Here is a 72,089-nt window from a genome sequence, read left to right as displayed (position 1 = left end):
CTCAAGGTCCATCCCACCCCTGATAGGACCTAACGGTAAAGACTGCAACAACACCATTAAAGCCAACATCCTTAACACATTCTTTGGCTCAGTAAATACTTTGCTGTAAACAGCAATGGATCATGCCCAGTATTTCCTAGTCGAACCACAGAAAACTACAATGATCTAATACATATCAATTTTACAGAAGACAATTTGAAAAAGTACTATGCAATCTAAAACCATCTCTATCTATTGGACTGGATGGAATATGTGCCCACTTCTTAAAAAAGCTATCCACTGCCATAGCAGAACCTCTAAGCATAATCTTTGAAAAAATTTTCAGGACCAGCTCCTTGCCTAACCTATGGTCACAAGCCACAGTCATCCCCATCTTCAAAAAGGGAGACCCCAGCCTAGTTGAAAATTACAGATCAATCTCTTTATGCTGAGTCACCTGTAAAGTCATGGAATCAATTATTAACCAATCCATCATCCTCCACTTATAAACAAACAAACAACTCTCTAATAAACAATTTGGTTTCAGGAAAAAACTATCATGTAATTTGCAACTCTTACACTGCAAAAATATATGGACTACACAACTCAATCAGGGCAAAGCAATAGACGCAATCTACATAGACTTCTGTAAAGCCTTTGATTCAGTGGTACATGACAAACTACTCCTAAAACTAAAATCTTATGGTATCTCTGGACACCTGCATAACTGGATAGAAGCATTCCTGTCAAACAGACAGCAAATGGTCAAAATTGGGAGCGTCCTATCAAATTCTGTACCTGTCAACAGTGGTGTCCTCCAAAGCAGTGTTCTAGGACCAACTCTCTTCATACTCTACATAAATGACCTCTGTGATCACATTAAGAGCAACTGTGTTCTTTTTGCTGATGAGGTAAAGCTATTCAACACCACAGACAATACTGCTACCCTTCAAAAAGACCTTGACTATGTATCAGAATGGTCAAACAAATGGCAATTTCAAATCTCAAGAAATAAATGCTCTGTCTTACATATTGGCAAAAAAATCATAAAATAAAATACAAGCTGAATAGTCAAGACCTTGTTGATGATCTAAGCTCTGTAAAGGACCTTGGAATACTCATCTCTAATGATCTAAGTGCTAGAGCCCACTGTAACTACATAGCCAAAAAGGCATTAAGAGTTGTTAACCTAATCCTACGTAGCTTTTTCTCTGGTAATATCACACTACTAACTAGAGCATACAAAACATTTGCTAGACCAATTCTCGAATACAGCTCATCAGTCTGGAACCCACATTACGTATCTGATATTAGCACAGTTGAGAAAGTCCAGAAATATTTCACAAGAAGAGTTCTCCACTCCTCTACTCGTTGTAGAATACCTTATGCCACCAGACTTGAAATTCTGGACCTAGAAAACCTTGAATTATGCCGTCTTCGGTCTGATCTAAGTATGGTATATAAAATCATACATTGCAATGATTTACCTGTCAATGAATACTTCAGCCATAACAATACAAGAGCACACAATAGATACAAACTCAAGGTTAATCTCACCAAACTTGATTGCAGGAAATACGAGTTCAGCAACAGAGTGGTCAATGTCTGGAATACTCTACCTGACTCTGTGGTTTCTTCCCAAACCCCCAAAATTCTAACCTTAGACTGTCTACTATTGACCTCACCCCTTTCCTAAGAGGTCTGTAGGGGGCATGCATAAGCGCACCAACATACCTACTGTCCCTGTCCATTGTTTCTTTTATTTTTCTTATATGTACCTATTTCATGTATTCAGAACTATGTATATACTTATACCTATTATCTTGTAAGCGATTGACAAATCAAAATAAAAATAAATAAAAATAAATAAATAATGGTTGCTGCTGTGGGCTTACCTGGTAAGGATACAATAATTGTTCTCGGTGAATCAACAGATTGTAGCTTGATATTTGCAAAACTTTGCTTAATACTCCTATGTTGTTTTGTAGTACCACAACATTCTTCTGGCCAAACCATATAAATGTAAGAACCCTATCTAAAAAGTAGTAGAATGAGTAGAATGGTTTCTATAAACGCTTCCTTGATTTTTGTAAAAGATTCTGGATTCATGAGTAAATAGAAAACCTGATGCTGAGTACAGTTGAAATCTACCCTTTCCACATTATCCTTTCCTTTCCTTAATTTCAAAAGAGCTGGGATAGAAAGCCAATTGCTCTCTTAGAGCATAGCAATCAAATTGAACCCTCCCTATTTAGAAACTAAGTATAATCCAAGCAGTTTTAGAAAACTATTTACTTTTAATGATTTCTGGAGTTTGAGAAGAGATAGATAGATAGATAGATGATAGATAGATAGATAGATAGATAGATAGATAGATAGATAGATAGATAGATAGATAGAGTGAGTTAGAGATAGAACGATGCCATTATACAATATACAAAATGGATAAGTTGCATTTTACTGTGAAGTGAAAGATTTAAGGAATGATATTGACTTATTTGAAGATAGTTTGTTAATCTGAGCCATACCATAATAAAGTCAACATCTATATAAAAAAAGGGTACATCGATCTAATCTTCTTATTAGGAGATAAAAAAGCAAAATAAAATAGCTTTTCTTCAAATAAAATAATAAGCCTATTAGCTCTGATCATCAATTTTAAAATATTAGACAATAAGACAATCACAGATGTGGAAGCTTATGTTTCTTTATGGAATTATGAATCATATCCTTCCTTAAACCTCTCAATTCCTTATATTCCAATCCCTTCTTGGGTATCGTTTTCATTGCTAAACATACTGTTTGCCAATCAATTTATTAAGGATCATCTTGCCTGTGCCAAAACAAATGTTCTCACTCAAAGATAAAAGGAAGCCTAAAATTAAAATAATAATTTCACATCCTTGCTTGCAGAGCCTAATTATAGGAGAACTTTGGCACATAGAAACTCTTGAGGTGATATGGAATCCATGTGTCAATACAGCCTCTTTGAAGTTGACCCTTGCTGTTCACACTATGTTGGACAATTCATGCCTGCTGGGATTGTAATAACAGGGAGACTGTCTCTTGGAAAACAACAGCTACTTTCTATATAGTAGCCTTCTCCATTTTGGTACTTCCAGGTGTATCATCCTTCAATTCTCATCATCCTTTAGCATGAATACTGCATGAACTGAAAAGATGTAAAGTCAGTGAAGGTTGATATAAAATTGTCTTGCTTTCTATATCAAGTCATTAAAGCATCTAACAAGATACTTTTTTTCTGAAACAGAAAAACAATCAAGGAGATAATCCTGAAGCTGTAAGCATTCAAATCCATGTCAAATATATGAAGATTTCTATTTGGTATATCTGTCATTGCATGGAATTTGGTTTTCCTGCAAATGTCAAAAAGTTCCTGGCTGATTAGCAATGATATTGATGGGGTTAGAATTAAGAATATTCAGCAATAACGTATAATAGAACCCTTCGGAGAAAGAAAGGAAGACAAGGAAAGCATCTCCCAGTGTATCAGGCTGTAGAGAACTCTAGATGGTCCAGTTCCCGGATCAGGAGATGACTATCATCCTTGGTCTAAGGTTGATGTATCTTGATTCAGAGAATGAACGAAGTCTCTGTTAGAAGTCAGGGTTATACAGTTTTTTTAAAAAAATTATTGATTCATGAAATGAAAGGACTGTGCTGTGTATGCCTATGTTTGTGGAGCCAAAACAAAAAAAAAAATTTAAGCAGCCTTGTAAATGTTGTAGAAGATGAGGCTGCTTACATGCTTCAAAAAGAGGACTTTATTAGTACATTATCTCTGTGCATTGTTAACCACTTCTTCGAGATACTCCACACTGCCCTCTTACAGGTCTTACAGGCTTCTGGATGGTTTTATCTACTTACTTGTAAAAATGCTCAACCAACTTATTTGACCATTATGCTAAACTTTACTAAAACAAAGAGTTAATCAAGCAAAAGCAATACACTCTTCTCTAGTATGGAGCATCATTGTACTAAGTAAAGAAAAAGATTACTGTATGGCTGACAATTGATAAATGAGCATTGGATATGCAACGTGAGTATGACAAAAGGAAATTAGTTTCATAATTAACTGCTTAAGGGTTCTCATCTTGAAAGTACTCCTAACTCAGGAGTGTCCAACTCGATTTCATTGAGGGTCACTTCAAGGTTGTGTTTGACCTTGGAGGGCCAGGGTGGGTGTGGCCAGGATGGGCATAGTCAGCTCAACATCACTCATATTGGGACGCCCAAGCAGTCTGCTAGCGAAAACGGACTATTTCCATTTCCGGCTGCAACAGCCTCCTGCAACCCTCTGCCAGTGAAAATGGAGCTTGGGAGGACTGGCCCACCTGAGCTCTGTTTTTGCTGGCAGAGGCACCCCTCCCTTGGTGTTTCCAGGGTGGCCCTGTAGGCCAGATCTGAGCACCCCATGGGCCGGATCCAGCCCGCAGGGCATGTGTGAAGAAGGAATGAATATTTGAGTAATTTAAAATGTGCTGTTAATACTTCTGGAGACTCACAAACTATAAAGAAGTATATATATTATATCATTTCTCACTGAGGAAGCTGCAGCTGTTATGGGATGTAATATGTATATGTATTTGTGTGTGTGTGTGTGTGTGTGTGTGTGTGTGTGTGTATATATATATATATATATATATATATATATATATATATATATATATATATATGATATATGATATGATAGAATATTTGAGTATTTTTTCTTTTTCACTCACAATATCCTCAGTTTTCTGAAAACTAATACTACGGTTATTTACAAACATTATTCTTACATAATCAGATGTCATTAACAGAGTTAGATGCACTCAGAAACCTAAGAAAATATTATGAGACTATACTGACATTCTTAATGTTAACATGAAACCTAATTACTTCAGATTGATAGTTTCTTTTTAAAGTTTGATTTACAAAGAAAAAACTGAACTTAAAGTGTGAGATTTATGGCATTCAGTCACATAAATGTTAATATATCCACCAACAGACAATAAAAGAAACACAGAAATATTATTTATATACACAATGCTTAGTATGTTTTATGACTGAAATGCTATGTTTTGTTATATGGATTAAGATAAAACTACAATAAAAAAATTCAGTTGATAGAAAACATAGAAAACACAAATCAAACAGAAAACTGAAGAAAAGAATCTGTGGGAAAAGAGAAGTCAATTTAAAATTGAAAGTACAGGAATAAAACATGGAAACAATCAGTAAATAAAAAGTCATGAAAAGAAAGAAATCTTTGCCTTATACCAGAGTATTATAAATGCCAATTTATCCCCATGTCTAATAATGAGAGGTCAGTAGGTCATCCTCACTTGCTGACAGTAATTGGAACAAGGAAATCTGTTGCTAAGTGATACAGTCAAAAGGTGGAATGTCACATGACCACAACAATTTACATCGGCAGTCCTAGCAGTTCCAGTTACTGTAGTTAGAGTTGCAATGTCCCGTGGCTACATGATCAGCATTTCCTACCTCCCACCCGCTTCCCCATTGACTTTGCTTGTCAGAAGCTGGCAGTGAAAGTTGCAAATGGTGATCACGAGGTCATGGGACACTGTGACAATGGAATTGTGAGCCAATTGCCAAGCACCTGATTACAACATGTGACCACAAGGATATTGTGATGGCTGCAACTACGAGGATCTGTAATAAGTCCTCCTTATTAATCACCACTGTAATTTCAAATGGTCAGCGAATGAGTAGATGTTTAGCAAGAACTACCTGTACTAATTAGCTCTTCCTGTTTATGCCACCTGTAATTTTTCATTAGGCAGCAGCTGTTAGAGAAGACGCCAAACTCAATGTCAGATGCCAAACTGAGAATTTAAGTGTCTGCATGTTAAGGAGGGAGTTAAGTTCTCAGATGAAAAGAGCTTTAAAAGACAATAGAAGCTCTTTGGATTGGATCCCAAAATGAACTGAAAATCTACCAGAACTCAGCTGCAGAAATCTGAATAGGGCAACCCATTTTCTGAATCTCTTTTGCTACCATCTAACAGCAGTTCTCATTTTTGCACCAATGACCTGGTAGCGAAGAGCACTGAAATAGCTGGTGGAATCCAGATAGTGTTCCTCCATCAACACAAGGTTTCTGTCAGCAAAATGGAGAAAAGAAGCATTTTCAACAGTTCTTCCAATTTCCAAAAGACTCTCCAACATTCCTCGAGAAATTTGGTGGGACACAATAGCCTACAAAAAAGAGAAAAGCTGAGCATTGCCATCCTCTTATTGTGCTGATTGAGCGTTTCCATTACAGAATGTTTGTTGGATTTGATCCAAAGTCATAATATCTAGGACTACTTAGTATGCTCAAAACCATATTTGATACCACTCGAAGCCTCTAGCCAATTTTAAAAGGAGTGTTATGTGTAGTACTATAAATTTAAAAAGTTTGCTAAATGTTGGTCATTTAATAGCCCTTCCAGTATTTAAGCTTTAATCTTTTATACTGGTTTCCAGTTTGCTTAAAAGGAGAACTATATTAAAAAGGTGGGAAATTAGAGCTTAATCCTATTAACAGAATGCCAATTTTTCATAACAGAGTGTACTTCATACTTAGTAACTTTAACATATATGAACCTCAACTCCCATAATTAAAATTGCCAAGTGTGAAAAACACCATTTTAACACATGGTACAATCATCGCATATATCATGTAAATTTAAATTATTTATTTTTAAAAAGAGCTTTATAGAAAAATAAGGCCCACACTTTTTAGGAGGGCTTACAATTTGAATACCAATGCTCATGGGACTTTTTGGTAGCCCATTCAAAAGATGACATACTCAATGTGAAAAACTATCATATTTGTTTCATAAAGGTTTCTAAAAGAGAATAAAATATTTCCCCTTTTTAATTAGTTTTGGATCTGCACCATATATTGATTTGTTGGGATGAAGCTGTATTTTATTCTGTCAATAAAAGCAAATAAGACCTTCAAACCAAAAGCTAAAAAACAGACATTGAAGCATTAAGATTCCCCATCTGTAGATCTTTAAGCTTCAGTTTTCAAAGTTCCCCCATCAGAGAGATCCTTGAAGAGAAAGACTTTCCTTAAGAGGACTCCTACTTAAATGAGTCTCCTAAACACATCCCTTTGAGGATATTTTAGTTCCCAGAAAAGTATTTTGGACTAAAATTGGGTTTGGATTGAAAATATAGCTCACTGTGTTGCATGAACTCAGTCAATGTGATTCATTAATGGTCAATGTGTCATGTGGGATTAGTTAATTAAGTAAATCATGGTTCCTAGAGTAGCTGCTAGATCTGTTAGTTTTGTATCTAACAGGTTTGGGCTGCAAAAATCTGCACAATGAATAGATGATAAAAGATACAGAAAAATCCATGTTCTATAAATGTGTTTTATAAATGTCCATACATTTATAACCATAACATCAAAGTAATTTTCTATATCTCTTTGATGCCATCTAGAGAACATCTGGATTTTGTTCTATGTAGTATATGAAAATGCTCAATGTATATTTTAGGGAGTATGTATATGCATATTTATCCAACCTGCAGCCCATGGACAGCTAATAACACAGCCCCACAAAGGAAGTTTGTTATTTATATACATGAACTATATTATATACTTATAAGCGGTACAACACAATTTCTCTTCATTCAATGCAACCTAGGCAAGCCAAAAGATTAGACAACCATGGTTTAGAGCAGGAGTATCAAATTTGCGGCCTGCAGGATGAGTCATGTGCTGGCCCCACCCCCACCCAGTTTAGTGAAGGGGGGAAAAATACCAATACATCATGTGACGCCACCATGATGCCATGAGTTTGACACCCCTGGTTTAGAGGATTATGATTTCTTTATTCAACCACCTGTCCCAACCACCTGTCCCTTTATTCAACCACCTGTCCCTTAATCTTCCATATTTCTTCTTTGCTTGATAGTTTTACTGATTTCATTATATTAAGTTCTTTAAACTTGGTTGCTTGCATATTTATTACCTAACTAGATAAAACATAATCAGTATGAGTATGGGATTTTCTGCCCGGTAGATGCAGTAGTTTTAGAGACATACTCATTTTCCCATCTGTTTTGGTAAATTTTGAGAAGGCATTGATATGAATCAAAATATTAAAAAGTTTACTGCTTTATAAAATGAAACATATTAGTAAAGAGAACCATGGTTATATACTTATTTAAAATGAGTTTGTATTGTTAAGATCAATTCCTAACAAATGGAACTTGGTACATTATTAGACAGCAGTTGTAACAAAACAGGAAAAAAAACCCAATAATAGTACCATATACAGTAACTTTGTAATGTCAGCAAAGGTAGTATCCTTCTCTTGTCTTTCAAAACAATCAAAGTCATTGTTTAGGACATACTTACTTGAGAGTAAGTCCTCATGAGAATTACCATGCTGAAACTCAAGTTGTTGATCACTCTGCCTATTTGACAACATGGTTGTTCAAAGTGAAATGACATCCTTAAAGACAAAATAAGGAGTTTTTTAATATCCAATCATGTCATCATTTGACAGCTTGGGCAGTAAATGGATATGTGAAGGGTGGTTGGTATGTGTGTGTGCTGTTTCCAGATCAATGGCCTTTAATGGCCACTTAAAACAACCTCCTTGAGTTGGTTTATAGAAGGAAAAGTAGATGATTGGGTACATGGGGGTAGGGGTGGTACATCCCCCAATGTAACCCAACTGAAAGCACCAGAAAGACACATCCCTCCCCTACTCAAGTAATTAGCACCGTTCCTCATTTTAACTGTAGCTTGAAGCAAGCATGACAATATCTTTGGGATAGTCTCAGATTTCAAAGGTTGTCTTCAAAACCAGCTGCAGCTCATGGAATCCAGCTACTTTTTCTGCATAAGATATAATGCCAAGCTTTTCGAAATGAAAGCTGTGGAAGGACTAGTAGAGATTAATATAGCGAGTGAAGGGAAGAAATGCTTCTTGTTTGATAAAGCACAGATGTCTGCTTGATTTGTTGAGATGGCTGACAGTTGCTGATGGCTTGCAGCTTGGGATTTACCCCCTCACCCTCACCCATTCGCTGTTCAGTTCAGATTACCAATGTGCTAGAGATGCATTGCTGAGATCCAGTTATCATAAACTGCCTTGCAGGGTGAAATAGTGAGCAAAAGATTACATACAAACTGGTAGCTAATTTATCTGATAATTTCCCAGGTACTATACTGAATAAGTAAGATTCATTGGCCATGAATCCACTTTGGCATGGCACCTTAAATGGCCTTATGATGTCATAGTGTTTCTTTCTCTCTCTTTCCCTTTCTCTTCTCTTTCTCTCTTTCTCTCCATCCATCCATAGGAAAGTTTAGAAATTATGCGCGTTCCTAGAGAATAATTCTAAACCTAAATGTATTTACTATGGAATGAGTTGCACAACAGTTCATATATCAAGCCAACCCATAATGTAGCTGGTTTGTTTTTTTCTTAGCTTGTTTTAAAGGCCCAGCCATTGTAATGTACAAACTGTGGTTTATGTAGTTTATGTAGTTTAATAGCTATGCTCAGACATCAAAAATTTTCTAATGTATCATAATTAAGTAAAACATGGATTCGTGTAAAGTATTATTCCAACCAATGAGATTTAATTCTGAGAGAACCTAATTAGTTCTCCAATATTTGAAAGTCCCAATGTTACGTGAGGCTGTCAAACTCAGAAAATCAGGAGTCAAGGTGGTTCAAATAAAGAAGTTCTCTAAAAGAACTTCTAATGGTCAAAACAAATTGGCAGTAATTAAAAGTCAATGCGATTCAAGGAGGGCTGGACTTCTTGTGGGCATGAAGTGACTTGAGACTGATGACAAGCTTGACCACTCCCTCGGGTTCAGCCTGCTCATCATCTTAGAGATGCACAGTGATTGGTACTTCCATCAAATTCCAATTATATCAATTATACCTTCCCTCCAAATTAACAATCCAGACATTTTGCTCTAGGCCCCAAATAACTTTGATTTATTTTTTTCTTTTAGCATGTTTTTTTTCAATTGCACAGTGCTTTTCTGAAATCTGCACACTGCATTTCTCATGTGGTCCCAGAAAGTTCCTTTTTTAATGATAATCCCAAAGAAATATTTTTTTTTCTTTTCACAGAAAATATTATACTGGTGTAAGTCTACACTGATGTAACAATGTTGGTCAGGCATCCATTATTGAAATGGAAACACATCTTAAACCACAGATTTTCCTTTATCCCATCTCTGCCATTGCTTACATTGGGTTTCTGTGCTCTGAGTTTATGCCCTTTGTTAATAAGTTAGTTGACATGAAACACCTCTAATAAATGAATTAATAAGATGTTTGGCAAAATATACATTTGGATTTTTCAAATGAAACACTTGTTCTTACAGATATAACCTCATACTGCTTAGTAATTGTCTTTAATTGTTACTAGAAATTATATTTATTTATTTGTCCATTGCATCAATTCAAGTGGACTTTAGGCAGTTTATAGGAGTTCAAATATATCAATAATCAATAATATATTAATGATTAAAACTACACAAATAAATATAATAAACACATAGCAAAAGTTTATATGCTTTTGGTTCCATAGTCACCCTCCAAATGCTTTCTGGAAAATCTAGGTTTTTATAAGCCTCCAGAAGACCATGAGAGTGAGATTCATTAGACAAGCTATTCCATAGGAGAGGGTATGCTATGCATCTCTGGTGTATGAGCAGGGGCAGTGGTGGGATTCAAATTTTTTTACTACTAGTTCTGTGGGCGTGGCTTGGCAGGTGTGGTGTGGCTTGGTGGGCATGGCTTGGTGGGCATGACAGGGGAAGGATACTGCAAAATCTCCATTCCCACCCCACTCTAGGGAAAGGTTACTGCAAAATCCCATTCCCTTTCCACCCCACTAACCTGCTTTCCAGTTCTGTTTTCGCGTGCAGGGCAACAAAAGAAGACCCAGCCAATCAGCTGGGACTCAGGAGGCAGACAATAGATGGGGACGGGGCCAGTCAGAGGTGGTATTTGCCGGTTCTCCAAACTACTCAAAATTTCTACTACCAGTTCTCCAGAACTGGTCAGAATCTGCTGAATACCACCTCTGGGTGGGGGGTTTAGTAGGTGTCCTCTGGTTGAGTCAGATAGATAAAATTTATATGGGAAAGGGTGATAGTTTACCCTGAAATGATAAATGACCTCTCATCTTTGAAAGAAAATATAAAAATCTAAATTTAGTATTAGAAGTAAAACTTAGAATTAGAGATCTGAGTTCTAGGATTTCTGTGTACATTCAGTATTTGAGGATGTTTATATTGATACTTCTCAGAAGCCTGTCCTTTTCTCTCTCCCTCACCCTTTTCTGTCAATTCTGTCTCACATCCCCCTTCTCTGTAAAATTCCAGTGCGATTGCATATTATTCCCTGTTGACTGATGGAAGTAAAATAATTGTTTGGAATGTTTCATGTGAGCTGTTACCAGATATGTTGAGGAGTGTGACTCAAACTTGAGGGCACTTCTTAATTGATACGCACAAAGGAGATTTTGCAGACTAAAATTATGTCCTGGTGAATTAACTCAGTTACCATTCATATATAATAGATTCCTACAGTTAAGGGTATTTTTGTTGACATAACTATAAAATCTGCAAGATGAAATTATTCAAGGAATTGAAGTCGAAGCACAGGATTAGGGTGACAGAATCATTGGTCTCATTGTTCCATATACAAAGGCCTCTGAACTGCTGCCTCAGGAAACTACATTATAGAAAAGAGTGTTAAAACTAGGATTGGAGGAAAAGGATATTATGGTTAATTAAAGAAAGTACCTAATTATTAAAGTGCAACTTTGATCAAGTTTTAAATAATGTTTTGTAAGTCCTCAATTTATGACCACAATTGAGATGAAAATTGCTGTTGATGAATGAACTATTGTAAGTTGAGGACTACCTGTACAATAGTTTACCTCATAAGAAATAAGTATACATCATATAAAATAATATAAAAAGTAATAATTGGAAAGAAGGCTTATGTAATTGTTGTTAAAAAAGACAAACACAGAAAATGAAAATATAAGTTTCTAAAATGCCATTAGAAACAATATTATATAAAACAAAGCAGTTAAAATAACAATCAGGTAAAAGATAATTTATGAAGGGTTAATAGGTACAGCCTTAATACTGAAATGTGTGCAATGTACAGAAATAAAGCTAGAGAGACTTTTCACACCTGCCAAACAAATGGATTTCAATCAATTAAAATCCATGAGTAGCTGAATGAAAGAAAGATAAAACACTGGATGTAAAAATTACTATATAGCATGTAGAACTTTACAAAACAATCATAGAACAAATTGGACCACTGATGCTGGAAGTATTTAATGAGGTACTCTTAGCAGCCAAGATGCCGGACTCGTGGAGGGGAGCCTTAATTTCGCTGATCCCGAAGGAGGACCTAGACCACAGACTTATTAATAATTATAGACCAATTTCGCTCCTGAATGCAGATTACAAACTATTCTTTTCTATAATAGCCAATAGATTAAAACAGGTTTTAAACACATATATCCATAAAGATCAAAATGGATTTCTCCCATTTCGACAAATTAAGAATAATTTAAGAACAGTGATAGACATTTCAGAATACTATGAAGCCCATCCGGAAAAACAATTTGCATTTATGTTTTTGGATGCTGAAAAAGCATTCGACAATTTAAATTGGCATTTCTTAATTCAAAAAATATATAATATGAACCTCGGCACCAGATTCGAAAACGTCGTCACTACAATTTACCACACTCAACAGGCAAATATTCTAATAAATGGGGAACAAACTGGCCCGATAAAAATAGAAAAAGGGGTAAGACAGGGTTGCCCTCTCTCCCCTCTGCTTTTCATATTCACCCTAGAATCTCTTCTGACGTACATTAGGCAAAATTTGAGAATTAGAGGACTGAGGATCAAATCAGAAGAGTATAAAGTACAAGCTTTCGCTGATGATTTGGTTTTTTTTCTGGAGGAGCCCATAGAAAAAGGACACAACTTATTAGAAGAACTAGAATGATTTGGAGAAGTCGCAGGATTTAAAATAAACAGAGGAAAAATGAAATTAATGACTAAAAATTTAACAGGAGACCAGAATAAAGAGCTAGAGACAACAATGGGAATACAGGTGACAAAAAAAATTAAATACTTAGGAATTTGGCTAACTCCACAAAGCAAATCATTAAAAGAAAACAACTATGACAAACTTTTCCAACAATCCAAGAAAGACTTAGATTCCTGGAGTAAATTACAACTTTCCTTATTGGGCAGGATTGCTTTGATTAAGATGAATATTCTGCCAAAATTTCTATATTTATTCCAGACAATTCCAATCAAATTAAATAAAAATTTTTTTATGGAACTAAACATTTGTTGAAATTTATTTGGCAGGGTTAAAAAGCTAGGATTAACGTAAAAGCCCTACAAGATTCGAAAAGCAGAGGAGGGTTAGCCCTGCCAAACTGGGAAATATATCATACGGCAGCCACCCTATTATGGATAAAGGAATGGGTGAATCTAACCAACAAAAGAACACTAGTATTAGAAGGCCACGATATGCAGAAAGGATGGCATGCCTTTCTGTGGGAAACTGGGAAACCCAGGCAATCATATTTCCATAGGCATCTTATCAGGGACTCTTTATTAACTAATTGGAAAAAAGTGCGTAAAAAACTTTATCTAAAAATACCGATTTGGCTATCTCCAATGGAAGCGATAGTACACCCTAATAATTTGGACATAACCAAAATGATTAAGTACGAAAATTTATTAGACCCACAAGGAAAGCTGAAAACACGACAAGAATTACAAGAGCAAGGATTTATAATTGATCAGTGGGTGTACCTTCAAATTCATAGTAGATTCAAACAAGACATTAAGGAATTTGGAATCTACAATAAATTATAGACTTTAGATAAAATTCTATTAGGACCGAGTAAAAAAAATATATCTAAATTTTACAAACTTTTATTAGAAAGAGAACTAGAACAAGAAATTGTCAAAGGAAATATGATTGCATGGAGCAGAAACGTGGGTCGGAGCATTACCCTAGCAGAATGGGAAAAGATCTGGAACAAGAACATTAAGATCACGAAATCAGCAGCTTATAAAGAAAACTCATATAAAATGTTTTATAGATGGCACCTGCCCCCTTCGAGATTGGCGAAGATGCACCCCAACACAAGCCCCAAATGTTGGAAATGTCAAAACATAGAAGGTACCTTCTTCCACATGTGGTGGTCATGCAAGGAAACCCAGAAGTACTGGCAAAAAATTAGGCACTGGCTAGAGGAAATAACCAAGGAACAAATTGAGTATAAACCAGAGTCCTTCCTTCTAGGAATTTTTGATAAACAAATATCCAAAAAATCGAAGTATATTACAATCCATATCTTAACCGTGGCCAGACTGGCATTTGCCCAGTGCTGGAAACTACCCTCTATCCCCACTGAACTTATGGTTATTCAGAAAATTTTACAATGCGCCGAAATGGACAAATTAACCCAAGCATTAAAAAATAAAGAATCCTCAACCTATTATAACAATTGGAATCCTTTGTATAATTGGCTAAACCAAAGATAGATCACCTCTAGGAAAATTAAGGCTGAGGGCCTCCGAAGCAGAGATAAAGAAAAGCACCGCCGACGATAGTTTTGAAGAAGAAAGGACCTTACAGACAGTCACCAAAAATATGGTTTTATTATAATTGTTTTCCCTACTCTTTCCCCCCCTTCCCTTCCCTTTCCCTCTTTCCTCTCTCAAGCCTTCCTCTCTTTCCCTCTTGGCCTATGCCAAGACCTGTTTGTCTTTTTGTTGTATATAATTTGTAGCTGTGTTGTTTTCTTTTAAAAGTAAAATTAATAAAGTTTTTTCAAAAATACTATATAGCATGTCACAAAGGTGCTTTTTTTTGCTTTTCTTCAAAAGACAGTTTTTTCCTTGAGGAACAAGAAGAAAACGTTTTGCTTCTCAGCCAAGAAGCTTCTTCGGTTCTGGTTGAAAGGTAGGGAATGGAAGAATATTCCTTGCAATCATGTGGTCATTAGCATTAGCATTCTTTCTGAAAGTCATAGAGGTCACTTAGAGATTTATCTGTGCCCACTGCAAGGAATATATGAGATCTGCCTACCTTGCTGTTGTGTTTGAAATGAGCAACTTTACAAATAGATAGATAATAGATAAATGATAGGTAGATAGGTAGATAGATAGATAGATAGATAGATAGATGATAGATAAGAGAAAGATAAGAAGATACCACTTCAGCCCAAAGGAACAGAGGTAAGTCAAGAAAACTGGAGTGAGGATAAAAATAAACCTTGATATGGTTTTAATTTAAATTAGAAATGTGATCTCCCCATGTATTACATCACATTGAATCCTACACTATGGCTGCAACATTTTGAGCAATTCTGTGGATAAATTTGTGATTGTGAAATATCATTTATAATTTTAGAACTTCTAAATTAGATTAGAATTACATTGGAACTTCAAATGTAAAATAGACATTTACAGTCTGCCTTCTAGTGGATGTCTTATAGAGCATTACCTGTATATGTAGGATCTCAAGTTCAATCCCAGATATCTTCAGTAGGATAAAGGATATTGGATAAAGACATTAGATGATCATTGGAATTTGTGTAAACTACTCAGGATAAACTCAAGGGGAATATATCCCTCCAATATTATAGTTGACCTTTGCTTCCATAATCCAGGCAAATTATAATGCTACAGCAAACAGAACTGGAAATATGTGTATAGTCACTAACTGAAGAATAACCTTATTCCTTATTAAACAGAATGTATTCCCAAGAATTGTTTATGAATTGTTCCTTAAACTATTAGGGAGATTAGTTATACAAATGTACCATTTTTCAAATTAAGTATCACAGTAAAAATAATTGTACTGTTTTATCTTAATATGATTTAAGTAAAAAGTTAAATGCTGAGATTTATAATAATACCACTTAGAATTGATTGAATTTACCTTTTAAAATAGATAGATGAGTTGAGCTCACCTTTATGGTTGGGACTGCAAGTCTAAATTGATCTCGGACAATATTTTTTTATGTTTTAAATGAATTTTTATTCTTGTGATATGAGAACTGGTTGTAAAAAGTAAACTGAACTTTAGTAAATTGAAACACACTCATAAATCTCATGAAATTAAACTAGTTTAGATAAAGTGAAAATCACACATAAATCTTATGAATCTATGCCTTGTCCAAATCTATCTTAGGGCCATTACAAGTTAACTCCCAAACTGGTATTATCATTATGCATTGTGCAGAAGTTCCACCAAATCCAAAATGAATATCAAGTGAGATCGTTTTGGCAGCAATTGTGCTAAACAGGGATTTTCCAAGCTTGGCTGCTAACCCAGGATTCCTTTCTTAGGGTCACATTGCTTGTAGATTACAAAATTGGCTGTAGAATAGATACCCTACTCAAATGACAGATTTGTCCAACCTGTGCAGTGTTAAAGGAAACTGGGCCATGTTTTGTAAACTGGAGCTAATATTTTCCATCTGTAACTAAGTACAAGACTGATGAAGGACAAAAGAATAGTGTGCAGGCACAAGGGACTGCAAAGGGAGCCACGGAAGAGAAAGAGAATATATTTAGTGCAGCTACTTGGAGAAAAATGGATTCCTTCACAAGCACTCTCCTTTTTATTTAGATATATTTGGTTGATTCTGTATCCAGGATCCCTTTTGTTTTGCAATGGGAAGCTTGCAAAGATGAACCAGTGGTGAACTCCAGCTCAAAAGTAAGGATCCTTGTTGGGATTCCTAGTTCCTTATGCCTAAATTCACAATTGGGGAAAATTTGTTCATATTTAAGGGAAAATATTAGCAAAATATATTGTCATTCCAAATAAGAATCTATTTATAAGAAAACCTGCTAAGGATTTTGCTTTATGGCCATTTTTGTTTACTTATGTAAATGTTTTCATATGGAAATTAGTAATTGTATCCTCTTTAAAATATGATCTGATCTAATGGAACAGCAAGAATGAACAACAAATTGAAACTGGTTGATTGATTAATTATGAGCCCTCAAATCAGTATCAACTCCTAGACATAGAAATTGTCATAGATATTCTCCATGATAATATGTCCTTACCTGATCTTCAGGTCTTCCAACAGTGCATTCACTGTAAGTGAGTTCATTCACCTTATCATTGTCCTCTATCCTTCCATATTCCCCAGGATTAGACCTTTCTCAGAGAATGACGGCTTTGCATTATGTGTCCAAATAAGATAATTTGAGCTTGGTCTTGTGTATCTCCAGTGAAGTTGACTTGTCTGATGATCCATCAGTTTGTTTTCTTAGCTATCCATGGTATTCTCAGGAGTTTTCTCCAGCACTCTCCAGCCCTATGTAATCACCAAGAGCTGACAATAACTTGATTCTCATTGATTAATATCAAATATCAAACTTGCTTCTCATTGGCTAACATCAGAAAAGAAATAAATATAAAAGAAATAATGTCTGGAAAAAAAAATAGACAACCCCATCAGAAAAAATACTGCCCAAATTCAGAGAAATAAGCACAGGAATCTTTTTTTAAAAAAGAACAAGAACAATACTTAAAAGCTTACTACTTTTATATAAATTTTACTGTATTTATTTAGAATTTAGATGCTGTCCAACACTACAAGACTGGCCAGCAAGAAAGCAATAACAATAAAGATTATATGTATCCAAAACAAAACATATATTTTATCAAATAAAAGATTCTACAAGGACCCAACTCTCATCCTGCCTCAATGCCTGAAAGGATAACCAGGTTTTCAATGTTTCAGTGTTGTGAACATTATCAGGATGGGATCTCCAGAGAGATGCTATTCCAGGCAAAAGATCTGCTGAGGGTCCTTGGTGTTCTCTGAGGGTGTTTTATTTTTTTTTTGCAACTTGCAACTAGTATTGATGATGTTACCAAGTTTGTGTAATGAAATGTCTAAAAGAAAATAAACAAGTTCAAAAAGCACTAAGAACCCCTCATTTCAACCCTCAGCTACAAATACTCTCTTTTAAAAGATCTGCTTCCTAGATCCCAATAGATGGCATGTTTAGTTGAAGAGGCCTGGAGCATAGATACTCAAAAGTAACATGATATTTGTAGGTCTCTTTTCCCCCTTTGCAGACATAAAGCCTACTACATTTCAAGCAGATATATTGGAACAATTTTCAGTAAGAGAAATTGGATTTATTAAGAAAGGAATCATTAATCATTCCTGGCTAACAATGCTTTGGGGAAACACCTTCTAAGAGTCCCTTTAAGGAAAAGTTGACAAGCAGGGGACTTTCCAGTAGTGGAAAGGCAGTAACAACATTATAATCCACAATGTCTCTTCCACTTCCATTTTAGAAATCCATCAAGACAAAACTTGGAAAAAAATTCTCAGGAGCATAAAGTTGAAAAAAGGAAGCTTCTTTTACAGAGCAAAGAACTTTAAAAAAAACACAAGAGAAATATTAACATTTTATCCCTTTAAATACTACAAGAATGCCTGTACCTGTAAAATGCAAATAACTGAAAGCACAAGTTGATTTTTATATGGTCTCAGAGTTAAGGACTTCAGTATTCAATCTGCTTTATATTCATTTTAGAATGCCAACCCTCTTCTGTTGTAGAGACAAATTTAAGATTAAGGAATTGTACATGGGAATGAGAATTTTTGATAGACCTTGTATAAGTCTTGAAGTTCCTGTCCACCACTGGCCTTTTTCTAATGACAGAGTCCTAGGGTGGAGTAGAGCCAGGAATCTCAGTGTTACACTAGGAGCCATTGAGTTTTCTTCTCACTTTGATGTTGTCCCAGAACCAACTAGCTCTGGGCTGGAAGATGGGCTGTGATGAAAACAACACCCGCCAGTCCCCAGTTAGAAAAGAGAAATGAAGTGAGAGTGACACCGCTGGAAGATCTCATCAGGAAACATGCAAGCAGTAGGTGGGTAAACAATATGTGTTACAATTAATTATCCCTGAAGTTGAGAGGCTATCAGGAAGGGGGCAGATCATAAGGCCATTATGAAGTAGCTATTTAGGGAAGTCTCTCTTCATTCTCTTCAGACCAAATGCCTGAGCTTGTGAAAGGCAGCAATGCCTCAGGGACAAGTAATATTGCTATTGGGTCAGAGAATCATTTGAATAAATAAATAAACAGGTGGTGGTAAACCATCCAACCAACAGTATCATAAGATATCCAGAGGGAATAGACACAAAACAAACTACATCTGAAATAAAGAAGTAGATTTCTTAATTATCTTACTGAATTCAAAGCAGAACACCCAGGTTTTTTGTTTCCTAGGATGCTGTGTTTTGTTTTGTTCTCTTGTTGGATTCCCCACCCCGCCCAAATGTTTTATGACCTAGCTAGGAAAGTATTGTGGGAACAGTTCACATTTCTCTGAAGAAGCACAGCAACAAATATTTGTCAATGTCTCTTTCATTTTCATGTGCTAATTGTTATTACCTGTAATTCCTGTCCCTCAGTCTGGGAAAAATTATATGGTATTGAGCACTTTATGCTCAGCTTCTTTATATTCTTCTAATTTATTTGGTATTTATGCCGTTAATTAAATGAATCATAAAATGCTTTCTGAAGGCATTATATAATTTACAGAACATATTAATGCAATATTAGTAAACACATTCATAATATAAACTTGATAAAACAATTCAATACCAAACTAAAACAAGCCCAATATCATTAGAAGTGAAATGGACTGTATACATATCTAATGCAATAAATAAACAGACAAATAAAGTGTTTTAAAAGTAGAAATGTGTGGTGGAAGGATACATTAATTCGCATAATGAAAGAATAGATGGCAAAGATGATGGAGTTTGCAGAGATGGCAAAACTAATTACAGAGAAGAATTTATCTAGCTTTGTTTCCATCTGGAAACCACTTCTGGATTTTATGCTTGAAATTGAAAAAAACTGAAACTTTAATTTTAGGTTTCAACAATTAGAATGACTTTGTTATAGAAATGGCTTACAACAAAAGGCTGTAACTTTATTTTTGTATTCTACTGCACTAAAAAAGTTGGAAGTCACTACTTTTTTCTTTCTTTTTCACTTCTTCCTGAACTTCTTTTCTTTCTCTTTTTCAGTTTGTATTTGTACTTTATCGTATAATAAACTTTAGTTTAAAAATCTACAAAAAGAATTAGAATAGCATAATTTGAGGTTCAGGTGGTATTGTTTTCTATGATCATGATGAAGCTAAGATTAATATCATGATTTTAAGAATCATTATATATGAAATGCCATATTCAAAATATGGACCAGGTATAAACCCAAACTGAGATGAATATCCCTTTATGGCTTCAGGAAGCATTTTATAAGAAAGAAACAATTTCTTAATTTCAACAATAAAGAAAAATGTCATTTCTTATTACTTTTTTTTTATTCCACTTTAAGTCAAAAGTTTAACAGTTTTTAAATCTATGGAAAACTTCTTTAATAAGGAAATTTAATAAAAAATATTTTTTTAAAGGAGTCTATAGTGCATGGCATTCGTGATATTCATGGTGGGATATGGAATTGACAGAGACAATGCTTTTAAGTTAAGCTAATGACTATTTGGGTTTTAGCTCTCTGTGGATCTATGGCACAAATTAAACAGCATCTCTTATTACAAGCAAGAGCTGATAGAAGAAAGGTCCCCTAGAATATCAAAGAAAGCAACACAGTTGGCTTGTTGCCATTCCAAAATTAAAGAAATATGAGAATTAGATGACACCTTATGAGACTGTGCTGAACAAGAAATCAGACAAGCTATATATGGACCGAAGTTTAGACATAGAGCTTCAAGAATTGATCTGCCAGTACACGCATGTGCGAATTGCTTGATCTAGTCTGAGGCAAAGTATGTAGCCCAAATGCAAAAGCAGAGTTCCACGTTTGCATAGCTTCTCTAGACTGGGGACTATAGGATGTACTCAGCCCCGCGTAACAAAGAACAAAACGAAAGTCCTGCTTAATTCAGTCAGCGTGGTTTGAGATTTTACGCCAGGGATTTGGAACACGAATTCAAGCCCCTTCCTCTGACTTAGGCTAGCCTTTCAGTAGAAATTACCTCACAAAATTACATGGTAAGTGTATAATAAAGTGTGTGCATGTGTACGCCACCTTGAGCTCCCCATGAAATAGAGTGTGTGCTTGTATGTAATTATGTGTAGTAATAAATAACATTTAGTGTATATAGGTAGTCCTTGACTTGTGATCACAATTGAGCCCAAAATTTATGTTGAGACAGTTGTTAAGCGAGTTGTCCCCATTTTATGATCTTTCTTGCCGCAGTTGTTAAGTGAATCACTGCAGTTGTTAAGTCAGTAGGACGGTTGTTAAGTGAAAATGGCTTCCCCATTGACTTTGCTTGTCAGAAGGTCAGGAAAGGTGATCACATGTCCCCCGGGATCACATATACACATGCAACTGTCATAAATATGAGTCAGTTGCCAAACATCTGAATTTTGATCACGCTACCATGGGGATGCTGCAACAGTTGTAAGTATGAAAAATGGTCATAAGTCACTTTTTTCACTGCTGTTGTAACTTGAAGCAGTCATTAAATGAAGTGTAAGACGAGGACTACCTATAACTAAATCTATATCGTATTGGCTTTTGCTGGAGTCACTTATATATTGGCCAGATATACTTTTTTCCTCTGATTTATTTGGAAACTGATGTCTGGGAAAACAGGGATTGGAACTGGTTGGATTTGAAAGGGGCTATTTATTGTCCATTCTTTCAATTAACCCCTTCTTCTTCTATTTGTAAAGGACAGAGTTACAGAAGAGAAAATATCTCCAGAGGCTGCAGGATGCTGTAGAGTTGGTAGAACACAAGCTTTTTAAAAGAAAAGAAGCACCCTCAGACACAATGCCATGATGCCATAAAGTAGAACAAATAGGCATTGCTTCATGCTTGCCTCCCTGCTATGCAAGCCTTTAAAAATACCACAACTAATACCTTGAGTAAAGCATAGATTAATTTCTATGCCACCTGGCAAAGAGCTGTGGATTGAAGCCAGGCCCTCCGTATGGAGCTAATGTTCTGTGAATATGATCTCAAATGCCCAACCAACTGGCTTCTTGTTTAAACCATGGACATGTTGCTCTTGTTAGTCCGTACTCTTAAGTGTTCATTCTCCTGTTCCCCTCTGAATGCAAAGCTCATTGTTTCAGTAGAGGGGAGAAAAAGACAGTAAACATGTTCAATTAAAGCACATTACTAGAACCAGCTGTTAAGGCTGCCCGAATGCCAAGGGCTTTAGCAAAAGTAAATATCCTTAGCGAAAGAAGGCAGACACACTTGATCCTTGGAGGCAAGACAACAATTTCCTTCCTGTTATTCAGAAAAGGAGTCTTTGTTTTAGATTGGATGCTAGAACCATGTAAAGCTCACCAAAGGGATTGCCCAGTAAGTGTAATATTTCACAGTCTAGGACAGTAAGGTCTCTATGCTATCGCCCTAGGAAATAACTATCCCATCAGGGAAAAACTTCATGTAACTGTGCACTTGATACTCTAAATCAGTAGCTTTCTAAATCAGTAGCCCACTCTTTTTCTTTTTTACTCCATGTAGTTATAGTGCTTAGACTTATAGACCACTTCACAGTGCTTTACAGCCCTCTCTAAGCTGTTTATTGCATCAGCATATTGCCCTCACAATCTGGGTCCTCATTTTACTGACCTCGGAAGGATGGAAGGCTGAGTCAACCTTGAGCCAGTCAGAATCGAACTGCCAAATTGCTGGCAAGTGGCAGTCAGCAGAAGTAGCCTACAGTACTGCATTCTAACCACTGCGCCACCGTGGCTCTTATATATATATTGATTGGTTTGGTTTTTATCCCACCTTTGTTAATTTATAAGTAACTTAAGGCAGCAAACATACCTAATATTCTTCCTCCTATTTTCCCAACAACAACAACTTTTGTGAGGTGAGTTGGGCTGAGAGAAAGTGACTGGCGCAAAATCACCCAGCTGGCTTTTAAGCTTAAGGTGGGACTACAACTCACAGCCTTCTGGTTTCTAGATCAGCACTTTAAAACTAGGCCAATAATTAAATATGTCCTTCATCCCACAACAAGTTGCACTGAAATCTCCAGATACTCTCTGCTCTCAAGATCTTCTGAGAATACCACCTTCCAGATGTGTTGCATTAAAGCAAGGCCAAACACAAGGTATTCTGGGAGTTTTTAAGTCCCTATGGATTGGGGAAGGCTATCATTTTTTTATTTAGTATATATATCATCAAGGCCAGTGAGGCTATAATGTTATACAGACAGCAGAAGTCCTGACAACTGACAGTTGCTAGTCCATTTGTTGCATGCGGCACACCACAAGGGCAAACTACCTTTACATCAACTAACCTGCAGTGTTTTCAGAGGAAGTTGGCTCATCCAGGACCTTCCTCTACTGATTGTATCCAGGCAGATCCAGTGCTGCTTCAAGTTCCCCATGCAGAATACAGCCAGCAGTTTCCCATCACCATCATCACAGTATCTATCTACTCACAATGCTTTAGAACTGTTAAACAGGCAGGAGCAAGAGACAAGAGACAGGAACTCATCCTATCCTGAGAAGCTGAACTCAAACCACCTGAGTGGTTCAGCACATACATGTCATTAATCTTCTGTGCCACCATGTGCGCTAAGGCTGTCATGATAATGAGATGTTAGGAATGCAATCACTGGCAAATAGCACAGAATATTCTAAGTGATGGTGATGATGTTCATCCATCATATTCGAAGAGGACCTTGACTTCTAACAGGTTGTGGGCTGTCCGCTCTAAGTATAAATAGGCAACATATCTCAAGGAGATTCAGTGGTATGCATATCTATTCAAAACTACACCCATTATGTTTCATGTGATGTATATTCAGGTAAGAGAACATGTAGAATAATAGACTTGATGTTACAAAATCAAAAAAGCAAGTTATAACTCTAATAATAAAAATGTAACAAAGTTATATATAAGCTTGCATGATGAAGTAATTGAATTGCAGTATAATTGATGGCACACAGTACAGTAGAGAAAACTATTGATATATAAGATGCTTCCATACTGAAGCTTCTAGACTTTGAACAACTACTCCATATTTGCTTCCTTAACAGATTTTTTTGGTGGCAAGAATTGATGGAAAAAAATGAAAAATATTGTTTGAACTCTTCCATTCCGTGAAATTATGGCAAAATGTAGATGGATGGGAGGGAGGAAGGAAGGGAGAAAGGAAGGGAGGGAGAGAGGGAAGGAGGGTCTTCTCTTGATTCCACCACTGTTAAATATATCTTTAGTGACATGTTAAAGAAGAGAACCTTTTTTCTAGCTAGAACTCCTGCTAAAGAATGTCATATGGCTTATAGTCTCTATTGTCTCCCCTAGCAAGGAAATCTTGTACCTTGTTAAGTGAATGAAAGCATAAGAGGTACTGTTGAATTGATTAGTGCTATTCACCTCCAATATGTTTGTATAATAAAGTTTAGCCCTGTTTAATTATACGTTCTAATTTTTTAAATTATTGCAATTATGATTTTCAGCTGCCTGGAGTACTTTGAGCAGCAATCATTGGTGGAAAGGAAGACTCAAAATTAAATTAACATAATTATATGCTTTATTCCTTGAAAAAGTTATATTTCAAAATGGAAGAGTCACATTTTGCTTTTAAATATTCAGATTATGATATTTTTGGATAATTTTAGAATTGTAGAAAGTGGAACAATTTCAGTTTAAATCTACTCATACATCACATATATTCTATTACATATCGAACCACTATGAAAATTGTTTGCACGCATCGAAATCCTAGTTCAGGTGTGATGCCATTTCAGATATGGCTAAGGTACAGTTTGCCAAGGGATCAGAGAAACCCAACGACACCCACTTTTGCAACATACACTTGTTCTTTCTCGTTGTCAAAATGAGATGTTTGGAAGAAGATATTGCAAACCAGAACTGCCTTTGGTTCCTATTTGTGGCAGTCATCCTTTGAACCTATCACAACATCAGCTATTATTTACCAAGACATGGTTGAATGGAAGGACTCTGCTTCATTCAGAGCCATGACAGCCACAAGCTCCAGAGAGCCTTTCTTTGCTTACAACATCAAGAACAACACAAGTTCTCCTCTCCCAAAAGCCCACTGCAGATCCAGGCAGTCTCTTATTGCAAAGCCATCAGACTGGCTGGCACCCCCAAAGTAGCTTCTTCATCTCCAAGACAGCTGCATCGCAGGCATGACGACTGCTCTGCCAGTCAGGAAAGAGCTGGCTGAAAGCTGTCAGAGCACACCCAGAGGTCTTGCATGCCGGAGGAACCAGCTGTCCTGAGACAGTAAACACCATTCCACAAGAGTTGGGATCAAGCAGGCCTCCATTCATGCAGAGCTTCCACAGTGTAGTGGTCAGAATCAGCAGAGGCCACTTGAAAGAATTCCACCTCCAAAGCGATGTAGCAGTGACAAGGGCTTCTTCACTGTTGGCCATGGGAAATGGCTGGAGGTGTGACCAGGACAGGAGTCAGAGTAATGTCATGGCACATGTGTGATCTTGCGTGCATGCATATATGCAAATACACTACCAGAGGACTGGACTCAGCTTCTCAAAGATGCATCAAAGGAAAAATGAGCATGGGACTGTTTGTAAGCTTTACAAAAAAAATATGCTTAAGGAACAAAGGTTCCTTTTTTAGTTGTAATGTTGAAAAATATTAGTTCTTTTAAAATAAACAGATAAGTAGATATTTCTGAGTATTATTTATGATAATATATGTCCTGCATTTCTATACTTTTTTTTAAAAAAAAAAACATTTTTAACTACAATTTATCTTCTTTAATTTTGGGGGAGGATGATCTTTTGCTCTTTATATAAAAAAAAAAAAATAGTTGCAGCCATCTTTTCTAAGATGATTGATTGGTGATGGCTCATCACATTTTTGAAGGGTCTCTTTTATATATATTTATGTGCTTTTATTCATAGTACTTTTGTATTCTTTGCAACTTAGATAGTATATTATCTAGCAATACTATGTTACTACTTGCAAACCTTTAAGTATGTGTTATGTATTCTCATAATTAATCTGAAAACAATTGGCCAGTTCCAGCACTACTATCTACACGAAGAATTCCACATATAAAGTGTATTATACATGTGATCCATTTTTCTGAGATATATAATAAACAGGACAGTGCATGTTTAGCCTTTCAAAAAAGTAGAAATCACTCTGCTTAAGAGGCAGAGTAGTGCTATAGTTTCAAACTCCCATTTTCCCCAAATAATTGATTGGCAGATTTTTTTGCATTTTCAAAAGAATGTCAGTATGTCAGGAATTCCCTCCCCCAATAAATATCTTATCACACCATATATTTTCTTCACCTTTGCCATTAAACATGTTCCAAACATTCAGTTCCAAGAATCTGAAAGCAAACCAGACCAGATCCATTTCAGACTTCCAAATGATTCTTGCCACCCTTACAAGAAAAGGCCTTTTCCCTCCTTCCTATTTCAGCACTCATATTCCTGTAGGTGTATCCTATGTTTTTGGACATAATTGTCTCATGGCCATGTCCCAGCCTCAACTCCATTTCAATCAACTCAGTTGGAACAGTGGGTAAACACTCCATCAGCTAATCTGATTTGATCCATGGAGAGATGATAGCACTTCGAATGTGTGCTTGTGCTAATAGATTCAAAAACCAATTTGTCCTTGCAACCAATTTTTGCTGGCATATTGAAAGTCTATTCTGCTATCCACAAGACTATTCTGCAAGCCAGAAGTCAAATTTATATGAATAATGCAAAGAGTGCACATATTTGGGTCTGTATGAGCTAAAAACATATCTACTTTTCTCTCTTTGAAGGAAGGGTAATTTGTTATTTCATTAGCTACTGTTGACTTTCTAGGGAAGTGGTAACATACTCAGTGGCTGGCACACCTCAATTTTAAAAAAGAGAGATCTGGGTGGATGGCATTCTCGGTACTCAATTATGGAATGGATTGAGTTGAGCAATGCATGGCTTTGTCAGCTCCTGGGTCACAAAGAACGAACAACTTGCTAAATGCATATTTGATCTACAATTGCTGATGATAAAGTGATTTTTTGGGAATGATTTGCAGAAGGGATGACTTGGGAAGTCATAAGGCTGTCCAGTTTGTGCTTTGCTGAAGGCAGAATGCATACACTTTGGAAGGAAAACAGAATTGCAGATATTTATCAGATGATTTTCATACATACATTTCATCAATAATTTTCCCACACATTGTTGGGGCAAAATATACTTCCAAATCTCAAAGGAATCAAATATCAAATATGTGGCCACCTCTATTTAACAGTGTTTACAATCTCTAATCCATCACAAAATGATCTGAGGTAGACTTGTGACAATTGTGACTTCAGTCACTCAAACGGTCTGGGAATATGCATATTGTCAATCCATCTGTCTTCCAACTGACCAATAGGAAAACACAAAGAAATGCATTCAGCTCTGCATTTTCTGGTTGGTCATTACCACTATGGATTTCTCATCACTTCCTGGGTGCAGGAACAGATGATGTGAAATCTTCTTCCCACGTCCAGCCCCTGTTCTGGTTTACAGCTTCAATTCACAATTGTTGTCTTTTCACCAGAGAATCTTCCAGAACAGTTGGTCTCCAGCTCTTCACCCCATTCTACTTTATTCTGTTCAAATAGCTGCCATAGCTCTGATTAGCTGTGCTACCTGGCAGACCACTTTTCTTCCAGTGGATGATCCCTGTCCTGGACAGCCATTTTCTTCTGTATACTCTCTGATGCTCAACTGTTGCCACTGTTTCATAATACTGAAATTGATCCAATGCTGGCCCATTAAGTTCATGAGTATTCTAGAAACTAACTGAGCATCTTTTGATGTCTACTCAGGCTGGATGAAGCATGTTCCCTTTGCTTTCCCATCTCCAGCTCAAAGTACTGTAAAGCTTTCCTTTCCCTTACTTTTTTTTCTTAAAAAACAATCAGCTTTAAGTTGCAGTGTAGGAACATTGTTTCTAGTAAACTGAGCTCTCAGTTTCCATCAACCTATAGAATAATGCAAGGGATGAAAGATTGGGAGACGAGCACTTTAATCTGCAATGCTAAATTGCCTGCCTTGCCTCTAGAACCCTGTCTGTCATAGCTTAGGTAATTAAGATGATTTATGGTCTCTGGAGTTTCCCAGTCATCCAGGCCATAGTTGTTCCAAAGGTACTTTTTCAACTGAGCTTTCTTTATTTTTCCTTGAAGATGTTTTGCTTCTCATCCAAGAAGCTTCTTCAGTTCTAAGAAAGGAAAGAACTGAAGAAGCTTCTTGGATGAGAAGCAAAACATCTTCAAGGAAAAAAAACAGAGTAAGTCCAGTTGCCTTTTGAAAAGTACCTTTGGAACAAGATGACCTTACCTTGTAACCAATGTTTCACTTTATTTAAGTATAAGGTGACCAACCGTCCTCCTTTAGGGAGGACAGTCCTTCTTTTGTAAGTTCTGTCCTCTCTTGAAAAGCGTCCTCCTACATGTCCTCCTTTTTGATATTTGAAGACTAATCTGTAAATCTCCATATTTGATCGATGCCGATCTGCTCCATTGTGTGTGATGTGACATATTTGTATTTGACATGACGATTCGTCAAGGCTCGGTACAGTGCAGCAAGATGCGATTATAAGATGCATGCGCTCCACACAGGAGAATTGTTTTGACAGAGTGTGCCATGCACAAGACTGCTCTGTGCGCAAGCGGCTTTGTTTTTTTCTTCAATTTATTTGTGTCCTCCTTCTCATTGTAAAAAAGTTGGTCACCTTATTCAAGTGCCTCTAAGGAGGAATTGATAGTTCACTGGCAAGAGAGAGGGAAGACCGATAGAGAATGGATCATAAACACCGAAGAATCAAAACATTTTGGAAAAAGATTTCCAGCTTAACTGCATTTTCAGGTAAATGTTAGTGGAATCAGAAAGAAGGGAGGGAAAATAAAGACCTCACTCTAAAGAAATCACCTGACACTCCAGTTGTACAAATGCACTGCTGGCAAAGATAAATTTTTATATAGCATTTCCCCAAGAACATTCCTGAGATATTTCTTTTTCTTCACAACCCGCCCTGTCCAGAAAAATATGGCAAATATTTTTCACTACGTGTTGAATAGCTGACATTTTGTTCCCACAGTATCCCAGAAAGAGGCTCAGTCATGTAACATCATAGAAGATGAAGAACAGTTGCCAGAAGACCAAAAGAATTGCTGAAGCTGGTCCTTGTTGTGATACCCAAACTGCAAAACTCTAACCTGTGGTGGGAGGTGGATTATATCACTATGTTGCTGCCAGTGGTGATTCCATAAAATTAGTATTATCTTCCAGGTCAGTCTTTCCCCCAACAAAAATTACTTAAATATTTGGGTCCAAAGGAGGTTCTCCTTTTAGTTTGGATCTCCCTCAATGGATATGGAGACAGAATTTCATCTTGAGAGGAAAAGATCTAGCCTTGAAGATTTTAGAATAGAATTGCTAGTTTTTAATCATTTTCATTTTTCCTTTTCCTTTTTTTCTGTGTGTTCTGTATGTGTTTGTTTGATATTTTAGTTGTATAATCAATAAAGTTTGTCTAAAAAAAAAGATTTTCTGCTACATGCCACACAACTCTTTATGCAGGAAGCATGTAAAAGAAAGCCTTCTCTGTCAGTAGGACGGGAGGAAGTTAGGAATTCATAGAATCAAATGACTTTCTGTATTTCTAGCTTGCCCTGAAACCAGAAGTTGTGGAATTCTCTGGCCAGCCATCCTCTTTATGAGTAGGATTCCAGAAACAACAACTTAAAGTATGCATTCATGCAGCATTAGGCATTTTTATACTGATAACCTCTAGTATCTTCTAGACTCATCCACCCATCAATATGTCAACATGACAATAATAAGAATATGATTTATGTCATTCTAACAATGGCTGAATAATATTATGAAGATGCACTCATTTACTAGTCTAGAAATTACTGTAGGTTGTTGGGGATATATCACCTGATCTGGAAGGGGATAAAAAAACAAAAGGAGTAGAAATATCTGGGTTTTTATTTTTCTTTCCATTAATTAATAATTTGTAATAAATTTTAGATATATCTTCATAATTAATAAAACAATACAAATAAAAAAGGTAATCAAAATAATCACTTGAATGCAATCGTGGAATTATTAGGTATTCAAACACAATAAATTCATGTCATATTGTATGATTCATTGTAGTAATTTATTAAATGTAATTTATGTTGATAATTCCAATTTCTTTGTTTTTCCTTGAAGAATTTTTAAAAATGCTCAGAATGTGTATCATACTCTACTAATTGTCTTGTCTGATGATCTCAGCTGAAATTCCAAAATTTGGAATAGTCGTTGAAAGCCTACATGGAAATTCTTTATGAGTAAATATGCGGTCATGGTGACTAAAAGTGTGGAACTCTAACTAGTCATTATTATTGCTAGAAAATAATTTTCCTCTAAATGAATCAATATTTCCATTCACATTAGATTAAGAACCTGAAGAAAACAAATGTGTATAGTTTAATTTTACAGCGTGAAGTCTGGATTGAGTCATAAATGCACTGGATATAATCTCTTTTTTTTTCCTGTTGAAGTATAGTACTATGCTAGTTTGAGAAGCAAACAGAGAACATCGCTTTTTTCCTCAAGACAGAAACTAATCCATGATGACTTGTTATATTGCAGTCTGCAACTCTCTAAATTATATTGGATTTCAACCCCCACCATCCTTCCTCCATGGCTTATGGGGCTCCTAGTTTTTGCCATTCAGCAACATCTGGAAGGTCACTATCTATTGCAAATTCCAATTAAATGCTGGTACAATCAGGGAAACTATTAGCAATTCATATGTTGTCTCTTGCATAACAATGTTAGACTTTTGCAGAGCATTGAAGACCTGGCTGTTTTCCCAGCCAGGCATTTGGGTCACGTGGGTAGATAGGCAAATATCCACCTATCCTAGGTCAAGAAGAGAACTTATACATATTGATCCTATTATAGTTTTGTGCAGAAGATCTGATAAAGATACCCATGTTGATAATGGGGCTTATAGGCATGATGTAATCACATCTATGTTTATAGACCATAGAAATGCAGAAAGCAAATTTTGTCCTCCAAATGACAGCAGTTTCTGCTGATTCTGAAATCTTCAGTGGTCTTTAGTTTCATTCAGCCAAGTCTTCCCCAAGTGAATGACTTAACAGAAGTACGTACAAACAGATTGGACCTCAGTTCCTAGAATTCTCAGCCAATATGTATTTCCAATCATCTGAATGTACTTCTCATATTTGGAAATGGCATTGTCCACTCATAAGAGGGAAAGACACTTGGTAAAATTGTGCTACAAAAGTTTTTAAAAAGCTTTAAGGAAAAAATCTGCTGAAAAGGCAAGGGCACCTCAATAGCTCACTTTGTTTTGAGTAAGCTTGAGAAATACAGAACATTCAGTCATGATTGGGGTAATAGAATAGAGTAAAACTGAGTAAAGCTTGAGTGGTTGACTGATACAATTTGCATAAATGCATAGACATCGTGTTGTCATATGGTGTTGTCATATGGGTTGTGTAGTCATTGTACCAATGATACAAGCTGTACGATTTGTATTGGACTTTTGCAAACTGTACAATTCATGTCTTTCCTGCAAAAAAAATAATGTTGCACAGGGTATCACTTGTCCCTCACTTTGTGAGTGTCTCTATATCAATAATAGTTGATAAGTAACTTCTATATGCAAATGAGATTTGCAACATTATTGTACAAATCCAACTTGCATACTCAGATCAGCGGGATATAAGGATGACAAAATATGAAAAAAGGATATCCAATTGGGCAGGCAGCAGAGGTGGTATTCAGCAGGTTCTGACCAGTTCTGGAGAACTGGTAGCGGAAATTTTGTGTAGTTCGGAGAACCAGCAAAGCCTGGAGATTTTACAATATCCTTCCCCTGCCACACCCACCAAGCCATGCCCATGGAACCGGTAGTTAAAAAAAACTGAATCCCACCACTGGCAGCCAGACAGTTCATCTTATTTCCAAATGTAAGAAAACAGGTGAAACTATGAACCCCTTCCTTTTAAAATTTTAATCTGTAACAGAATAGTACAACTTTTTAAACAATGGAAGACTAACCTTTTTTTTTTCTTGGATTCTTTCATAATGCGGAGTTCACTACTTTCTTATATTGCAAGAACTATAAAGAGAAGTAATATGCTAGAAAAAGCCTTTTATCCTTCAGGCACCAAATGCAAACATTTTGAGTGGAAACTTTACATAATCCAGAGATTAAAAGAAATCTTGAATGTAATTAGACTAGCTCTGATTTTCTTAATTCCATGGCCAGTTATGAGCTCAAAACATAGAGCACAGTCCAAAATAAGCATTTAATTTTAGTGCATCTTTTTAAAAATAATGTAATAATGTGTATTATACTCATATGTATGTGTGTGTGTATATATATATATATATAGGCTGCTCTTTAAAGGCAGTTTGGAAATCTGGGAAATTAATGAATGTAATGAAATAGTAAAGCACAGACAATAACAAAAGGGTTGTCTTTAAATGAAAGACACAGAAAATAAAAGAAAATTATAAAGAAGAAAAGGAACAAAAACAGACTAAAAAACAGTAATATCCCACATCTGGGAAAAATGCTATTATTTGTTGATTTACTGTATAACCTTCATTATAGCCTTTATTATTTTGTATAAATAACTCGAGGCAAGCATATATAATTCCCCTTTCCTCTCCTATTTTCCCCACAACAACTCTGTGAGGTGGATTGGGTTGAGAGAGAGAGAGTGACTGGCCTATAGTCACTGCCTTAAACCTTTCATGTCTAGAACTCCTGGTTTTTAGGTCAGCACCTTAACCATTAGACCAAACTGCTATGAAGTTCTGAAAATTTATATTTTGTTATGAACTAAGCTTATTACTATTTACTAACTTTAAACTAATTAAACTTAGAACATGTAAAATGTTATGAAAACTTTTCATCGTATTAGCCTATGAAAAGCACTACAAATTAAAGAGTAACACTCTGGCTTAATTTGGGAAGTACTTCCTCTGGCTCATGGGAACCTTGGGCATTATTTAGTTATAATTGAATACTATTGAATACAATACTTATTACTAGAATATTCAACTGAGTCAAGGGGAAAGAAGGATCTAGGTCTGTGTATTTTTGCTCAGTCGGGAAGTATATGGGACTTTGGTCTCTTTCTCTCTTGAAAGAATTGGTGTGTGGATAAAATTCTGCTGTGAGCTTGGAGGAAAAATGCTATTAATGAATTCTGACCATGTGGGAAGACCAACGAAAGCAGACCCAGATGAGAACTTCTTAAATGAAGTGGGACCAGGTTCATACAAGGAAAATGGATCTCTCCATTGTGTTGCCTCATGTTTTAAAGATAACCTCTGAACCGTATCTTACAAAGATCCTGGAACACCGGGGAACTACCAGATGTTCCTTGAGATTCATCTGGAGCAGTAAAATAAAATTGACAAAGCCCGTCCTGTGCATTGAAATGCTTATAAACAGCCTTTAATTTTCATGGTGTTTCTTGAAACTAATTCATTCATCTTTTCCCAGTCTCCAGATGTGTCTTCCAGATGCATAAGACAACTCATACAACAAGTCAAAATGTGACACCTGGTGACACAAATTGTCTACCGCAGGGGCGTCAAACTCGATTTCACTGAGGGCCGCATCAGGGTTGTGTTTGACCTTGGAGGGCTGGGTGTGTGTGTGGGGGCATGGCTGGGATGGGCACGGCCATGGTGGGCATAACACGGGAGTCGGGACTGCACCTCCAAACACATGGTTTTATACACTTATAAAAATAGGGAGGCGTACTTTTCTGTTATATCGTTTTTTTTAATACATACTTGATCTAGTTGATCACCCTATGAGAGAGAGACCAGATCAAGAAACTGACTCCATAGGAAGACTAGAACTATAAATTATTGACACAGGCTCTAGTAGCAGAATCCTGCAAGCCTGAAAGGTAAAATGTTTTGCCCTTCCCTCCTTTTAAAGGAGGGACACAAATGGACTCCTTCAGCACTCTGGCAGCCAGAACAGGGCATGAGGAGCCCCCTCAGGCAGCCCCTCCACACCCCCTTTTTTATAGCAGAGCCACTGCGGGGCGGTCCTGTGCTATTTCCAGGCCTGCCCTGTGGGTCAGATCTAAGCATCCTGGGGGCTGGATCTGGCCCATGGGCCTTGAGTTGGACACCCCTGGTCTACCTAGTACTAGTACCACACCTGGTATTAATCCACTACCTGGACTAATCCACTACCTGGACTACCTGCACTTTTCTTGACAAGAATTGGCTTGCTATTGCCTCCTTCTTAGGGTTGAGAGAGAGTGAGATCACCCAGATGGCTTTGTAGCTAAGACAGACACACTTACTACTTTCTAGTCCGGTGGCTTAACCACTACACCAAAACTGGCTCTATTCCTTACCTGTTTTTTGTTTTTTGTTTTGTAAGCCAGAAAACTCCAAATATTGTAAACTTTCCTCATTGAGTTCATTTTTCAGCCTCTTGAACTCTTTGAGTTGTCCATTTGTGTATCTTTTCCAGCTCTATAATTTGTAAAAAAATAATAATAATTGGTGGCTAGAAGCATATAGTGTTCTACATTTGGTTTTATTTGATTTATATAAAGTTATTACAGTGTTGGTAGTTTAATTTCCTTTTCCCATGATGCCCAATTAGAAATTTGCCTTTTTTTCGCCACAGCCTAACTGGGTCAAAGTGTTCTTGGTTGGAGCAGATCTTTTGATCTGTAGCACAAAGGATGGACATTCCATTCTGACGACAGATGCAATGTAATGCCAGTAAAACAGAGGGTGTCTTCCCCCGCTAACATTCGAATGAATAGCATTATGCAAGGCATATTTTTATAACTCCCTTCTGGATCCATTTCTTAACGGCATGTCAGTCACCATCATTGCATCATGGTCTTTGGAGAGCTGTTTTTGGCTTTCTATAACTTTTGAATGTAATTTTATCTTATTCTCTTATGCCAAAGATCAGCCAATAGCAGCTGGCAGAAAAGCTGTTTAATCTCTCGGAGGAGTCAGGTTAAAATCCGTGGCTTGCACCCTTCCTTAGGAAAATGCCTTAAAACAATAGTACCGACTTCAAATTATCCCATCCAATGGGTACACTTTTGCCATGCAAAACGCTGCATATTGTTTCTGTGGCCATCTTTGTTTGTACAGAAGGAGATGCTTCTCACTTGACCCTATTCTTGCGGTCATTTCTTTGTTCAGTTCAGTCACCAGACCTGTGCTTCTGGCAGGTTACAGTCACATGACCTGGATCATAAAACAACGCTAAAAAGTGACCGTTTGCTTTTGCCAGAAAGATGCTCCTTGAATCTGAAGAGCCCTTGCCACAAAAGTATTCTGCAGATCTTCATGACATCAGCAAACCTCTCCTCATTATCCTCTGTCCTCTGTACAGGTAGTTCTCGACTATAACCACAATGGAGGCCAAAATTTATGTTGCTAAGTGAGAAATTTGTTAAGTGAATTTCCCCCCGTTTTATGGTTCCTTTCTTGCCACAATTATTGAGTGAAACACTGCAGTTGTTAAATTAATAAATCTTCTTAAATTTTTAAGAAGATTTTTAAATTTTTAAGAAGAGACTGGACTTGTCTGAAATGATATAGGTTCTCCTGCTTGAGCAAGGGGCTTCATGCTGTATCCTATTCTATCGTACCCTACCCTATCTATCCTATCCTAATCTATCCTATCCTATCCTATCCTATTTTATCCTATCCTATCGTATTCTATTCACACAGTTGTTAAGTGAATCTAGTTTCCCCATTGATTTTTCCCTGTCAGAAGGTCAAAAAAAGAAATCACATGACCCTGGGACACTGCAATGGTCATAACTATGAGTCAGTTGCCAAGAATTTTGATCCCACAGCCATGGGGATGCTGCAATGGTCGTAAGCATGAAAAATGGACATAAGTCACTTTTTTCACTATCATTGTAAGTTCAAATGGTCACTAAATGAACTGTTGTAAGCCGAGGACTACCTGTATGGCCAGGACTTGGCAGGAATGAATGTGATATTTCTAAATGTCAAAAGAATATTCCCATGGGAAGAAGCTACTGAATATGATCTGCAAAAGAGTGTTATCAAATGCCTTCAGATAGCCTTCATGAAACCTGATAGCCTTTCCCTCCTAGGTATACATGCTCTGACATATGTACTGTTGTATATAGACATTTGCATACTCGTAATACTACCTTCCAATTGGACAATCACTACCGCCTAATGATTGGTGGTTAACAACAGTTATGATTGGCCGCCTAAATGGCGAGAGGTTTTAAATAATGCCATTGGTTGCGAGCCGCGAGCAGCTGCTATAAAAGAGGCTGCCGCGGCTCGAGTTTAGTTGAAGTTACTGACAGTTAAATAAAGAGCTGAGCTCAACTCCGGTCTTGAGTCTATCTTGTTCTGGCGATAGAACATGTACTTTGTACATTAATCCCACTATCAGGAATATTCATCAGCATTTGGATCTTGTAAGCCGCAGAAAAGGAAAAGGGTTGTTTATAAGCAGATGGAAGAGGGGAAACTTTCTTTCAGCCCTTCTACCAGGACTGGCAGCCCTCTCAGTCACACCATGGTTACATCCATGCAATTGAACCATGCGGCTCCGCCCCTTTGTATGTGTGTGCAATGTTTTTTCCCCTTTTCCACATGCATCAACAATGTACCTACACATACTCACACTCACACACACGTCGGAGTTCAGTTATGATCTGAGGTCTTGAGTGTTTCTGAATGCACTATGTATACCTCTAACTAATGCTATATGCAAGTCCAATAATGTGCCATATAAACTAGGAAACTAGGGTAATGTGCCATATAAACTAGGAAACGTGTGTGTTTTCTTTCAAGCAACTGTTAGAAAAAGGTAACTGAGAAAAAATCCTCACAATAATCACTTGTGCATGTGTATTTCCCCCCTCAATTCTCTTTTCCAATTACTTCCTTCAAAATACCGTAAAAGGAAAACCTGAATGCTGACAAACATGTTTCTTCAACTAAGAGTTGGAGAAGTCCACAATCACATGTCCATCATGAAATTATCTTTTTGGTCATCTGTGCTCAGAAAAAGACAAAAAGACTTTTTTAAAGTCTTGCATTCTTTAGAAAGAAGTTACCATTTCTCAGGGACAAGCATGGATGAAAAAATTTATCTGACCTCTATTCAACTTAAGTATATTTTGCACATTAAGAATGAGATTCTTGCATCTTTGTTGTTCAACAGAGACAAATAATACATGCTCTTGAATGTGAACTGTAAAAGGGAACAGCAGCTCAATTCCTCTTTCCTTGTAAATCCCAATTAAAAAAATATTTTTCATGGCTAGATTACATATTTTTCTTGCCTTCCTTCTTGAGTCCTCAGATTTCTTGTTTGAACACCATTAATCCACATTGACATGGTTCATTCACTGCGCCTATATATCAGCATTAAGTTTAACTCTAGCAGATGAGTAAATACATGAATTCGCATGAACGTGTATCTATTTCGGTCTACCAGCTTTTGTTAGCTGTCTTCTGAAAGCTCATTACCTCTTTAGGCTGATTTTTCAAACATAATATATCATTCCAGTGTTATTTGCTGATATATCTGAGCTAATCCATATGTGACATGATACATTCGCCGCAACAATTTATTTTTTGTTAAATCAACCGTTTCAATATACTGTTTTTATTTGGAAAATTAAGAACCCAACAAGTCATCTAAAAATCTATCACTTTGTTTTGTTTTGTTTTTAAAAAACCTGCTGGACTTATAATTACTTAGTGAACTGTTAATTATATTACGGCTGGAATTAACAATTAACTAAAAATTCTGCACAAAAACATGAAAATCCAAATTGTCTTGTTTATCTTTCAATTGTTTCTGTAGCCAGGAGCTCTTCTACCATTTGGCTGCATAACTTGGCTCCCTCAGACAAAAGTTTTTGGATATTATGAAAGGGTAGATAATTATTAGTTGTTTACTTTTTATTCCTGAATTTCTCCCTCATGTGAAAATTCTATATTGATGCTCTGCAAATGAGTCCCATAGACTTGGATTTTAGTGTGCAAGAGTTGCTGTATGCCAACTTCTCTGTTTTTCCCTTTCCTGTCAGGGTTAAAGCAGGAAAGAAGGCATCACACGTGAATCAGGCTGAATACTTGCCATTCTCCTCCTGGCCCTCTTTTTTGATAGCAGCAGTGCTATTGTATATATTGTATCTTCCAAAGTGTCTCTTTGAGGGCATCTTCAAATCAACAGTAGGCATTGTTCTGCAAGTAAGGCAGCTGCCAGCTGTTCCACATACTCTTACATCCTACATCATAAAGCTGATGTTTCAGACAGCAGATCCAGAGGGCAACAAGTAGAGATGTGTCCCAATTTGCCAGTGGGCTACTCTTATCTTTGCTTCTACCACAGACCTCAATATGATAGTATTCAGGATTTGAACACGTACTTGATATATCCCTTTTGAAACATAAAAAAAGATTTGTTCATTTAAAAATAATGAGCCATTTTCTCTACTTACTCCCTGACAATGATAAAATGAGCAAAAGTAACTCGTGTTACTGATAGACTTCCCCAAAATACTGATTAATTCTTTCAAAACATTTTGCTGCTTAGTTTCCAAAAATTCTTCATCGTTTCAAAAGGAACTTGAACACCGTGAACATCTTTTTCTTATTCATTCTTATACTTGTTGAAAACAATTTGTGTTCCTCGAAGATTTGAGGTGGGCATTGTTTCACTCTTTTCTTATGACAATAAGAGTATGCGTGATTTGACAAATGTGTAGGCTTCCCTTCAGGGGTGGGCTGCTATGGGTTCGCCTGGGTTGCTAACGTTATGGCTGGTTCGGAGAACCACCAAATCCCACCCCTGGCTGGCCCCACCCTGCCCACCCCTCCCCTCCCCTCCCAGGAGTCTTTATGTGGCCCATTTTGGATGCGAGGTAAGTGCTGGCCCCCCCACGGAGGCTTGGGGAGGGGGAAAATTGGGCTTCCTGGAAGTTCCAGGCCTGTTTCCGGCCTCCGGAGGGTCTCCAGAGCCCAGGAGAGGCAGTCTTCACCATCCCAGAGGCTTAAGGAAAGCTTCCAGAGCCTGGGGAAGGCAAAAATGCCCCACTCACCCTGTCATAGTGCAGGACGCTGACTAGGCCATGCCCACCATGGCCACACCCACCCAACAATCCGGGCAGAGAACTTATTGCTGAAATTTTTGAAGCCTACTCCTGCTTCCTTTCCATTTCCTATTAGTCCCAATAATCTTGTTGATGTTTCTGGAAAATATAACAGTTCCTAGATAGGTATTGAGGGGACAAAGAGGACCCCAAGAAGTGAGACTCAAAGATTGCTAAGTCCTTGATTCTGCCATAGGATGCTTCCACTGGATTTGAGCCTCTCCCCCCCTCCATCAGCTGCTTTAGATTCAGTCCATTCCATTAATATCTAATCTTCAGTAACAAAATTGTTTCTTTGGATATACTGCAGCACTGTATGTTTTGTTTCTAATCTTTCGGATATGGTTTCAAAATGGATGCCAGACTGAGAACTATTTAAAAAAAAGACCAATGGTATTGGTTACTACTGAAGAGAGAGAGAGAGATTCAGATATTTTTTGACTTTTTTTCTCCTCTAAAATGCTTTACCAAGAGGCAGGAAGTGACAGATATACTCAGAGAACAAAGTTTTGTCATACTTCATAGTATGACTAAATATCATTAGTTAAATTGGCATCATTTTGATGGGACTTGTTTTGAAAATATGTCAAACAATTTTTTTGAGGGGGCAAAATGAACCAAATTGCACTTTACTGGGCAACAGTTCTTAAAATTCAATAGGTCAGAAAAACAGGTTTATAATGTGAGATATAACAATTAAATTTTAATACAGGATCAATCAGAGATATTACCACAAATGTCCAGATAAAATGTTTGCCTAGAGGATAAACAAAGCAAGATCTATTCCATCATTGATTCCCCTAAAGAGTAGATAGCTAGGAAAGCCTTTATTTCAAGCTAATAATGAACACTCTGGTAGCTAGAGGACACTGGTGTAAACTCTAATATTAGTGCTTAACAAATGGCAGATTAAACAGGATTTTCTCACTGTTATAACAGTGCCCTCCGGTGGCTGGTAAGAATCTGAATCTAGAGGAAACTGATTTGCTTTTGCTGGTTAATGTTGTATGTGCAAATAAAACGAACCCAATGCAAGGACAGGAAATGTGCCCTCCAGAGAACTTATTTCTGTGGGCTGCCAAAAGCATACAGCCAAAACCCCTCATATTAAGGTGGTCCAGAATGTTAACTATCTGTATGTAATGAAAGGAAGGGAAAGTGTAAATATCTTAATGTGACAAATGTGGAGTAACTATAACGGCATCTCTGTGTGATCATCTTTCAGAAAGAGGACAACCTTGCCTGATTGCTTATGCGTAACTTGAGAAAAATGAACAGATTCCAGTATGGCAATGCTGACATTCTGTCCCGAACATTAGAAGAGAATCCAAAGCCTTCTTCCAAAGTGAGACTGGTCCAGCATTTCTAAGCGCTGATTGCTATGCTGGAATCAGTTCCTAACTTAGTGTCTCTACAGAGAACATTTCCTTCTGTGAATTGATTGGGCAACCTTGGCCACTTTTCTTTCATTCCCCTTTAAAATTTTGGAGGATATGAGGCCCATGCTCAAAAGTCCCATGCTGCAGCAGTTCAGCTGACCCACGAGCTAGGTTATCTATCAATCATCTATCTACCTATAACTATCTATCTATCTATCTATCTATCTATCTATCTATCTATCTATCTATCTATCTATCTATCATCTATCTATCTATCATCAATCTATCTATTGTCTGTCTTTCTGTCTGTCTGTCTGGTCATTCCAAGCTTTTGTTTTATTCCATCAATTATTTTTTAGGTATTATGCTGAATACATCCCATAAAAACATCCATTATTTGAATAACCATCTCAATTCATTGGGAAAATGATGCTGTAAACCATGAATGCAGTGTTTTTTTTCCACATAGTAAAAACCATCCATTTATATCATATAGATTGTGGAATAGTGAGATTTATTCCCAGATAAAAAGGACACAAATTTATTAGAAAATTATATTACCTAATATTATCAGTGACATTTATTAATTGAAGAAATGTGCAAAGCATGACACTTCCTGGGTTTATTGCTGTTTTTTTTCTTTTCCCAGTCAAAATATTGAAAATTAGTTCAAAATATTGAATTGAATATTCTGCTGTTAGGTGTAGTAAGTAGCTGCATCAATCCCTTGCCAACCACCATAGACATTGGAGAGGAGCAGAAAGAAGAGTATCTAGAGAAATGACAAACTTGCATAGTGAAGTCACCATAGACCTAGATTGGGGTCCATAGACCTAACTTGGAGTCCTCCTAATACAGGCCGAAGCCCCAGGGCTTCAAACAGAATGTGCAGCCATCAAAGCAATGCATAAGGAATGAGCAACTCAGAAGTTTGTTTTTATTGTTTTTCTTTACTCCCAATGTTTTCTTATATATTATTTTGTAAGCCACCATGAACCTGATGCTGTCATATTAGCTTAATATACTGTATGATAATACTAACAGGTACACTAATCTTCTTCTTCTTCTTCTTCTTCTTCTTCTTCTTCTTCTTCTTCTTCTTCTTCTTCTTCTTCTTCTTCTTCTTCTTCTTCTTCTTCTTCTTCTTCTTCTTCTTCTCCTCCTCCTCCTCCTCCTCCTCCTCCTCCTCCTCCTCCTCCTCCTCTTTCTTCTTCCAACCTGATGCATGAAATCCTGCTTTCTACAGCTTCCCACTCTCCAAAGACCATGGATGTTACCTGAATTAGACAATAATCTCTGCAGGTAAGGAGTTTGGAAAGCCAAGCAGCAGGAGATAGACCAACATGCTTGGAAATTATTTTCCATGATGGTGTGGGTTGTTCCTCCTCCCACTTGTTTGTTTGAGTGATGAAGGCACTATGTCCCTCAACTTCAGTTCCTGGAAATTTTTGTTTGGCATCGCTAGGGAATTTCAGAGGAACTGTGTCACCCAATATGTCTTCACCCTTAAAAGAACACTTCCAACCACATCTCACTGAGTGTCAAGCAGAGAGGAACATCATTTGAGAGAGAAAAATGAAACAACTTAATAATAAGTTACTGGAAACAAAACCAAAGTAGTTGCATTATACCTGTGTCAAAAGCAGAAGAACAAAGAAACAGGTATCACAGAGAATGTTCCTAGGTTTTGTGAGGTCTCTTTTACATGTTCAGCTACTAAGAGGTTATTTATCAGTATAACTGCAATATTTCATACCTTGACATATGAGGGCATTTTCATGATTCATCACTTTAGTTATGAACTATGACTGAAACAACCACAGCAAAATCCAGGAAGCACAAACTCTGTATAGAAATGCACGATGAAGCAGTATTTACTCTGAATCTACATGCATTGGGTTTGCTTGAGGCATACCTTCATATTTATTGCTAAGTGATACAATGTAGGTAGGATACCTCAGAGTTATTTAAAACCTCTTTGTTGACTACAGTATTCAATAACTCATTTTAGATATTGTTAATTTAAGACAGGGGTCCCCAAACTTGGCAACTTTAAGACTTGTGGACTTCAACTCCCAGAATTCTGGCTGGAGAATTCTGGGAGTTGCAGTCCACAAGTCTTGAAGTTGCCAAGTTTGGAGACCTCTGATTTAAGAAGTTCAGGGCTTTTTCCTGTGCCCAAGAATAACAGATAGCATGACTTCATTTCATGCTCATAATTCCAACATAATCATGAATTATTAGGAATTTGTGAGTTTTTTTTTCACCTCTAGCGCCAATTATGTTGTAGAAAGACTTGGGTTAATTATTAGAATTTTGAAGGCTCACCATGGCAAGTAATAGCCTCAACATCTGGTGGAATGCAGGTGTCCTATCCAATTAACCTAGAAGACTACATAGGACAAAATAGTTGGAGGTCAAAGTGTTGAGAGCAATACTTTTGTATCTACAGCATTTAAACACAGAGGGCATTTATTTCTTCCATGAATGCTGGAGATAAAGGCTAACATTGTTTAGTCAAATCAGGGCTGTGCAAATGTAGAGGAGAAAAGTTTCTCTCTTCTCTCCTTCTGTTCTTCCATCCTTTTGGGGGGGAGGCGGGGATGGGGGTGCAGGTTAGGTTTATGCCATTTCCAAGGCTGCTATAGGATACAAATCAAGAGTGAGATCCTAGGAACCAATGTCTTTGGATCAATTCTGACAGTGGGCTTTTTAGCATTGATATGATCTGACCTCCAAAACGAGCAGAGTTATGCAAAAGCCATTTTTGACATTGGCTTTGCCCTCTGGATTGGGTTACTCTTTTCAATTGGGAGACCATAAAACTGACCCCAACAAGGAATATTTATGGAGACTCTCAGTTATCCAGGTCACGGTTGTCCCAAAGGTACTTTTTCAAACTTTTTCTTCAGAACTGAAGAAGCTTCTTGGATGAGAAATGAAACATCTTCAAGGAAAAACAAAGGAAGTCCAATTGCCTTTTGAAAAAAGCATCTTTGGGTGACCCCCAAGGAGCTTTATGTAGAAACAGGATGTACTATCTCTGAGTCTGAATGCCAATGGACTTTACTTCTGAGTAAATATATTTGGGTTGCAAGTTAATATAAAATCAGCCATTAATGGTTATGTGGCTAATCTAGGTGCAAACTCCTCTGTAATATCTTCCTACATAAATAAATCCCCTACCAACATAATACAGTGACCAGCAGCGGGCAGTACCCCTGGGAAGCCAATGAGAAATGCTGCACAGCATGTATCTAGCCTCCCCTAAATGGACACAAGAGGAGAGGCTTCTCACTGCAACAACGTGGAGAAGAGGGAGGCACAAGAGAGGCTAATGCTGAAAGCCTCTTCACATCTGGGACCAGTCTTGAATTTTTATTTAAACAGAACAGAAGGTTTGCTTTCTTCCCGTTTTGATTTTTAAAATAAAATAACAGGTGGGAGCCTTCATCACTGGTGCATTTATGAATAAGAAAATCGTTTGGGGATGGCACTCAGCTAGTGCTAAATAAATCTCTAGGGATAAGTATTAGGCGTAAGGTTGCTACCAATGGGCTTGATAATGCTTCTGAATCTGAGATGGCCAGGAAGGTGTTCTTGGAAAGGAAGACACTGTTCTTGGAAAGGTTGAGAATCTAATGTGATTATCATCTCAAGCAACAAAATAATACAATATGGCTGTGGGGAAAATACCAGAAAGCAGTGGTTTAGGATTGCTAGGAAAAACAAAAAGTGTAGGCTAACTTGAGCTAGAGGTAGAGGAAAAGGTTAAATGCAAAAGATTGAAAATGTTTGAGAGAGTAGCAGAGGGAAAGAGATGGATATGAATGAATGAAAGAATGAATGAATGAATGAAATTCCAATGAAAACTATTGCTCATAAAAGTAACAAAATTAAGGAAAATTAAGGCCGAGGGCCTCCGATGCAGAGATAAAGAAAAGCACCGCCGACGATATTTTTGAAGAAGAAAGGACCTTACAGACAGTCACAAAAAATATGGTTTTATTATAATTGTTTTCCCTACTCTTCCCCCCCCTTCCCTTTCCCTCTTTCTTCTCTCAAGCCTTCCTATCTTTCCCTCTTGGCCTATGCCAAGACCTGTTTGCCTTTTTGTTGTATATAATTTGTAGCTGTGTTGTTGTTTTTTTTAAAGTAAAATTAATAAAGTTTTTTCTAAAAAAAAAAAAGTAACATTTTCCAGTGACAAAAGGATGACAAAAATGTGGAGTTCTTGGTATTCTCTGAGCTTGGTTGTTTTCTTGCAGATATTTCATTATCCATCTAGGTGACGTCTTCAGGTAATAACTTCAAATATTCTCTTCTGTTGGATGACGAAAATTCCACATCAGCCTGTGAAAGTAGGTAATCTGTTCATAATCAAGAAGACAGATGGAGCATATATAATTTTTCATTATTATTAATAGACTTGCACATCACTTGGGATTCATTGTCTAAAATAAAACCAAGAAACAATAGAACAACTCCAGTTAAATGAAAAGGAAATTATGACAAGCAATCTGATAGCTATGTACCTATGGAATGGTGTGACTGGATATGAATGAAGTTGTGAAATAATTTCATACCAAGAACTGAAGTTTCCCAAGTTCCATGACATCAGTTCCATGTTCCTGATGCAGTGTCCCTCCCTCCCTCCCAGATATATTGGATTATGATTCATCAACCCAGCCCCCCAACAGATCAAGGATTGGAAGCAGTGGCGGGATTCAACATTTTTTACTACTGGTTCTGTGGGTGTGGCTTGGTAGGTGCAGCACGGGAAGGACACTGCAAAATCCCCATTCCCTCCCCACCCCACTAACCTGCTCTCCAGCTCCATTCTCCTGTGCAGGGCAACAAAAGAAGACCCAGTCGATCAGGATCTAGGGAGGCAGAGAATAGATGGGGGAGGGGCCAGTCAGAGGTGGTATTCCGAACTACTCAAAATTTCTACTACTGATTCTCTGAACTTCTCAAAATTTTCGCTACTGATTCTCTGAACTACTCAAAATTTTCACTACCAATTCTCTGAACTACTCAAAATTTTTGCTACCGATTCTCTGAACTATTCAAAATTTTCACTACCAGTTCTCTCAGAACCTGCTGAATACCATCTCTGATTGGAAGGGTGATAGGAGAATGTTCAGTTCTCTGTCTCTTCCTAAGGATTGGTTGGAAGCAATTATAGCGAAGCATATTTGAAGGAAAACACATTGGGGAAAGTTCAAGGAATAACAGACTAACAGAGTTCAAAGGGACCTTGGAGGTGTTCTAGTCCAACCTCTGCTCAGGAAGAAAACCCTACACCATTTCAGTTGTCACAATGGTTGTCCAATCTCTCCTTAAAAACCTCCAGTGTTGGAGCATCCACAACTTCTGGAGGCAAGTTGTTCCACTGATTAATTGTTCCAAGTATCAGAAAATTTCTCCTTAGTTCTAGGTTGCTTCTCTCTTTGATTAGTTTCCATCCATTGCATCTTGTCCTGCTTTCAAGTGAATATAACTTCCAAGTTTTGCCAGTAGCTATTTAGTCTCCTGAAAGGAATAATTCCATCTGAATTCTACTTAATTATGATTACCTAGGAGCATTTTTTTTCACGTCACATGACTCCATATCTGTTCCAGTGAGGTCTGATTGATGTCCACATGGGCATGCTGGAGACTGTGTGTGCATCAGTGGTAACACTCATTGTGTTGCTTGTTCATCTGGGCACTGATATGCCAGGCAGCATGCGTGGGTTAATCTCCACTGATCCTCAAGAGACATTTAGAAACAATGTCCCCAAACATGCCAGCGCAAGGTCAGGAACAAATTGGTTCTCTTCCTGGATTCCTGCCATTCTTTTTTCCTATCCTGAAGGCCAAAGCTTAGTCACCAGCCTGGAGGGGAAAATGTTTTGCTGAAAAACATTATCCACAGAACAGCCAGTTCCTCTCTTTATAGTACACTGTAACATGTAGCCTGAAAGGAGGCTTATGGAAATATGTTTCCATTTAACAAAACTTCAAAGTTCTGAAATGATACAGATTGATAAATGATGGTATAGATAAGGGGTGTCCAATTGGCGGCCCACAGGCCAGATGTGTCGTGCACAGGCCACGCCCACCACCGCAGCTCCGCGAAGGGGAAAAACATCACGCTATGTCACAGGACGGCAATGTGACACAGCGAGTTTGACACGCACGATGTAGATCATTATTAAACATTTGTTTTAATATTGTTTTTAATGAACAAGTCCACAACATTTAAAAATGACCTGCTGCTGAAGTAACAGAAATTGTTGATTTGATTTGTTTCATTTGATTTGATTTCAACAAACAAGGAACAAAAGCTGGTCAAAAATTGGGCCAATAGTGAGAAGCAAACCCATGCTGCCCAGAAGAAGACTTCAATCATCCTTGCTAAAGCCTGAATCAAGAGCCAGATCTTCAAAGGCTTCTGAAACACCAGCACAATTGAAGCCACTTAGATTTTGGGGAGAACTTCATTCCAGAAGGCAGGTGATACAATGGAGAAAGCACATTTTCAGGATCCCAATATTGCAGAAGGCATTGTTTAATTGAAAAAATCCAGAGCTCATAAAACCTGCTGTATCAAATTGACTGGGCAGGTACAGATGCTATGGGAAACAAGCATTCCCTTAAGTAATGTCACGAATGACCAGCACCTTAAATAGGACCCATAAGCAAACCAGCAACCAGAGCAGCTTGTGAAGCTGGGGTGTTATGTAGGCTTACTGAGAAATGCTCATCACTGTCCACACTGCCACATTCTTGGCCCGAAGCATATGGAATTATCCAAAGAGGGAAGTTCTCAAAAAGTGTATCACCAATTCACCAGGCTGCCCACCTGCCACTGGCATTGCCTTCATAGCAGAGTCCCTGTTTCTTTGTATATAAGAAGTTTAGTATGGTAGTAGATCTTTAAGGGAATTACCAGTGCTTTCTTCTGGAAGGTTTCATGACTTCCTAGTCCTAGCTTACAGCAATTTTGTCCTGGCAGACCCTAATCTGAATGGGATTTGAGAGAATATTCTGGAGGAACTGCTACAGAACAATCTCAGCAATTCAATAATTGATGGAAGCAGCATGTCTTGTTGATATTGTATGGTTTCAAAGGCAAGCCAGACAGGAAACATGAGTAGATAATTCTATTTTATTGCAAATCTACAGTACATTAACAGAATCTTCAAGTCCAAAAGTAGAATTCTCTCACCACCTCTTTACGGCATGAAAACTTATGGAGGGTCTGTTCTGAACCTCTTACTCTACCCACTAGGCCATGCTGTCTCTTATCTGACAGGTCTCCCAAGGTCTTTTCCATATAAGTGGATGCTGCATGGTTGGGGGAAAAGCAACAGAATTTGTGAGTGGCTGGGAAACTGTCATGTAGCATTGCAAATGAAGATTATATGACTAAAGCAGCAGCCTGGCAGTGCTGAATCAGCCACAGCTTTCCCAAATTTATTTCCTTGGGAGTAATGGATCCTGGCATTCTGTCAGCTGACCCATTTGAGGTATCCTTGTTGGCAAGATTTGTTCTTTGGTGCACAGTTCTGTCCAGTTAAAGGTTACAGACATGAGAATTTTAGTAAGATAAGTAACCGGAAGAGGACTTTCTGGAACATGGAAATAAATTGTAATCTGCAATCCATAACATATGATTGACTAGGTCTCTGTATGTAAAATGTGGTCTAAAAAGTTGTGCTGTTTCCAGCACTATCACATGGTCCTTATAAAAAATGAAATGTGCCAATTTTATAAATACTGTTAGCAGAATGCTAGAATATCCTATACTGGGGGGAGATCATTAAAATTCAGTAAGATTGTCTCTTAGGGCTGCAAAGGGCAGTTTAGATGTTGCAGGAGCCACCTGGCTTTCCAGTAATTCTAACCCTAACCCTAACCCTGCAGCTCATATGATAATCCCTGATGCCCATCCTTATTCTCAGCCACCAGAATTCCCTAAGGATGCAATGCTGAATTTTAAACTTTCGTCCATGTTCATCCATCCTATTGCCACAATAGTGTTGCAACATCTCTTCTCCTAAAAGAATGGAAACATATATATGACCATTATGCTCCAGCCCCTCTTCAACCATGAAATGTGGTCTTAACGGAGCTGCCTGGAGGTTCTCCACCCAAGTCCTGATGTAAGCATCATGCTGTTGATAAGTTCTAAGAGTGTCTAAGAGATCAACAACCTGCCTCCCCACTCCCAATCTTTCTGGAAGATCCAACTCCAAGGGAACATAAAGTCGATTGGTTGAAGAATAATGGCTGATGGATATAGGTAGGGAAGGCCATATTCAGGTTTATAATATAGGGCATGTGGGGGTTTGTTTTGTGATCCAGGAATATGAAGAGATAATCAAAATATGAAATTGTGCACACCTGATTTGTCAAGCTAAAACTATTCAGGGACATGCTCAAGAGCTCTGCAATAAAAACATTAACCAAACTATCTCAGTTTCTCTCCTGGAGACACAATCTCTTGACTGCTCCAATTTGCTTGGGTTACTGAAGATGGGCTACTGAAGATTATTAGGTTACTGAAGATTATTGGGAAGAAAGCTATGAGGCCGAGAGCAAGAGAGGCTGAAAAATCCTTTCCCCTTGTATTTCTGCCCAGCCTCAATTCTTAAAGTCAGCCATTTATATTATCGACAACATGTTCTTCCAAATTATTTGTGATGCCTTGCCTACACAGTTCATCTCTGTTTATCAGCAAGAACACCTCTAAATTAGTTAAGCAGAGACAGATCATTCCATCCTGTCTCTCTGAGTCTCTTCCAAATGTTATTTAGACATTCTGTGTAACTCTATCAAGGTCATTTTCCTTACTCTTTATACAGATATCTTGGAAGCCAACTTTTGGCAGCACCTATTACTTGCTCTTGGAATTCTCAGGGTGTCCCTCTAAAAAAACATAAATAAAACCAATACTATCTGACATTTCCCTTCTTGGATGAAAAGTGAAACTTCTTCAAAGAAAAAACAGAAAATCCAGTTACTCTTGAAAAAGCACCTTTGGGACAATCATGACCTGGGTGACTGAGAATCTCCATAGACAAAACTAACTAATGGATTTTGAAGGAGGAACTAGAAGTGAGAAGGACTTAGTAGAAATTGTTCGAAAGGCTAGTAGTCCCTGGACTGATTCTGTAAGAATTGAGCTTTTTAACCTTATTGATTTATTCATCAAATGAATAGATTTGCCTGACCTGGATGACTTCCTTATGTGGGGAGTTGGTCTTACATGGTCAAACCCAAGAAATGTGAAATACTCAGTGTCCGATGTACCTCTTCCCTAGATTATGATCAAATTCTAAATATTGTTTTTAGAGATCTACACATAACAACAGAATCAATGGAAACTTAGACACCAAGTTTTGCCATAGCAGGCGTAAGAGAAACACCACACCCATTGCATAGAATCGGATTTTATTCATTTATTCCATCAGTCTTCTATAAGCTTCAGAATTCTTGGACGCTCACCTACTTCTCTCATCTTTTCAATATAAACAAGAGAATCTAGCCTTTGATACAAGGAGGAACAAGTGCTCATCCTCTGAGAAGAGTAAAAATATCTATATGAAACCTGAATCCAGTCAGTGCGGCATTAATAGCTCAGCTATCAAAGTAGCTTTCCTAGTCATGAGTTCCATTCTCCAGATTCCTGCTAAAGATAGCCTGAAAAGAAATCTATGTGTGTGTACACCTCACTTACAAATTTACCTTGAACTTTGTGTACACAATAAATTTACTCGGCAGACACAAAGATCAAAAGATGAATTATTTGAATCTACTTATTTAAAAAACAAGTAGAACAGAAATATTAGACAAGCATATTATAAAAGAGAAAATTATAATTCATCACTCAAATTATTTAGACTATGTAATCTGAATGAGGCAAAAAAAATTAATAGCAGTATAGTATTGGACTTTACCACTGTATTTTAATGTCTTAATTTTTACTTTGAAAATATTGCTATAATGTACAGAAAAAGATAACATATACATCTACATATACATCTACATGTACACACATAGACACATATGAAGAGGAAGAATAAAAAAACAAAAACATTATAAATTGTATATTTTTAAAGACGCTATTTGCTTTTTAAATCACAAATTTAATTTCGAGCATCTGATGTAATCTTGTTTGAACTTTTCATTAGGTTTGTATAGATATAGAACCAGCAGCATCTGCAGGAGATCCAGGGAAGCAGATTGGCAAAAGCATCACTTATTGTCATGATACAAGCCCGGCCCCTTTTATGTGTGTGATTGCATGCACGTCCAAAAGATGCCTAGCTTGGGATACAATAGCATGACACTCTTTTCCTCAATTTGAAAGCTTCTGCACTCATTCATTGCCTGCTAATTTAAGGGTTGCTTGGGATGCCTTTAAAGGCTTGATTATTGCAAAGGTATCATCGGGAAAGAGGGACGAAATGGCTCAGTGGCTGAGATGCTGAGCTTGTCAATCAGAAAGGTCGGCAGTTCAGTGGTTTGAATCTCTAGCACCACATAACAGAATGAGCTCCCGTTACTTGTCCCAGCTTCTGCCGACCTAGCAGTTCGAAAGCATGTAAAAATGCAAGTAGAAAAATAGGGACCACTTTTGGTGGAAAGGTAACAGCGTTCCATGCACCTTCGGTGGTCAGTCATGTCCACAGAGATGTCTTCGGACAGTGCTGGCTCTTCAGCTTTTTAATGGAGATGAGCACCACCCCAGAGCCGGAAACAACTAGCACGTATGTACAAGGGGAACCTTTACTTTATCATGGGGGAAAAGGTCAAGAAAATAATTAAATTATTCAATTACATTGGAGTCATATAATTCTTTTGTGTCTGCTAAACTGGTACTTAAATATATCTTTGTGTGTAACATTGAATGCTCTACATCAGAGATCTCCAACCCCTGGTCCATAGACCGGCATCAGGCCACAGCATGCAGGCAGCATATGAAACCACACATCCTCCAGTCCGTGGAAAGACCTCTCTCCACAGAACCGGTCCTTGGTGCCCAAAAGGTTGGGGACACTGTTCTAAATGATTAATACAAGTGAGGGACAAACCAGGCAACTTGTATCATCCCAAGTAAAACAACAAAATATTTCTACAATCAAAGATTTCCAGGACAATGTTTTTTTTTTTTTTTTGGTAAACAACTTTTTCATGTGACTTCACTGAAGCAACATAGAAATAGAGAGAGAAAGAGGAGAAGAAAGAGGTAGTCATTTTTTGGGCACTCCCCAATGGACATTCTCCAAGCTAAAGGAAACTTCATCCCTAAATGTCACGAGAATGCTGTTAGCTGGAATGATGAGAAATCACAGTTTCCCATAATATATGAGAAGAGTGATTCTGAAGAATGGCAAGTTTTTGTGGGCATTTTCACTTGAGCACATTTCATAGTTCAGAACAAGTTTTAGACTCTTCTGATTTTATGGTTTTATTTATTTATTTGTAAAATTTAATATCTGCCCATCTTACCACACGGTATCTCTGGGTGGCTTACAATGTTACATGACACCGAACATATTAATTGTGTTCAAGAGCTGAGTCAATTTACTTCTCTGACCCTTGGTAGAATATTTGAAATCACAGCATAAGTACATATTTTGTCTTCATTATAGGTTAAGCTACAAAACTTGTGAGTAGGCAGGATCCGCCTCTCCATAATTTCAGGATTCTATTTTCAAGGGTCTATTTGACGGAACAGAGGAATAGTGGCTTCGCAGTTTAGCAGCTTCCCCCTCACAGCAATCACTCAGACAAAAATACACATGAAAAAGGGAAGTTGATGGAGAATCAGAGATGGAAGAAATCTTTTAGGGCTCTAGGTCTAACTCTCTGGTCTCTCCTAGAAGATCATCGTTGCTGCAAACCTGATAATTGTTTTATCAATTCTTGTTTATAGTGAATTCAACATCTCCGCTGAACACCATCTCAGAATTTCAGCACTGCTGAAATTAATAATAATAATAATAAACAGCAAAATGATCAGTTTGGGCCAATGAAAATGTAAATCTTGTTTTGGAAGATAAACCAATTCTCTTTCTTAAACAGCCTGAAATCAAATTCTATTGCTGTAAGAACTGAGCACTAGTAATTTATAAACCAATGGCTTGCGATATTATGCATGAAATCAGCCAATTATTTTATTCAACAGACCATACTTAAATAAAGCACAACTCAGCATGCCCTGTGAGACTAGCAAGAGTCCCTGCCACCACCACCCCAACTGCCATGTGTATGCATGTTATATTTAAAAGTGAAGACTGAAACATTGAGGAATGGGATTTAATTGAAGTTTAAATTAAATTAGGTTTATTGATGTCCTTTGAGGAGGTTGTAATTTAGCATGGTCATAAAACTCTGAAATGTAGCATGGCTACTTTAACTTTCAACCCATTATTTTCCATCTAATAGTAGCAGTACAATGTGGTTTTGAAAGTTGGACCTTAAAAAAACAAAATAGAAGAAAATCAACTCATTTGAGCAGTGGAGAAGTTTCTTCTGCATTCCTTGGACAGTAAAGGTGACTAACAAGCAAGTACTGGAATGCATAACACCAGACATGTCACTAGAAGGCAACAATCACAAAACTATATCTCTCTTACTTTGGCCATGTCGTGCGGGGAAATTCACTGGAGAAAGAAATTATGTTTGCAAGAGTTAGTGGTAAAAGGAAACCAGGCCACCAAAGAACACAGTGGCTGGATACCATCAAAGCTGAGACCAGTCAGAGCATAGAACAACTCAAAGAAGTAGTGCAAGATCAGGAGATGTTGAGAGAATCAACAATCCATAGAATTGCCAAGAGTCAGACATGACTGAATGGATAACATCCTCATCTTCATCCAAAGCAGCCCTATAATTCATTCATTTGAGAATCAGACAGAAAAGATGTTCAGATGCGCACTCACCTAGGAATGACGGCTGGGCTGAATGTGTTGTATGATAATTCTAGATACACAGTTCATTTTAGAAAATATGGAAGTAAAACAGAGTAAAAATATCTTTTCCACAAGAAAACAACCATTTTCTTACATCTGACAATTTGATATAAGGAAGGTATGGGTAGCATTCTCAGCTATTGAAAATTTTCTGCAAGATCAATTAACTTAAGGCAAATTTACTTAAACAAAACATTTACTAACATGTAGACTGAAACCCCATCAACCCCGTTCAACCAACAGCTCCTGTGATGTTAAAAATACTCTTATATCATGATAACAACATACCATCATGTCTATTCTGAGTATATAAGTTTATCATTTCATGCTGGAATCATTATTCACACACACACACACACACACACACACAACCACTCCTTCCCTTCACATAATCATCAATTGTTCATTGGCTCAGCATGATGGGAGCTCTTTGAAAAGTGAAAAAATGGGAAATGAAAATTTATAACATCTGGAATTCCCCAGGGATGAATATGTCCTTTGCTGTTTAGTTCAGCATTTCCGATTAATATGGTCCTTTCTGTTTCTCCAGGCACCTGATTTGATACATGTCTACATCTTTTGAATCCATTCACCTCCATTTCATCTGGAGTGGAAGAGTGGTATGTAACCCCAGGATTAAATTTCCATCTCAACAACAATAGCAAGGATGAAGGATTTTTACTGTCCTATTCATCATCCTAGCAATAATATCTTTCCTATGAAGATTGACTTTTTCTCATGCACCTGTTGAGTTTTTCTAAAGAGAGACAGATCCAGCCAAAATGGTGAATCGAACTAATCACTTCATCTTGCAACCATTTTGAATGTGTTTCTCCCATTTCCAGCCCAATTTATAGAGACCAAAAAGACTCCAGCCTCAGGATTTACATTTAATCATTTCTGTTTATATTGAAATGTGTCCTGGGTTAATAATTTCCCAACATAGTTTGAAATATTGTAGTGTGCATTAAGATGAAATCAAACATGAAAGAAAACTGAGGGAAATATTACGTTTTCAAAGAACTCTACAAATACGATTGCACCAAGAGGTAAACGAGAGAAAATGTGAAGAATATGAGGTAAAAGTGAAAACAGGTAAGAAGTAAATAAAGGTAATCACACACACACAGCAGTATCCTAAGATGCTGATAAAGTTTCAGACATGTCATTTTAAAGATGAGCTACCTTACCTTCTGATTAGTGAATCACCACACTTGCATTACTATACTGGCCTCATAATTGTACCCCTAGTGATTAATTTCCTCTAACCATTAAATATCATTGGATCATTAAAGGAAAATAATCATTAAGGGTACAAGTATAAGGCCAGTATAATAATGCAAGTAACAAAATAGATATAAATAAATATAATTTGATCATTTTCCTTATACAACAATATATAAATAAAGATGTCACTTTTTAAAAAATGAGCAATCTCTTTTTTTCCTTTCCTGTGTTCAGAATATTATTGCATTGAGAAGAAACATTCAGAACATACCTTATTTTTTTCTGGTTAAGAATGCCATTTTTTCTCTTTGAGGCTCTAACTTTTCAGAATCTTAAATCATTTTCCTATAGTTCCCACCATATTCTATGACATCTCTTCATTAATCACTCTTATCAGTCATTTAAGAAAGGCTTAATCCTAAAGTTTACTGCAGAATTTTTCTCTCTTGCATCTGGAAAAGTGATTGCTATTTCACAGCCAAAAACTGAAAGATTTCAGTTGTCTTGTGAATTAAACCTCACTGTTTGTATCTTCCTAATTTCTGTTAGCGGTTGGTAAGATCAACTATACTTAATGATGAACAATTCTATATTTTTAAGGAAATTTGTATGTTTTTTTTAAAGTATGCTAAAAGCTGTTCTTGTAAAAGGTAGAAGAAAGCAACACTTTTGCAGACAAGCTTAAATTAATCCAACCGTCATACAGAAATGCAGTGTTCTATTAATAAGCTTCTCCTTGTTTCATCAAAAAGTGCATCTTCACAAGCCATTTGTATATATGAATTAAATTATCAATCCACCTGCTATACTGCACTCATTCAGTCCATTTGCATGTGTGATGGGTGCAGAGGTGGGCTACACTTACATTAACAACCAGTTTGCCAGTTGTGAATGCATGCAGGGCTGAAACACAGCTTCAGACATGCAACTAATCTACTCAGGCTGCTCCGGTGAGTTCAGCAGGTACGGCGCAGAACTCATCTGGGAAGTGTGGGTGGGGGGAACAAGCCAGAAAGTTAGTTATATATGGGAAGGATAGCACAGGAGTGTGTGGGCAAGCCCAACCAGCGATCACAACTACTGGTTTGCCTGAACCGGTCTGACCAGGCAGCAGCCCATCACTGGATGGGTGCCATTTAAGATGCTGGACTAAGATCAGTAAAACCCAGATTTGACTCAACTCTCAGCAAGTTCACCGGGTGATTTTGGCCCAGTTTTTTTTTCAAACCAATCTACCTCACGTGTTGTGTACAAGCTAAAGATTGGATGTTATGTCTGCTAACATGAATGAATGAATGAATGAATGAATGAATGAATGAATGAATGAATGAATGAATGAATGATACAGTCTAGTCTCCAGCCCATTCAGAAGGAAGTATAATGTCAAAGTGGTATGGATGGTCTCCTGAGGGATCTCCTCCCACACTTGGACTAAAGCATCCCCCAACTCCTGGACAGTCTGTGGTGCAATGTGGCATTGGTGGATGGAGCGAGACATGATGTCCCAGATGTGCTCAATTGGATTCAGATCTGGGGAATGGGCGGGCCAGTCCATAGCATCAATGCCTTCGTCTTGCCGAACACTCCAGCCACATGAGGTCTAGCATTGTCGTGCATTAGGAGGAGCCCAGGACCAACCGCACCAGCATATGGTCCCACAAGGGGTCTGAGGATCTCATCTCGGTACCTAATGACAGTCAGCCTACCTCTGGAGAGCACATGGAGGGCTGTGTGGCCCCCTAAAGAAATGCCACCCCACACCATTACTGACCCACTGACAAACCGGTCATGCTGGAGGATGTTGCAGGCAGCAAAACATTCTCCACAGCGTCTCCAGACCCTGTCACGTCTGTCACATGTGCTCAGTGTGAACCTGCTTTCATCCATGAAGAGCACAGGGTGCCAGTGGTGAATTTGCCAATTTTGGTGTTCTCTGGCAAATGCCAAACATCCTGCACGGTGTTGGGCTGTAAGCACAACCCCCACCTGTGGACGTCGGGCCCTCATAGCACCCTCATGGAGTCTGTTTCTGACCGTGTGAGCAGCCACATGCACATTTGTGGCCCACTGGAGGTCATTTTGCAGGGCTCTGGCAGTGCTCCTCCTGTCCCTCCTTGCATAAAGGCAGAGATAGTGGTCCTGATGTTGGGTTGTTGCCCTCTTATGGCCTCCTTCACATCTGATGTACTGGCCTATCTCCTGGTAACACTTCCATGCTCTGGACACTATGCTGACAGACATAGCAAACCTTCTTGCCACAGCTCGCATTGATGTGCCATCCTGGATGAACTGCACTACCTGAGCCACTGTGTGGGTTGTAGACTCCATCTCATGCTACCACTAGAGTGAAAGCACCACCAGCATTCAAAAGTGACCAAACCATCAGCCAGAAAGCACAGGAACTGAGAAGTGGTCTGTGGTCACCACCTGCAGAACCACTCCTTTATTGGGGATGTCTTGCTAACTGCCTATGCTTTCCACCTGTTGTCTATTCCATTTGTACAACAGCATGTGAAATTGATTGTCAATCAGTGTTGCTACCTGTTAGGAATATGAGTCACCTAACAGCTATTTGGGTTAGAAATATATAAACCAGGATAAACATTTTAAAAATGTAACTTTAAGAAAATGCAAAATTGTAATTAGGTGTGGTTTCTCAAACGGCCATAAGAAACCTGGTTTGTCTTAGTCTGAGTCTCAGAAGAGAGTGTGTTTGAGTATGTATCTCTGTTTCCTTCTGTTGGAAAGTATTGCCGTTCCTCCATTTTTCCTAATTGACTGATATTACTGGATTTGATGTAAGTCTGATACTGAACTGTTTTTGACACTGGAATTTGTTACTGAATTATCCCTGGATTGAAAACTGACTGATTTAACTTGTGAATGACTTTGGATTGCTTGTTTGGACTTTGCTTAACGTTTCTCGAAGTAAAAACCTACATTTACTGTACAGTGTATCTGTGTGCTCTGTGTGCATTATTCCAACACTACTCTCTATACGTCTCCCTTTTTGCGCTCATTCTCCTAATGGGGAATTACCTCAACACTACCTAAGTGGACAGTTTGATTTCACAGAAGTGTGATTGACTTGGAGTTACATTGGGTTGTTTAAGTGTTCCCTTTATTTTTTTGAACAATATATATATATATATATATATATATATATATATATATATATATATATATATATATACACACACACACATACATATATACATATACATACATACATACATACATACATACACACATACATACATACATACATACACAGTGTGTCGGTTGGTTTGCAAATTGTTTTGTGCCTCCACTTCATAGTCATCACTTACAATTACATTGTATATGTTCTCATATTGTCAATCAAATATTCCTAAATACATTAATATCATTGTTAATCAATCATTTGACTATACTATTATTCATTCATGTTTTCCAAGATAATCCATATTTTACTTAATTTGTTTTATGACAATTCATATTATCATTCCAAATCTATCCTATGATTATTTTGTAGTTATGATAAAAATAATACATCTTTATATATTCATTATATTCTAAAAATCTACATATTTCATTACCATGTTTTATTGTTTAACCATTGATAAAATAGATCCCAAATCTTATAAAATTGTTTATCTTCTTGTTCTCTGATTTCAAATGTCAATCTACTCATTTCAGCACAATACAATATTTTCTTAATAACTTTCTCCTGTGTTGGTATTTTCTCATTTTTCCAGTTTTTAGCAAATACAATCCTAGCCGCTGTTAATACGTTTACAATCAAATATTTCAATTCTTTACTGTATATTTCAGGTAAAATTCCCAATAAAAATATATCTGGTTTCATGTCTATATGCTTTTTTGTCATTTTTTCCAACCATGTGTGGATTTTAGTCCAATATTTTTTGGCATATTATGGTAATATGAGCCAGGTATCTGATGACATTTCCAACATTTTTTAGATTTGTTCTTGAACATTCTTGCTATTCTTGTTGGGGGGAAATGCCACCTGTAAAACATCTTATACAAATTTTCTTTATATGCTGTTGACATTGTAATTTTATAATTTTGAGACCACAATTTTTGCCATTTCTCTAGATCAATTCTATATCCAAAGATTTTTCCCCAAGCAATCATTGTTTCTTTGACTTGTTCTTCTTCTAGTTTAATTTCTAATAAATATCCATACAATTTTTTAATCACCTTTTCATCAGTACCTGTCAAATCTTATCTAAATCAGTCAATTTATCATAGAAGCCTTCTGTTTTAGAATCTTTATCATACCTAGAATGTATTTGAGCATACGAAAACCAATTCATCTTTATACCTTGTTTCTCTAGTTTTTGCATCGATTTAAGTTCACCCTTTTCATTCAATATTTCACCATATCGAACTGTTTGTTCCTTTTTATATATTATAGGATAAGAAAATGCTTCAATAGTCGATAGCCAGACTGGAATTTTCAAATAACATTGCCTTTTAGTCTTTTCCCAAATTAACCACAGAGTCTCCCGTGTATAATGTCTTCTAAAATACCCCTGTGTTTTAGTTCCTTTGTACCATAGGAAGGCATGCCACCCCAACAACAGAACATGTCCTTCTAATGTCAACAATCTAGTATTTCTTAATGTTATCCATTCTTTAACTCACATCAGATTTGTAGCTTGGTAGTACAACTCCCAATTAGGAAAACCAAATCCTCCTTTTATTCTAGCATCGTGCTTTCTTACCTTGCCATATATATTTCAACACAATTTTATTTAAATCTTCAAAATAGTCTTTTCCAAGCCTAATTGGAATTGTTTGGAACAAATATAAAATTCTGGGTAATATATTCATCTTGATTGTTGATATTCTCCCTATTAATGACAGTTGTAAGTTTTCCCATTTCGCCAAATCTAGCGCTATCTGCAAATCTTAAATTGTACTTTGAAACCTGTTGGATGAAGGAATGGGTTCTATTGAGAAATAAAAGAATGTTAGAATTGGAAGATCATAAGGATAAGCTTTGGCTGGCATGGGTTTTTAAGGTATTAATTTAACTTTGTCATCACCATGAAACTTATCCCTATGTGAAGAGTTACCTTTTGAGAATATGGAATAAATACGAACCTGGGCTTTAAGCAAAGGCAGTTTTATTGTCCTCAGAATTTATTAATACAGAATGAAGGAGAAATTAAGATGAAGTCAAGAGAACAAGTGACTGAAGAACTTTTCTTATTGACTTATGAACGATGAATTTGAAAAGATTCACAGTTAATTGGCAGTGCATATGGTAACTGCAATATAATGTAAGAATAATGAAATTCTCACTGTGGAGAAATGGATTGTGAAAATTTCAGAATTTGCAGAAATGGTGAAACCAACCTATTTGATCAGAGAACAAACATCAATGTGTTTTTTTTTAAAGACTGGAAGCCTTATTAGAAAATTCTATTCTAGAAGAAGGTAATACTCACTTTACTTGAGAATAGTTGAAGTAGACTTTTAGACGTCACAGTGACTACAAATACATATCCTTTTCATTTAATTTTTCATTTAAAACTAGATCAAAAGAACAATCCATTAATTCATTTCCCAGAGTCTAATACTGTCTAAGAGATAAAGGATTGAGTATTCCAAACAAATTTGATTAGTATCATGCATTCCAAATAATTCAACATAATTTTATGAAAACAGCACTTTCATGCACTGAAATTCTGTAATATTGGTTTCATTCTCAAATATTAATCATAATTACCACATTGAGAAAAGCTCTTTATTCTTTTTGAAGATGGGTGAAATCGTCTCAATGGATAATTTTGACCCATACTTGTGAAAAGTAAAACAAAGCTCCAGTGCTTTCTCTATCTTTAATATTTATTTCTCATAGACAGATTCATTTCTGTATCCAATTGCAAATTATAAATAATCTAATAATTAGATGGTTGCCCTAATAAAGTAAATGGTTTGGAAATAGTTTTCTCATTAGAAGGTGGAAAATACAGAGCAAAGTGTTTCAATGAATAAAACAGTATTACAAAACTGGGGAAAATGATGAGAGAATATGGTTCACATCCTTGGTAACTAAACAAACTGCACAGCAGGGGAATACACCATGATAATTAGGGAATTACAGTTGTTAGTCACAGAAAATATGCTGCAGTTGTGGGTCAAAGATCTGAGGTCATGGCACAGGAAGCAAAATTGTAATTTAGAGACAGTGAGGAATTGGGGGCACACATTTCAGTATTGCAGATTTAAAGTCCACCTTGACGTCTGTCTGTTCTTGAAGACTAATTGCATTGACAGAAAACAAATACCATACCAGGTTGTAAATTAAGACTTGAGATTTTTTTGACATTACAGGTAAAAAATCCAGTAGTTGATAAAGGTGGTGATAAACAGAGTGAAACACGAACTCTTCATTTACCCTGGATCAAATCTCTTAGGTAGCTCACTTTGGTGGTTGATGGGATGTTCTCCACTTCTAGCAGTTGTAGCAATGTAGAGATTTAACAAGACAAGTGGTGAATAGCTGGCCAGGTGTGCTCAGCTTGACTCTAAAATCCATAACCACAGCTCGTCTTTGTCAGTGTTAAGAACAACGGGTGCCTCCGGGTTTAGTATATTAGAAATCAGAATAGGATCCTAAACCCGTCCCTACTTCTTTAAATTGTGAGGAAGCATGAAGCTTTTAGGCCAAAAAACCCTGCCTTTATTTAATAAACTAGAATAAACTATAAATGTTGTGATATATAAAATGAAAAAAACAAAGAGGGGGAAATGTGGGATAACATTTAAATGAAGATGTTAAACATCCATTAATCACGAAAATGTTCAGACACACAGTTTAAGAAATAAAGATATGCTTTAGATTACATAAATCTGAACTGCATTTTATTTCCACGGAACAGCTAAGCTTTATAGTTAGTAACCCTATTAAAACCAATGGAACTGAAACTTTCTTAATTTTGGCTGGATCATAGCTTTAGGGAGAAGTGCTTAGGAGTAAGAGTTACCAAAAGTCCAATCAATTGTCTCCTTTAAACTCGTCTTTCATGGGAAGCTACAAAAAGCTACAGTAAGCTGCCAGCATATTAATAGTTAGCTGAACTAATTAGATCCAGCTAATGTTGCAAAGTTTATTTCTGAAACATGGAAACAGCTGTTGGTGTAAAGTAAAAACCTGGCAATTATAACTATAATTATTCCTCAAATCTCAGAGGTCTTTGTAAAAGGTTTTCACCATAAATTTGGTATACTTTAAGAAAAACTAAAAGCTTTTATAAACTCAGAGAGTTTATAAACAGAACAGCAGCAAAGTGCCTTTGACCAAAGTGCCTTTGACCAGAATTACCTGTACAAATTTGAACACATTTCAGTTTTCATTGCTGCCTGCAGTGGCTTGTATTATATTTTACCCTCTATATCCTTGTAATACACCTGACCTGAGCCACAGGAAAAGACTGATAAGATGCATGTTAAGGAACTAGTTCACTTTTAAGTTGTCCTCACTATTAGCTGGTATCTGACAACAAGAGTATAAAAATAAATTGCATTTACACACTTGAACTAATGATCCAGAATCTTGGTATGATTATATATTAAATTGTCAAAATATGCATGTCCAAGTCAAACTGAAAAGACTTTAAAGTGTTTATGTTTGGATACTGCAAAATTGATGATTTTAATGCAAATGTAAGAAATATGGTAAACGTAACTGAAACTTTGCAAAGTTTAACTTAGAAAGCAATACATTTGTATTTGACTTACTCTTCTTTCAAGTCACACTGTTTGCAATAGGCTATGGTGTTGCAAAATCAGATGGCAGGATGTCAAGTTATAATAGGATTTTATACTATATTATGATGTGTACTAATTTGATAGTGTCTGTGTTGAAGAAGCAGGATGGGAAGGGTATTGATGTCTTTGAATTTTGCCATGGAAGAAGACTCCTGGGAATACCATAAACAAGGAAACAAACTGATGGATCATCAGACAAATCAATCCATCATTTCCACTATCCTACTTCAGATACGGTATGTGAAGACCTAATTCTCTACAGAAGATTCTAAAGCAGGGAAAAGTGAAAGGAAACAGAAGCAAAGGATGACCAAGTAGCAAGGTGAATGAATGGATTCACTTATAGTGGTGATGTGCATCATTGGAAGACCTAAAGGAACAGACTATGGATAGATGGTTACTTTGAAAATCTATCTATGTGCTCCCTAGGAGTCAAAAATGACTTGATGGCACCTAATCAACCTGTCAATTGTCTGTGCAAACTTAACTTTAAATTCTTTGATAGATGTCTTCTATAGTAGCTCTAATATTTCTTAATCTCTGGACTGAAATATCTATACGATTTCTACATCAATCCATTCGGGAAATTGGTGTCTAATGGACTGCACTTTTTAAAACTTTTTTATTTTTTTAAAATCTCAATTAATGTGCAAAGCTCCCTGACTTTCCATTTGGTAATGTTTAAAATATGAATCTTGATAAAGGGAACTTTCAACATACCGGTAATTTTCTTTTATTACAAAAAACATTTAATTCTTAATAAAAGACCTATCATATTTAGCCCAGATTGTCACAACTTTATACCAAGTCATTGGATTTACCAGACCATAGTTATTCCAGAATATTCTGGAACATTCTAAATATGAATATATTGTATTACATATTAAAATTGTATTTTATTGCTTGCAGGCCTGCTAAAGTCAGTGTGAGTGAATAGCTATATAAATTTCCCAAATAAATAAATGACAGCATATCGAATTATTCCCAATATAAAATAGAATTTAGCTGACAACTAATGCTTGAATTTTAATTGCATGAAGAGAATTATCAAAAATACTAATTACTTATCAGAAATCATTCTCCAAAAATAAAGTGTCAGTACTTATAATCAAAGTTTGAATGCTGTGATTTTCTCTGAACTTCATTGCTAATAATATTCTCCTACTCTTATTTCAGATTACAGTTTACAACGTTTATTTCAAACCCCAGGATGAATCATGCAAACAAATGCTATTTTGATTTCAAGATTATGAACTTTTAATTTATAAAACAAGAAAAATTGCTGGATCCTCAATTCCCACCAATATAGTGCTTAACATGGGATAATAGACTTGCAGTTCAAAACATGCAGAGGGCACTATCGAATCCCACTGAAATCATTGAAACATACTGCAAATTTCAATATAGAGGTACTGAATTATAAACTGTAATTTCAAACTCTATACGGATATATAATCTAAACTGCAATTTTCCCCACTTCTTTCACACATTCACGATTGTCCTTATCACTCATGTGCACTACCAATGTCCATTGCTTTCTTTTCTTTTCTTTCTTTTTCTTTTCTTTTCTTTTTCTTATATGTACCCATTTCATGTATTCATAACTATGTATACACTTATACTTATTATCTTGTAAACAATTGACAAATAAAATAAAATAAATAAAAATAAACACAGCTAAAAGATGAGAATAATACAGGAAGTCGAAAACACACCTTGAGAACTTACTAAGAGCTAATTGTCAAGTGGTATAAGACTCAATAAAGAAATATTGATAGAACGTATCTGGCATTTTTCTCAAGGGCAAAGGAGACCTGAATAATATATATGGATAAATATGACTTTATGATTTAGGCCTAAGATGGTGGGGAGTGATTTAATTGTTCACATAGAGAAACACATTGCATTTAGATTCCACCACACCTTAGACTTCTTTTTCAGTTTATGTTAAAGTCCTAAACAATCTATTATGGATACATCTCTCTCTCTCTTTCTTTCTCTCTCTCATTGATTGATAATTACTAGGATCCATATAACTAACAAACTCAGAAAATCCATATTAAACTTAAAAATTCCATATTGTAATTTCAACTTTAAATTGCTATAAAATTTGTACTGCATGAATATATGATTTTTACCTGCACAGCTGTTTCAGCTGTAATCATCCCATTCTCAACAAAGCCATCTTCCTGCTTGCTTTATTTTCAATAATAATAAGTGATTTGGTTTCCCACCAATCAGCAAGCTGTCACAACATTCCTAATCCAGTGGAAAATGATTTTATTGTTGGAAACAATGAGGAGTGTGAAAGTTGCATGACAGATGGGATTGCACATGGAAAAAATAGTCTCTTAGGGAGTGGCACATTTGAGCAGTAGAGAAAGATTCACACCAGGAATATTGGCTGTGAGTCAAAGGTAAAGCTTATAATCATACTGACCATTTGATGCTCTTCCTAGATTTAGGTCCATTGACTATGCTTAATGAAGGACAAAATGCAGCTAGTATGAACCATGAAGGTTCATCCATTAGATACAGCACTCTCTCAAATATGTTCACAAAATCCAAGGGATTACTCAACTATAAATGTCTAAAACTTAAAATACTAGTTTAATGGACATCTTGAGAGGAGGACACCTCCTTTCAATCAAATCATGTATGAGTAATAATGGAAACAACATAAATAAATAAGGATTTCAGCATACTGTATTTCTATTTAAAAGTTCCTTCCAAAACCAACAATTTCAAGCATCAGAAATATATTCCCTAAATATTTTACTTGTGCATGTATTTATCTTTGTAAATTCACATGCTATATGGTTACATCATTTCATGTTGCCACTGTTAATTTGGTGTCATTATGCAAATGTCTTGTCAGTTATTTATCTTTATCTTTCCACTTTTGAGCAAAGGTTAATCTTTCTGCTGTAGTTACATGCATTATTAAATAGATCTCGTCCTTATTGTATTTTTTCTGTTATAATTCCAAGTAGGAAAAATTCTGGTTTATATTCCACTTTATATTCTACTATCTTCTCGAGCCACCTCTGAATTCTCTGCCAAAACTCCTGGGTTTTTCTACATTTCCACCATATGTGGTAATATGATCTATATTCTTTGGTGCAGTCAGTTATTTTCATCAACCAGATACCATGTAATATCAATATGGTATTGCCAAAATTGTTTCTGAAAAAAAATGAAACAGCTGCATTGCTAGAATTTTCTAAAGTTGCCATTTGGGCTGCAGATGCATGAAGTAAAGTCATTAGTGTAAGAGCTTTGAATGAAGCTTGTTGAATGAATGGGTTTATACACCTGCCTGTCTTGTGTAAGTAGGTGGGAAAGTCTTGTGGTGTTGGTTGTTTTGGAACATACTTTGTTATTGGTAGTTTATTTATCTGACTGAGAAGTCAATTATTCTATCATATTTGTATTCGGTATGACCCATGGTGCTTTGAAAACTGTGTTACAAACGCTCATAGAGAGTATAGTTATTTCTAAGATTGTAAAAGTGTAGCTGTTGTTCTTTGGTTATTAGGTTCATAAGAAGATAGCTGTATTTTATCAAGATGTTGCTTGATTGTTGTGTGATAAGGAGATACATTGCTGTGTGTTGAGAAGATATAATAATGTTAGGTCTTTGGTTACATCTTTTGATAGATCTGTAAAGAAATTTCAATTGAACAGTGGTTGATCAGAGTGCCATGCTTCTAAGAATGCTCTTGCATTTTTTTTCATCTGACTTGTTCTAAGATTTCCATTGTTTCTTAGTCGAAATTAATTACAAAATGAGCTGCAAGGACTACAAACATCACCACATAGAAAAGACAGGCAAAAGATCAGCAGCAAATACCTACAAACACCACCCAACTGTCAAAAGATACAATGAAATTTTATTAATTTCCTGCCACACAACCTCAGAAATAACGGCAACTCAAACTAGACCCATACATAATACATAATCTCTGCCAATCAATGAACCTTGCCATTCCAAAATTCTTGCACTGATTATCTTACCTAGTAGATAAGCAGCCCAAAGCCAAACATGAGAACTCCAGCAAACTGACATGGTAACATTGACTACATATAAAAGAAAAAGGGTTTATGAGACTAATCAACTTGACATTCAACTATCTAATAAGTTCAGCCAATTTCTTTAGTGTCTGTGTGTGATGACTTGCACAGTTATTTCAGATATTGTGGTAGGTGTTGTGTGAAAACTATTCATGTGGGGATTACGTGAATATGATAGCAAATGGCTTAATCTTTATTTGCAGAACTAAATAAAAATTCTATATAGCATAGGAAACTAGAGCCACATATCTAAGAGGACTTGAAAGTCTGTGTTTCTGGAATATGCAATTTAACAAACTTTATAAACTGATCGATATTGCAGTGAATCAAATGGCACATAGCTGCTTCCTGCTTAAGGGAAAAATATCACAAATCCCATTTTGTCAGGCAAAAGGAAGAAGGTTAAAGAATTATAGTAGACAGAAGACATAGATAGAAGACAGATAGATGTGTGTGAGTGAGAGAGAGAGACAGATAAATTATAATTCAAAAAAGCTCCGTATTAGAGACATATAAAATTAGCTTTAATTGTCTTACAAGGAGCAAAAAATATGGTAATTCTTACTTCCAGGAATTCATAGGCTCATTATGTTAATGACTGTCTGAAACAATTCTGAATGGGAAGTTCAATTAGTAAATAAAAATAACCAGCAGATAGAAGAGTAAGACTTACTGATTTGCCGTCTCTCTGTGAGGGGGTAAAAAAGGAAAAAAAATGAGTCACTGTATGAGTAAATGTAACTGGAACAAGACAACAACTAGTGACAGTTTTAAGACTTGTGGACTTCAACTCCCAGAATTCCTCCTTCAGTCATGTTAGCTCAGTCTTAAACTCGCCATGTTAGAAGACCCTTGCTCTATAGCATATGTTCAATTAGTGACCATTTCGCATAACAACCAGGTTGTTGGAACAGAATGCTGTCCCTAAATTAGGATAGAGTGTAAATCATAATGATGTGTAATTTTTCTGGTTACATTAACTGGGGCATTTAATAACACTGACAATTTGAAATTGGTACTAATGTGGGAAACGACTAGAAAATCCCAGATAGACCAATATGTTTAAAAGGATGGACAAGGGAAAGCCACTTTCATACTGTTGCCAAGAGTATAGTTGCATTCATCTATCAAATCCACCTTGAAAGAGACTTAAGCCAACAAGGTTGGAAAACCTTCAGATATTAAGCAGTAACAGCAGCTTGCAACAAGCCATGATGTTGTCATATGTATCATCATGCTAATACATACCTTGTATAATTTGCATGAGGACATCATCACACAGATGGTCCTTTTCCCCTCCTGTTACTGTGACATTAATATGGGCAGTATGATCCTATATTTATTCCTAAGGGGATCTGTGCCTTTCCCATGCCCCTTGCCAGACATCCTGCAGGGACCACATCTGGACTAGCATTATTTGGAGTATGGGAGCATCCAGAATCCACAAGTTTGAAACACAACCCTGTCTTTCACATATCCTTGGATTAAGAATTTGGGTACACACCAAGCTTCTAAATTCAATTCCTTTAAATGCAAGAAGTGCATTGTCCTCTATTCTGCAGATTAGTCATTGTCCACTGCATTAAAGGTAAAGAATCCTTGAAATCCAGCACAATTCCTACTAACTTCCAGGACACGACCATAAAGAGATTTTTGTTTCTGGAGACAACACACAAATGCCTTCTTCTAGGATGATGATGATGATGATGCCTTCCCAATCCAGGTCTAGGATTCCATTTCTAATCATGCCTGGATGTTGCTACCTAGTGAAAACGAATTTGTCTAGATCAAAACAGGAAAAAGCCCATCCCAATCAGATCAGAACTGGAATTATAGAGTAACCAAAGAAAGATCAAGAGTAAAATCTGTTTGCCCAAACAATTTTAAACAGAGAGTCAAACATGAATGAAGGTGGATATATGTGTTTCAGGATAATGTTGCAGGATCCAATCTGGGTTGGTCACCAGGACCAGAGATTTTGTCTTTCGAGCTTTCGTACTCATGCTGGAGCCCACCTTCAAGGAACTTCTCACACACTCTGCTTGAGAGAAGTTCCCTGAGGATGAGTCCGAAAGCTCGGAAGACAAAAACTCTGGTCCCCGTGACCGACCAAGATTGGATCCTTCAGTCAAATAAATATGAACAGAACACATGAACCGAACCAAAGATATCTATAATAAAAGCATTTATTAAAGGTTCACCTAGCTGGCTGACCTTGAGCATACATCAAAAATGGCAGCCATGATAGTGCAATGAAAGCTGTACTTGGTTTTTTATGTGTTTTATACACAAAAAATAACAGTGCTTCAACCGCACCATTGTGGTTGCCATCTTGACTTTTTAAACCATACCCTGCTGCACATACCCTGTAAATGTAATTATACACCATGTTATACCCAGTATGTTATTATGATTATTATATTCCTCACTCGCTCACTTGATTTTGCTGCTGATCATGCATCTTTCCTCCTGAAGAGTTTTACCTCAGTTTTATGTCTGCTTCCCAACTTTTTATTTTCCCCCAAATATATGCATTGCTTCATGTTTTCTTTCTTTGGAAAGAGAACCCTTTTTTTTTTTTCAAGAAAAACAAACTACCTCCTGAAAAGACTCAAACAGGCCATGAAGGATCCGTTTCATATCATTTTTGTGTCCCTTCAGAAGTGCAGGTGCAAGCAGTGGGTGTAGAAAGAGGCTCTGATCCTCTTAGAGAAGGTCATTTCCACCATTGCTATAATGGTTAAAAGGCACCAGCTCCTTCCTGTCTGTCATCGGCTGGGCCTTAATGTTTGGGCTTGTGGGTTTTGTTCAGTGCAAGTGGGCATGCTCTCTTTCTCAGCCATTTGCCAGCAGATTTGCTGGCTTGTTGCCCATCTTAAGTACCGTGTAGGCAGGATGGCGCCTCAGCTACTTAAAACAATATTTAATGTTTTACATCACTGCGGGCTTGCAGATTAATTTCCAAATCCATGAAGTATCAGCGGATCAGCATGAGGCTCGCTAATGCCACACTAGGAAATAATGCATGAGGGGAAGAGCTTAGTCTACAGAGTGCAAAAAATTAGAGGGAATATTAGCTACAGATTTTTTTTTCAGCCTGCAATAAAATGTCCTTCTTTTACAGAGGCGCATACAGTGGGCTTGGGGAGGAGAAAAGCACATTCAAGGGTAAGGGAATCTGGGCAGAGACTTAGATACAGTTCTTATATGTAGGCAATTCTGATCTGCACTAAAAGAAATTCTCAGAGAAACAAAAGCATCTTTTGGAAATATTTATAACTTCATGCTGACACTAGGATAGGATTTTCCATCTCTCAAAATATATGACTGAAGCAGTAACAGAGGCTTTACATTGAACATACAAATTTACTCTGACCTTCATAAGGAGGATTGAAAACAGCCAGTTTATCCATAAACCAAGCTTTAAAAAACTTTTTGAGATAGTGTGGGCCAGATTCCTTGAAATCTTCAAGACTATGGCTAATAAAAAAGAAAGAAAGAAATTTTACTCCAGAGGTCAACTAGATGAGTTTCATTAAGATGGGCTATTTGTCTTTTTTTTTTTTTGTATTGGAAGATCTGTTTATAATCTTCTGTTTATAGGACTTACCATTCAACATTGATTTGGGAACAAAGAGTGCGGAAAAGGTCTACAAGTGGCACCTTAGCAGCTGACATCTGGAGAACAGCAGAGCAAGGAGACAAGTCGGGTGACCATATCTGTACTGCAAAAAGTTGGGTGACCATTAGAGAGCAGCAAAGAATTGACAAGACTTCGAAACTATGAAGAGATGCCTTATATTTTTATTTAAATGATAACACACACACACACACACACACACACTGTGCACAAACATACCCTGAATCAGAATATGTTTTCTTTTTAGTGGTGCATTTCTGAAGTTTAACTGACCTACTGTACCTTAGGCTGAGCAACACAGACCTCAAGGACAGAGGGCTTCACAACTGAGATGCCAAGCCCAGGTGTTGCTCACCTTAACATTTATAGGAAAACTTTGGCTACTTTGTAGAAGGATCCATTTCCTGCTGGAACAAGTAAAGTTGGTCATTCTCCCACATCCACAATTTTGAACTAATTCAGGCAATTTGAATCAGCAACATAAATCAAGAGGGCTTGTCATAAATGTGAAGCACTGAGCAGGTCAAATACATTCCTCCGTTTCGTTACAGTTATGGCTGCACAGAGGTAGCTGGACCATAGCTAAAAAATTCACATTTCACAAAAATAGTCAGTTGCAAAAACAACCCCCAAATGACAGACCTGGAAAATGCAACATATATTCCTTTTATACTTCAGTTGCTATTAACAACTTCTCCTGTATACATTACCTGCTCAAAGCATACATGATAGTTGCCCATGTTTAATCAACATCAACTTGGAAAATAAAAACACAGGGGCAAAGTTTCCTGATGAATTGATTTGTTCTTAAACGGATAAGAGAAACGTGATTTTGTCGATTGCAGTGGGAAGGTGGTTTCTGCTGCATCCTGTCAGAAGAGCTTTAAAAGCTAGGATCCCATTGGATGTTATCTTCATCATTGCATTATCAGCATCAATCTCTACATAGGGAGGGAAGGAATTCAAAGCACCTGAAGACATGACCATAGTAATCCCTGGTGTGTATATATGAAGATATTTTGTGCATGTAATTATTTATTTCTATATGTAATCATGCATAGGGACTCCATCCACAGTCAGTTTTCAGTTTCCTTGGGAGCCATTAATCAACCATTCTCTGCTGTCTCTCTCTGTAGTGCCGGAAAATATTTGCTATTATGCACTTGAATTGTGTTTTCTCTTGCGCTCACTAGTGGTAACCTATTTCTAATTATTACGGAACATATTCAGCAGATACAAGTTTCTATTCAGAATTGCTGCCCATCAAGTCCTCCCTTATTCTGTTTTCAAAAGGAAATGTATAAACATAAGGAAATGTATAAACTTTTGACAACACACATTCTGACCTTGTGGTTCATTTCATTTACTATTCATTAATACATCAAAATTTCATTCTGAATAATCCAATTGATTCTTGGCATCTTAAAGATACTATAAAACAAAAATATAAAGAAATGTTTTTAAAATATAAATCATACAATGCCAAACATAGACAGATCATAAATAAAAGTACTCTGAAAAAACCTGGCCACTTTTTGAAAGATCTCCATCTTCAGATTCTTCCACAAGGTGGCCAAGGTAAGATGGGTTGCAAACAAATTAAATAAACAAATAAATAAATGAAATATGTGGAGATCTAAAATCAAACAAAAGATCATTCCAAAGATTGGTCCCATCACCAAGAAACAACTAAGCACTGGCTCCATTGGCCACCCCAA

At 36.9% G+C, this 72,089-nt stretch overlaps 3 long non-coding RNA genes across 3 annotated transcripts; 2 read left to right on the top strand and 1 right to left on the bottom strand.

Annotated features, from left to right (window-relative positions):
* The first annotated feature begins 20,916 nt into the window (after positions 1–20,916).
* Positions 20,917–26,195, top strand: LOC148128113 (uncharacterized). The gene is made up of 2 exons (XR_015740891.1): positions 20,917–21,116; positions 21,807–26,195. It is a non-coding gene; the product is annotated as an uncharacterized LOC148128113 (long non-coding RNA).
* An 8,335-nt stretch (positions 26,196–34,530) lies between these two features.
* Positions 34,531–64,861, bottom strand: LOC148128112 (uncharacterized). Its single transcript, XR_015741364.1, has 3 exons — positions 64,796–64,861; positions 60,332–60,416; positions 34,531–34,643 (listed from the first exon to the last, which is right to left on the bottom strand). It is a non-coding gene; the product is annotated as an uncharacterized LOC148128112 (long non-coding RNA).
* Positions 64,862–68,268: 3,407 nt separating this feature from the next.
* On the top strand, positions 68,269–71,705 carry LOC148128111 (uncharacterized). Its single transcript, XR_015741362.1, has 2 exons — positions 68,269–68,319; positions 70,335–71,705. It is a non-coding gene; the product is annotated as an uncharacterized LOC148128111 (long non-coding RNA).
* The last annotated feature ends 384 nt before the right edge of the window (positions 71,706–72,089 follow it).

This window comes from Pseudonaja textilis, chromosome 1, assembly GCF_049901715.1.
Source record: "Pseudonaja textilis isolate UNSWEBS1 chromosome 1, rPseTex1.2, whole genome shotgun sequence".
Lineage (NCBI taxonomy): Eukaryota > Metazoa > Chordata > Lepidosauria > Squamata > Elapidae > Pseudonaja > Pseudonaja textilis.
Note: the sequence above shows the minus strand (reverse complement) of the source record. Positions and strands in the feature narration are given on the sequence as shown.